This window comes from Gobio gobio, assembly GCF_949357685.1.
Source record: "Gobio gobio genome assembly, chromosome: 11".
Lineage (NCBI taxonomy): Eukaryota > Metazoa > Chordata > Actinopteri > Cypriniformes > Gobionidae > Gobio > Gobio gobio.
The window spans coordinates 25,839,311-25,902,528 of record NC_137104.1 but is presented as its reverse complement, the minus strand read 5'-3'; the positions used below and the strand labels follow the sequence as shown (position 1 = coordinate 25,902,528).

Below are 63,218 nucleotides of genomic sequence, written 5' to 3'. Positions count from 1 at the left end.
GTTATCTTGTTATGAATTCACTTTTATAAAGAGGGATAGGCTATATAAGCTCTGCAATTCTAACCGCCTTGAGTGGAAAATGTTTGATAACTTACTATAGAGAAGTATCTTTTTCTTTGGATGCATTTAACTGTGAATATTTAAACAATGCAATTCAATATTAGCCCACTTAAAGCCTTTGCAGTATCTGATCCATTTGTAAGTTATAGATCAATTAACCTCAAGTTTTCCCTCTGTGCTGTATAGATTGCATTGTAAGAGGATCCATACTCGGGCTAGAGGAGGAGAGAGGCTCATGGGAATGCTCTGCAGCCACATGTCCTCCTCACTGGCCCCCATTAGAGCTGACAGGTGATATATGGTGCGCGCGGCAAAAACAAACTACTCAGCAAAAGCCAGCAGACATTGATAAACGAAGGCATGGTGACACAGATATTGTGGGCTCATCATGGCCGAGCTAAGGGAGTTCTCCTGCAAAATGCCACTTCAGTTTCTGCCCACATTCAACCCAATTAGGCCAGAAGATGCAGCCAGGTGTCTACAGACATCAACTTCATAAGAATCTTCCAAGATGCTTAATCTATTTTTTCCTTCATAGATTATTCCTTTCCAAGGTCATGCATGCAATTACAATGATCTCAAACTATTTGCATTTTATACCTAAAATGAATGAATGAATGCATTTGTAATGCGATTCTCAAAAGATCCTTATTACTCTATAATGCAAAATAAAAATAATAAAGTACACTCTAAAAAAAAAAGGTTCTATATGGCACCAAAAATGGTTCTTGGCTCGTAATCATAGGGGAACCTTTTTTAGTGCTATATAGCACCAATTTTGGTGCTTCAGTGGTTCTTCAGCGGTTCTTCAGAGGTTCTTCAGAGGTTCTTCACCGGTTCTTTGACTAAGGTGCTATATAGCACCTCTGAAGAACCACTGAAGCACCAAAATTGGTGCTATATAGCACTAAAAAAGGTTCCCCTATGATTACGAGCCTTTTTTTTTAGAGTGTAAAATGAATGAATGAATTTGTAATTTGATTCTCAAGATCCTTATTACTGTAAAATGCAAAATAAAATACTAAAGTAAAATCAATAAATGAATGAATAATTGAAAGAATGAATGAATGAATTTGTAATTCGATTCTTAAAAGGCTGGTTGATTGCCCCTTTTTTACTAGATGTAAAATAAGTCTCTAATGTCCCCAGAGTGTGTATGTGAAGTTTTAGTTCAAAATACCCCACAGATAATTTTTTATAGCATAGTCAATTTTTGAGGGTGAGCAAAAACATGAGAGTATTAACATTAAGTGACAAATGGCACATCCGGTCTTCATTGGCATGTGCCAGTGGATAGTGGCATGTGCCACTGACATTATCGCGACACACTGACACTGACATGACACTTGACTGACACTGAGTCGCGGAACATGTCGCCGTGTGTTGTGACACCTCCAGTAGTGACTGACAGATTAATCGAGCAACTATACTGACCTAATTGTGACACAAAATCCTAAATAAATAGCATAATTTTGTGATATGTTAAATATCAATTAAACGCATTAAAGTCAGTAGGCCTAATATTTTTTCAAACGTGTCTGTATTTGATTGGCATGTGCCACTGAATGTATTGTAATACGTCACAAACTGCCCATTCTAGGAAAGACACAAAATAAATCTATCATGGGTCACTACGAATAACGCATTAACAGTCGCGTCCGTTACTGTAAACCTTTATTTTTGCGTGATGCAGCACGGACACACGCCAGTAGGTGTCAGTGTAAGTGAGTGTAACACCGGCCAGCGCAAGATTCAGTGGATAGTGGCATGCTTAAATATTGATAATAAAGGCTAGATGTCTTACGGTGGAGTCTGTAACGTCATCACCGGCGGCCATCTTGTCACAGGCAGGGCTCTGTGGTACCTGATGTTAGGTGAGTGCACGAACACAAATACTCTTATCTCGCTGAAATCTTGACGGATTTACAAATGGTTTGGTTTCTTACAAACGTTATTAACGTGGCTATAATTATGGATGCTTGAACAAATTATGAATAATTTTTCATAAGTACACTCTAAAAAAAAGGCTCGTAATCATAGGGGAACCTTTTTTAGTGCTATATAGCACCAATTTTGGTTCTTCAGCGGTTCTTCAGAGGTGCTATTTAGCACCTTAGTCAAAGAACCGGTGAAGAACCTCTGAAGAACCGCTGAAGAACCACTGAAGCACCAAAAATGGTGCTATATAGCACTAAAAAAGGTTCCCCTATGATTACGAGCCAAGAACTATTTTTGGTGCCATATAGAACCTTTTTTTTTTTAGAGTGTATGCAGTGTCATAACCACATCTCTGAAGTTTATAACAAACCAAACAGTTTGAAAATCGGTAGAAAATTGAGCAAGTTATGGTTATTTAAAAAGTGCAAGCACCCATGAAAACAATTTTACGAGTGAGCAAGCTGCCTGTGACAAGATGGCCGCCAGGTGCGGACGTCGACCTCCATTGGCCAGCAGCGCGGACGAGACATCTAGCCTTTATTATGGATATCTATGGTGGCATGTGTCACTAAAAATGTTATTACTGCTACTGGAGAACATGCAGTTTTTGTGTGTCACTTTAAATGCAAATGAGCTGCTGCTCACAGGGCGGAGCTTCAAGAGCTTGTGTTAGCAGCTCTGATTACCTCATGCAGACAGGCAATGAAACTGTTCAGCCTTTTATGTTCAAACTGGAGTCGGACAATGATGGAGAGACTCAAGAAGAAGTGACAACATGTAGAATGCTGGATGTTTCTGCGTGGTTAGTTGAGGAATTTAATGTAGCTAATGTGAAGTTAACTATTTCCAAGTCATTGATTAGCATATTCTCTCATGATAATCTCACCCCCTTTGTTGTGCGTGTGTACTGGTGGAAAAGATTACTGTAAAATGCACAATAAAAATACTAAAGTAAAATGAATGAATGAATTTGTAATTTGATTTCCTAAAAGATCCTTATTACTGTATAATGCAAAATAAAAATACTAAACTATTTAAAAAATCATATTAAGGGAGAACAACAAATACCATAATGCCTTACGATTTAAAGAATTTCATGATTTTTCTCCATTATCATAATTAGAATGAGATTTGAGTTTTTGCATTACATCAATGAGACATTGTTATTATTATATATTTAACATATTAATATTGAAAGAATAAGGTTACTCTTTATTTTAAGGCGACGTAGTTACTATACTTACTCAAATAAGTGCTGAGTACATGTACTTACTATAGAGTTACAGTTAAGATTTGGTTTAGAGCTAGTTAATTATGCATAATTTACTGTTATTACTATAGTAACATGTAAGTGGCACCTTAAAATAAAGTGTTACTAAAATGCTAAATCACAACACCAAGAATCTTAATAGTCCATATGAGGATTTATTTTCTTTATGCAAAATATAATTTCTTTTTTTTTTTTTTTACTTTGAAGCGAAATAAACCAGACATGTGCTTGACAGGTTTTGTGAGAAAATTTTTCACCTGAGCAGTCAAAGTTAATTAGCATATATACTGTTTTTGTTTTGTATATAATTGAAAATAATCATTTGAATCTGTCATATTTTTATAGAGTTTATTTTTGTCATGTTCATGCAAATAGGATCATTCTGTTTCATGTGATCACCTGTCCGGCAGAACGAGCCCCTGGAGACGCTGCTGCCCTTTGATTTGTCTTTGAGTGATGTGCTACATAACATTTCCTCCTTGGTGGGCGACACACAGACATCCCAAGGGGAACATCCATATTTTTATGGTTAAAAATAACAAGCTTCAGCTCCAAAGTATCATAGGTGACATCTCGACCATATGTAACAGAGGTTAATTTAGTCTCCCTGCCGGCTGTTTCACACTGATGTCTGTAATGAGCTGGCTGATCTATTATAATTACATTCCTTCAGTGAGAAACAACGATAAACATGAATGAAGTCTCTTGAGAAGTGGAAGGACATATTTATAAGAAAACGTCAGCACATCATCAGTGTAATGAGGGCTCATTCTTACATGAAATTAATTTAGTTTTTAGTTTAGCAGTTTGACTCCAGTTTATGTATAAGTTGGTGTATAATAATTTAAAGTAATGCAACAATTACAAGGCTATCATTTAAACTTTTTATTTAAGTACTGGATTGTAAAGATTTCATTTTGTAGGCATATGTATTCATATCACACGCACACACAGGTCTGGTTTACTATCTTTGTAGGGACTCTCCATAGACGTAATGGTTTTTATACTGTACAAACTGTATATTCTATCCCCTCACACCCTACCCCTAAACCCATCACACAAAACTTACTGCATTTTTTCCTTTTCAAAACTTTTTAAAGTTTTTATAATCTTGTTTTCTCATGAGGACCTCAATTTAGGTCCCCACGGTGACACAAGTCCCAATGAGTCAGTGTGCATTCAGGTCCCTACCAGGATAGAAAAACACACACACACACACACACACACACACACACACACACACACACACACACACACACACACACACACACACACACACACACACACACACACACACACACACACACACACACACACACACACACACACACACACACACACACACACACACACACACACACACACACACACACACACACACACACACACACACGTTATGGTACACGTCGTGTGTACTGGTGTTGTGTTTGTTGTTGCTTCTCTACGCTGTAAACTTCTTCTAACACCAAGACAAATTCCTTGTGTGTATAAACTTACTTGGCAATAATTCACTACCAAAGTTTTGTACTGTTATATTGCAGTTACATATTATTATGGTGTGGATTGCTTGATCTTGTCCCCAGATCTGGTAACCTTAAATTATTATAAATAATGTTTACCCCCTCTGTAAAAAAAGAAAGAAAGAGTAAAACCACCTAGTTGTCCTTAAGATCAGGTTTTATAAGGGAACGGCGCCCTCTAGTGGATCAAATTCTCTCTCTGAAATGACATTTAGAGAGATTTGCTGTATAGTTTTTTTTAAACTGTCGCTTGGACACATTTCTCAATACTTTCTAAACTCTTCACACAGTTCTCCTTATTCCAACTTTGTTTGTTTTATTTATAGAGCACAATTAAAACAACGGAACGTTGACCAATGTGCTACAATCATCCAATAAAATAACACACTAACAGCAGCCAACAATGCATACAACCAACATCTCACAAAAACAAAAACTAAAAATATAAAAAGACAACAAGAGGCTCCTTTGTTGTTTCCATCTGTCGAGTCAAATGCTGATGATAGTAAGTGTAATTTCAATTTTCTTTTAAAAGAGCCTAACAAAGATGATAATGCAGTTCTTCAGCGGTTCTTTGGGGTGGTTAAGGTGCTATATAGCACCACTGCCATACAAAGAACCTGTTTAGCCCCTGTATAGTTCTTTAAAGGTTCTCTAACTCTCTCTTAGTTTTTTAGTTTAGTCGGGAAGGGATTAAAACAACATTAAAATACTGTGAATTTCCTGAAGATAACGTGATCCTCAACCTTTTTGCCCCCAGGGCCGCCCATAAGGAAATATTCCAGGGCCGCCACACAAGACGTTTTGACCTCGGAAAAGCATAAAAGTGATTCAAAGCAGCTTTTGCCATTGTTGTAAATTCTCATTCATACCAAACATATGAGAGTAGAGTAACATATCTAAAATCTAAGGAGGAGAATGGGGTGGTGGTGGGATGCAACAAGACAGAGCTGTTAGTTGCAGTTTAAATTATGTGGAAGGAGGCATACAATTGCAGGATGAGAGAAATATTAGACATGGTGATTGGCTGTAGTCTTTCAATGACTTCTACATAACACCATTTGACAAAAGTTCTGTATAGCCCCTTAAAAGATATGGTGCTATATAGCACTTAAAGTGGTTCCCCTATGATAACAAGCCAATGAACCACTGTTTGTGCAAGGTGTAAAGGTAAGCTATTTCAACGCTTAGGAACTACCATTACAAATGCACCACTCAGTTTTAATTTAGTACTCAGAACATGTAAAATCATCTGGTTAGATGGCCTTAGGCTACTCTGAGGTTTGTGTATGTAAAAGATCAGTTAAATAAGGGAGTGCCAAATTGCTAAAAAGTATTTACACTTTGCAGAAGGAGAAGCCCTTATACAATATCATACATGTTGGTTTCTGGAAAAAAAATCTGGATAATGGATGCCACTGTGTCCCGGCTGAGATTTGGCTGTACTTGTTCACCAGCCCCTCTGATAGCCTGTGGTTTATGACATGGTCTATGATAGTAGCTCTTATTTCATCAGTTACCCTAATTCTGGCCCTTCTTTGAATGTCACCATGCATTCTAACTCCTCAATCTCTCCCTTGCCCTTGTCCAGGCATTCCTCTCCCTTGCTCTTGTCCCATTCCTCTCCCTTGCTCTTGTCCCATTCCTCTCCCTTGTCCTGGTATTCATCTTCCTCATAAAAGCATTTTTCTTACTTTCTTTGTGTTGCTCTATATTCCTTTTCCACACAAGATCAACCCAAATATGTCCTCTTTTACTGTATACCATATGGTCATGAGATTGAAAGAACATCAACACATGAACTGATCAGCTGTGATTTATATATTTGCATAACTTCACTCAGCTGTTTCTCAGTAACAATGGAATAAAATACAGGGGGTATATGTGTTTCAATTCTCAATATAAACAGCTGTTCACTTTTACTTTAGTCTATAAGGTTAGGTTTAGAACATGGTGTTATCTGTTCTGACATACAGTGTTAAAGCATTGGTAAATTTGGCAGTAAAAATCTATTGTTTTGGTCTTAGTTGAGCTTGTGTGTATAAGAAGTTCAGGCATTTTAAATTTGTGTTAACTGTATGCATTTTGTGTAAAAGCAACAATAAATGTGTTAATTGTATAGCCTACACAGACAGATGTTGTGCTAACTGCGTTAAGAGTTTAGGACATTTGTTAAAAGTATTGAAAAAATTGTCATAGCGATTGTAAAAAACTGTAATGCAATTATCTAATCAACCAATCACATGGCAGTTGCTTCAATGCATTTAGGGGTGTGGTCCTGGTCAAGACAATCTCCTGAACTCCAAACTGAAAGTCAGAATGGGAAAGAAAGGTGATTTAAGCAATTTTGAGCGTGGCATTGTTATTGGTGCCAGACGGGCCGGTCTGAGTATTTCACAATCTGCTCAGTTACTGGGATTTTCACGCACAACCATTTCTAGGGTTTACAAAGAATGGTGTGAAAAGGGAAAAACATCCAGTATGCGGCAGTCCTGTGGGCGAAAATGCCTTGTTGATGCTAGAGGTCAGAGGAGAATGGGCCGACTGATTCAAGCTGATAGAAGAGCAACTTTGACTGAAATAACCACTCGTTACATCCGAGGTATGCAGCAAAGCATTTGTGAAGCCACAACACGCACAACCTTGAGGCGGATGGGCTACAACAGCAGAAGACCCCACCGGGTACCACTCATCTCCACTACAAATAGGAAAAAGAGGCTACAATTTGCACGAGCTCACCAAAATTGGACAGTTGAAGACTGGAAAAATGTTGCCTGGTCTGATGAGTCTCGATTGAGATCTGTTGAGACATTCAGATGGTAGAGTCAGAATTTGGCGTAAACAGAATGAGAACATGGATCCATCATGCCTTGTTACCACTGTGCAGGCTGGTGGTGGTGGTGTAATGGTGTGGGGGATGTTTTCTTGGCACACTTTAGGCCTCTTAGTGCCAATTGGGCATTGTTTAAATGCCACGGCCTACCTGAGCATTGTTTCTGAGCATGTCCATCCCTTTATGACCACCATGTACCCATCCTCTGATGGCTACTTCCAGCAGGATAATGCACCATGTCACAAAGCTCGAATCATTTCAAATTGGTTTCTTGAACATGACAATGAGTTCACTGAACTAAAATGGCCCCCACAGTCACCAGATCTCAACCCAATAGAGCATCTTTGGGATGTGGTGGAATGGGAGCTTCGTGCCCTGGATTTGCATCCCACAAATCTCCATCAACTGCAAGATGCTATCCTATCAATATGGGCCAACATTTCTAAAGAATGCTTTCAGCACCTTGTTGAATCAATGCCACGTAGAATTAAGGCAGTTCTGAAGGCGAAAGGGGGTCAAACACAGTATCAGTATATTGTTCCTAATAATCCTTTAGGTGAGTGTAATTCTGCAAAAAGTGTGCAAGCAATTGGCACAACTGTAACAAAGAAGTTCACCCTCTGCAGCAGCTCAGGCAGCTCTTTGTTAAGAACTGAAATGTGCATTTATTTATTTTTCGCATTCATTATTTGGTTATTTATGTATTTCTGTTATTTACAGAAGTCCAGAAATGTTATATTTTCTGGCACTGTGCCGATTATTTGGTTATTTATGTATTTCTTTTATACAGTATGACTGGTGATGCATGACTGCATGATTATGTTAGACTTTACAAAGCTTTGCAGTTGAGATTTTGTCATCCTGAGGTGATGTTGCTTCTAGAAAAAAATAAGCTAAGGGAAAACGTAGCCTACCTGTGGCTCGTCGATTACTTTATGTTTTTCCGTGCTGGCATGTCGGTCAATGGCGGCTTTCCCTTGACTAATAACGTCCACTTCACAGTGTCTGGGATTGCAGTTTATTCTTAGGTTTTCTCCTGTACAAATTTGAACCGGTCCAATCAGTGAACAGAGGGAGTGGCTGAGAATGATGACGTTAATGTCGTGCGCTAGTTTGAGATGACATACGTCACGACCAAACATTAGCGATTGGTTATGGCTGATCCAGAGTGGCTCTGGGCAGATCCAATAGTTTTAAACTTCAACAGAGTACCAGCCTTCAAGGAAGTTAAAGCTTGTCAATGGAGAGTGGCCAGACTCTGTACAAATGAAATGTACGATAGTCTGGTAGGTCCAGGCTAGGTTTGTATAGGCCGATTCAGCGCAACTCCAAAAAGGAGGACTAATGAGTGTTTGGCTTGAGGCTGCGCAGGACAGGGATCTTAAAATCCGGACTGTCTGGCCAAAATCCGGACGTATGGCCAACCTAATTACCATCCATACAAAAGGGGAAACGTTGAAATAATTGTGTACTATAATGTAAACATGGACCATATACAATGAATTCTAAACAGTAGAGAGTATCATTCTTGTTTTGTAAAGACACCTTACAAAAGAAAAAATGGTTTAATGCTTCCTGTTTTTTAGGTCAGTGTTTTATGAGAGACAAAGTGTTTCTTGGGTGACAACTTTTGTTAATGTTAGGGGAAAATAACTTGATTTGAGACATGTATGAAGTGTTTTGGTAGTTTGTATGTTTCTGATGTGAAATTTTATTTACCATGTATTTCCGTGACTAAATGCAGATAAAAGCTCCTAAATGAAGAACAGGAACTTGCTATTGTCAACATTGATTGCTGATAATGAAATAAAACTGAAGGGCATTCTATAAAGCTACCCTGAGATGGGTTATTCATTTTTTGTATTTCTTTCTGCAGCAAAAGAAACAAAAAAACAAAACAAAAAAACCCCCAACAAAACACAAATGTGGAGAGTCTTCAAACGACACACAATCTATGATCAATAAAATATACTGTCTATTGTATAAGGGCAGACCTGGCATAAAAAATAATGCAGTTTCTGTAATTCCATCTAGTGTTAGTGTTTTTATAACATTGTGCTATGATTGACTAAATGTTCCTGTTGGAAGAGAACACGTGTTAGTGTATTGTGTTAGTGTGTTATTTTATTTAGAAAATAAGTGTTAGAGTTTAGTTTACAATGTGTGATTTTGAACATGAAATTAACAGTTTTGCCAATTGTGTGCGGTAGGTGTGGTGGTGCGTTAAGAGTTTAGGAAATTTGTTAAAAGTGTTGAAAAAATTGTCATAGCGATTGTAAAAAACTGTAATGAGAAATTGAACAGGTGTTCCTAATAATCCTTTGTATAGCTGTGTCTCATTTCATTTAATTCTGAAGGCTGCATCCTCTGGAGGACACATCCTGTGAAGGATGCAGTATACGGAGTGTCCTTAATCAGAATTAAACGAGACGTCCTCCGTAGGACACACAGGCAGGAAGTATCACGTTGCTATGCCCACACGTTCACAGTGGAGTTGCGCTCTCACACCAGTTATATGAATGAAAATTATTTATAACTTGAAAATGACTATGAAATGTTTCTTGCCTTGACAGCAAAGTTCTGTTCTAAACGTTTAAAAATCACTAAACACTTGTAATCCTGTTTACCACAACTATCTATTTGAGGTAATACAGATTAAAAACAAAAACAAGCTTGAAACTACTCAAGTTTAAACACCACATCTTCGCTTGCATGTATATCTACCGGCGGCACCATTTTTTCAAATAATATTTAAAAAACATGACGGTTGTTAATGGCGACGCAAAGAATTGTGGGTTATCTGCAGCAGCGAAGGATACACCTCATGCACACTCCGAATTCCTGAAAAGAAGGGCGCATTTGAAGGTCGCATTCGGAGTGTCCTACTTACTTTTCTGAAATGAGACAGCCTTGATGACGCATGCAGCCTTCAAATGCGACTTCTGGAGGACGCAATCTTTCGAAATGAGACGCAGCTTATGTCAAAACTACCAATCAGACATAGCACTTGGACAATAACAACTCACATCTATGTCAAAACGAAACACTGCAATCAAAACTTAACACTCCTTTCTAAAAATGAAATTATTGCAACAAAACCATACACACAAGCACCATATGAATTACTCTTTCATATCACCAGCAGCACACTTATGGGCTTTATATAAAACACTGCAGTCTATTTGTGTTTCTATTTTTATTGTTATTTTCTCAGACTCAAAACTCAAAAGTAGAATTTCTGCAGGAATCAAACAAGAGTTTTTACAAAAAACAAACATTCTTACAGAAATAAAAGGAAAAAATTTAATCACAAATCAAATTTAGCAACAAAACAAAAGTAAAAAAAAACTAAACAATTACTTGATAAATTGCTATTGGGGGAAACATATACTTGTTTTGTGTGTGTGTGTGTGTGTGTGTGTGTGTGTGTGTGTGTGTGTGTCATTCTGAAGTTATGTTTTTGTAGGATGCGACTTACAGTTTTTCCTCGATTGTTAACACACATTTTCTGAAAGCATGCCTCATATTCTCAGAACTCTACACACAAATCCAAAAACACACACACAATGGGCAAAACCCATCAATTCTCCTGCAAAATGCAACTTTACATTCAAAACAATGTTATTTCTTTTAAAAATGGAAATTTGTTTTCAAATGACACACACAAACCATCATATGAATAGACATTTATAAGAACCAGTTGAACACTGATGTGCTCAATGTAAAACACTACGATGAATGGAAAACACTTCTTCTCCTATCATCATAATGATTTAGCTTTTTTGGTTCAGTGTTACACTTACAACAGACAGTACATACCGGTACATAAGTGTGTTGTAAAATATTTGAGAATATTGTTTTCATACTCAGAACACACAAATACACGGTAACAAATATATTTAATTTTTCCCACAAAAACAATGTACACAGTGTACACCCCAACCATCACAAAGTTGCACATACAGTGGTCTACATACAAAACAACAGAAGAATTTTTGTTACAGTAAAAAAAAAAAACGATTTAACTATGCTGCATCCTCTCTTCGGTTTCTCACCTGTTGCCCTTTGATGCTAAAGCTCTTTTTGCTAATTGTAAAACTGCGTGACAGGTGTTTGCCCATGTGAAGAGTCAGTGTGCATATTTGAATGGCAGTGTGTTCCTTGTGAAAACAAGAGATTTTCTGCATGAAAACTGTGCCAAATGCAGAGAACCGTGTGTAGTGTTTTGAAAAAAGTGTGTTTTAGAACGGCAATTTGAGTGGAAAGCAGGAATTGTGCTTGTAGTTTAGCAGAATTGGTTCAGGGGGTTGGTGCATGAGTTACATGTTGTGGTCATAGTGTCTCAAGGACCAGTATTTGTGTGTAAACAATTGAGAAAAACTGTATTGTAGAAATGCTGACCCTGTTGATATTGAGTACATTTCTATTTGCAATTATGCATTGTTGCAACTCACAAAGTCGGATTGCATTATTTTCTCGTACCATTTCAATGATGGCAAGTTCTTTTTGTTGAGTGAAGAGGCGTTCCCTTCCACCTTGAGGAGGTCGTCCAACCATTCTGTAGAAAATGCCACCACTCTTTTTCACATACTACACAGTACTGTAACATCACAATGGTATTCCCTTACATATACTTCACAGTACTAACCATTTTTGTATAGTAGTTAGTACAGTAATACTGTAATATGATACAGAATCATGTGACACATACAGTAGGTGCAGTCTGGAGTAGAAACTTGAAGATATACCTGTTCTCCAGTTGGAATGTCCTTATTATCTATGCTACTGTGTAGCGACTGAGGTTAGGATGGACTCTTTGCCCAGCCTCCCTCATGGACAGGCCATGATTTATCACATGGTCCGCCAGAGTACCCCTGATGTCATCTGATACACGTCTCCGCACTGGTCCTCGTCTGTCCTCTTCCACGTCCGACTCCCCTCTTTCTTTGTCCTCCTCTTACTCTGACTCTCATTGCCTTCATGCTTGCAAAGTTCTCAAAATGGCTTACCTGAGGCCTATTTGTAGTGCGAAGGCTCAGACCGATTGGTGTTCTGTTTTCTGTGCAAGGGTTTTCAGGTGTGTATGTAAGTGATTGCCAGATGAGTTTTGCATTTTGAGTGTTTTCCAAATAATAACAGGTGATTTTGTTTTTGAACAAAGTGTCTAATGTAAGAAAATGTGTGTAGTGTTTCGCAATAAGTGTGTTACAGAATTGCAAACAAAGTGCAAAGTTGACAATGTGTTTAAGCTATGGCTACACTGTTTTTAAGGTATGCTACAAGAAGTTTAGGTATTGAGGCTTTGGTCTAAGCATTCGGTTTTAGTGTGTAAGCAATGGGCAAAAACTATTAGAATTGAAATGTGTATTAATTTATTTTTCGCATTCATTATTTGGTTATTTATGTATTTCTTTTATTTCCAGAAGTCCAGAAATGTTATGTTTTCAGGCACTGTGCACTTTGCAAGACAGGTTCATCTCAGTGGTCAGTTTTTGAAACAGACATCACAATGTCTTGAATAAATACTGTGAACACACACTTTTTTGCCTCTTCTGTTACACATAGGTCTACATCAAGATACATCGTAGATCAAATTGTCTGGCAATTAATAGAGTAGGCTATTGCAGAATCACTGTATCACGATACCATCAATATGATGGACAAAATGCTATTGTAGTTGCGAGTACACCAGAGTCCTATGCAATTATTCTTGCCTCACTAAATTCTGCAAAGTGTCCTCCTTTTTGGTGTTACGGAAATGGCCACCCTACTGGTAATACAATCGAAAGACTAACACCTGTGTACGAGTTCAGCAGATACATCTAATTGTTTTGATAGTATTTCATTTTTAAGATTCAGAATATATTTCAATATAGTATTATTTAGAAATGTAGCAAATTGCTGTTGCTATTGCTAGGTTTGGAATTTAAGTGTAACAGTTTTGAAGAAAAAAAGTATGTAAATATTTGCAAATTGGCCTGCAGGTAGATGGTGGTGTGTGAAAATAATTCATATAATTTGAAAGATTGTATTTTGTGCTGAAGCAATGGAAATATATCCACAGTTTAGCTCACATAGACTGATGTTGTGCTCAATGTGTTAAGAGTTTTGAAAACGTGACCTAAATATTGAGAAATGGGACCTAGTGATTATAACTGTAATGGAGCCCTTTCTAATATGTCTGTCTATCTAATCTACAGATACAAACCACAGAGGGGCACGTTGGTTTATCAAGCAAGCCTTTGATCTGTTATTAGCCTTGCAGTCCTTGTAGCCCCTAAACATATTGCAGTATCCCAGGTGTCGTGGTCATGGACACAGATAGGATGGGGGCGCATTTGGTAGCTGCTAAATCTCAGCGCTGAGGAGCAGAAAGGACAAGTGAATTTACTGTGGAAGATGTGGATGACGGCCTTGACAACTGTGGTGCTGTAAAAGGACAGACCTGCCACCCAGTCCATATAGATCCGAGGTAGCTCAGGTAGGTTTGTCTCTACCTCTCCGTGAAGAGCATTGCTGATGACATTGGGGGTGAACTCACTCAGTACGCATTGCTTAGTGAAAAAAAAAACCCTCAAAGATGGTGAAAAACTTCATCCAAGACAGAAATGTTGGTAATAAATATATTTCATAACACATGAAAAGTATTGATGAAAATCACCTAATCTAATTAAAAATGTTATGCCCCCCCCCCAACATTTGAGTATTTAAGTGAAATGTATATTTATGCTTAAAGTAGGCTATTGCATCATTAGCTTAGCAACTTGTGCTAATGCCAAACTCCAACATTTTTAGATTTTGCATATCCTGTGCACTTCACTATTTAGAGCAGTACTAATTGGTCACATATGGATTTTCATTCTGGTTAGTATTCTGCCTTTGGCCAAAACATGCTTACTACAATTAAATGAACGCAGGCTGCAACATTTTATTTTGACGGTCCACTTTAGACATTCTATAATTAACTTTGCATGTACATGTTAATTAACTCTCATTAGAGTATTAGGCCCTGTCCCAAATGGCACATAAAACCCTCGCGGTCTTCCTCTGAGTCCGCACTTTCACGTCGTAATGCTGCTTTGACTGCCGGGAAGAAGTCCGTTGCATAGCTCGCACCAGTGCGGGCTCGGCAGAAGTGCGCATCGAGGGCGCATATCGACCTCAAAGGGAGCGCTCGCGAGCACCCTTCTGAGACCTAAAATGACCAATGGGACATCCTGCGGCCATTATAAGTCCACAAGACCGAAAGTGCACATGAAGTGTGCCATTTGGGACAGGGCCAAAGCAGACTGTCAATGTCACATGTCTGTCTTGTCTTGTCTGGAAGCCTTGCACAGGGCTTCCTCCAGATATTCGGGGGCTGTTACGGAGCAGCCTCGTCTCGGAGGAGTGTCCAGAGCTGCCCAAATGTATTGCCTTGCCGTGGCTAGCTCCTGACTGAGGAGAGGGTCAAGAGAGGGTTCCAGCCCGCGACCAGAGTCCAGAGAGGGCTTCGTCCCGTGCACCGAGTCCAGAGAGGGCTCCGTCCCGTGCACCGAGTCCAGAGAGCCACCCTGGCTCCCTGAACTGCGTGCGCCGCCTTGGCCCTCTGAACAGTGTGCACCAACCAGATCTCCTGAGCTTCCCGTCCCGCCCTGGTGTGTTTCGTGTTTATTCTAAAACCTTCAGTTCCACTAATGCTCACAAATCTGTTTTTTATAACAGTAAAACCTCTTTTCATGCAGTCACAATGTTATATTGTCATGTTCATCAAAATAAAACTGATAAAAAACATAGACTATCACTTCGTTGATAGTGTAGGCTTATGTTGAACTTTATTTTTGAACAAACACACGCTGTATTACAGTTTTTTACAATCGCTATGACACATTTTTCAATACTTTTAACAAATTTCCTAAACTCTTAACACAGTTAGCACAACATCTGTCTGTGTAGGCTATACAATTAACACATTTATTGTTGCTTTGACACAAAATGCATATAGTTAACACAAATTTAAAATGCCTGAACTTCTTATACACACAAGCTCAACCAATACCAAAACAATGGATTTTTACTGCCAAATTTACCAATGCTTTAACACTGTGTGTCAGAACAGATAACACCGTGTTCTAAACCTAATCTTATAGGCTAAAGTCAAGGTAAACAGCTGTTCATATTTTGATTTGAAACACAAATATATCTCCTGTATTTTATGCCCATTGGTACTGATAGACAGCTGATTGAATTTGTGCAAATATATAAATCACAGCTGATTCCCATCTAGGAATTTTTCAGGTGTCGATGTTCTTTCACATGACCATATGGTATACAGTAAAAGAGGACATCTTTGGGCTGATCTTGTGTGAAAAAGGAACAATATAGAGCAACACAAAGAAAGTCAGAAAAAGGCCTGCATGAGGGAGAGGAAGATGAGTACCAGGACAAGGGAGAGGAGTGGGACAAGAGCAAGGGAGAGGAATGGGACAAGAGCAAGGGAGAGGAGTGGGACAAGGGCAAGGGAGAGATTGAGGAGGGTGAATGCATGGTGGTGCTCAAAGAAGGGCCAGAATTAGGGTAACTGATGAAATAAGAGCTACTATCATAGACCATGTCATAAACCACAGGCTATCAGAGGGGCTGATGAACGAGTACAGCCAAATCTCAGCCGGGACACAGTGGCATCCATTATCCAGATTTTTCCAGAAACCAACATGATATTGATATGGTATGATATTGTATAAGGGCTTCTCCTACTGCAAAGTGTAAATTATTTAACCATGTATTACAGTGACTGTATGCCTCTGGTCTCTAACTGTATTTTGTCTATCTAAGGATTCAACACCTCCCTCTCTCGGGGCAGAAGAAAGCTCCTAAATGAAGAACAGGAACTTGCTATTGTCAACATGGTGATTGCTGATAATGAAAAAAAATCTGAAGGGCATTCTATAAAGCTACTCTGAGATGGGTCATTCATTTTTTGTATTGAATTTCTGCAGCAAAAGAAACAAAATGCATGCATTTACTAAACCCAACAAAACAAAAATGTGGAGATTCTTCAAAAGACACACAATCTATGATCAATAAAATATACTGTCTATTGTATAAGGGCAGACCTGACACATACAATAATGCAGTTTCAGTAATTCCATCTAGTGTTGGTGTTTTTATGACATTGTGCTATGATTGACTAAATGTTCCTGTTGTAAGAAAACATGTGTTAGGGTTTTGGTATAGACATAGTGTATTGTGTTAGTGAATTATTGTATTTTGAAAATTTGTTTTGGAGTTTAGTTTACAATGTGTGATTTTGAGCACGAAATTAACTGTTTTGGCAATTGCGCGATGTAGGTGTGTTGGTGCGTTAAGAGTTTAGGAAATTTGTTAAAAGTATTGAAAAAATTGTCATAGCGATTGTAAAAAACTGTAAGCAGTGCATAAAGTATTACATGACAATAATGTCTCTGAAACATCTGTGTATTGACAAATATTGCATTTATTTCACTTCAGCTGTGATAAAGTATGCAAACACAGCGCAAGCGTCACTACGGGAAGCAGAAAGATTTTGCAGCTCCACCCCGCCTGAGTGCGGCTACTCTCGTCGATCGGTTGCATCCAGCCGCAGCCGCTACCGATGTCGTATCGTTTGGCACATGTGGTGTTTTGGGTAATTCTTGTGTCATGTGCATTCCTGTCTTCTGTCTTGACCCCACCCTTCTTGTTATCTCATTATTGGTTAATTTGCCCCACCCGTTCTCCCTTATTTCGCGCTTGATTTGTTACCCTTTATATTCTCATGGTGTTTTCAGTCCTGTGCTAGTTCGTTGTCGTTATGTCGGATGTATCTGGATGTGTTTTGTTTCATGTTCCCATTCCGGTATTTGGTTATGTTCTGTCCATCCCACCACCCCCCTCCCCCGCATGGGTAGTTTTGTTTGTGTTTATTTTATGTTCTTACAATAAAAAACACCATCATTCCTGCACTTGAGGAGTAGTTCACCGTTGAGTTTAAAGCTCAAAAAACACATCCATCCATAATAAATGTACTCCACACGGCTCCAGAGGGTTAATAAAGGCCTTCTGAAGCAAATCGATGGGGTTTTGTAAGAAAAATATCCGCAGAAAGTGTAACACCTCTCGCAGTTCAAAACGCTTACGATACATTGCGCTAGTTACGATTTCATTGTAAGTTGAAAACGGATGGCGGTCTGCTCTTTATAAAGTTTTAAATGTGGATATTTTTCTTACAAAACTCATCGATTTGCTTCAGATGGCCTTTATTAACCCCCCAGAGCCGTATTTAGCACTTTTATAATGGATGGATGCACTCTTTTGTCTGAGCTTCAAACTCAATGGACCCCGTCAATGCCATTATAAAGCTTGGAAGTGTCCGGATATTTATTAACATAACTCTGATTGTGTTCATCATAAAGAAGAAAGTCACACCTATGGCTTGAGGGTGAGTAAATCATGGGGTAATGTTAATTTTAAAGCGAATGAACACTTTATTTTGATATTAGTACCCTTTACAGACATTCTACTAGTGACTTTGCAACTACACGTCAACTTATTCTACTAACCTGAACCCTAGATGAACAATCTACTAATACTCTCTAACGGGAGTTAAGCCAGGTTCACACTGTATAATGTGGGCCAAAAATGTACCACTAACAAAATTCTGTCAGTGTCAGAAGTTTTTAGGCAGTTTTTAAGCTTTAGGTCTTGCAGTGTGACTTCTCCTATGACAACCGCTAAATAAAAAACCAATAGGAGCACAGAACCTAATGATGCAATCAATGAGACACTAACAAACCACCACTTGCTTCACACACATTGTCTTAGTTTTTTCCAGTTTTCTTTTTCAAGAAAAGCCATGATCAAAATTAACGCTATAGATTGTTTTTATTTGCTCGCCACCATTTCTATTCTTTCTAACTATCCTTAGTAGAATGTCTAAAGTTGACCATCAAAAAAAATAAAGTGTTACCACACATGCTCTTAGTTACGCAAGCTGTATTTTGTGTGGTGTTGCGTTATGAAATATGTTCCAACTTCCAACTACAGCTTATCACAATTCATTCTCAGCATTTCCGCAAGTGCTTGCGTCTACATTTGTGTACTGCCTATGTAGGCAGCAGACATCAAGTCAAAGTTTTTGGCTAATTCTAATCAGTGTATTTTCTCTGAACAAGGTGTATCTGGAAATTTTCTCCTGTTTCATTTTAACCAACTTCTGAATCAGCTCACCTGAGTATCTCACTTTTGCATAGCTATAGGGCTTCCAGTCCATCAGATAAGGTTCATGTTTGTAACTGTAGGCATTCTGCTCAATGTCAGTCTCTTTGATATGATTGGCTAGTAATCATAGAGTTGATGCGAGCAGTGCCCTACCAATTTATAGGTTAACTGACGTAAAATTGTAAGCCAAATATGACTGACATCTGATGTTTTACAGGCATACACACAAAACATCCTGAATATTAATTTATGTTAAAGGTGCACTCAGTATTTTTATAATTCCGCAAGGAACTGTTGGATGCTGGGATGCGTGAAAGCATTTTCCCTAAACTCATCAGATTCTGTTTTGAAGCTTTTTCAAAACAGTAAGCCATCTGACAGAAGAACGACAAGTAGCACTGTAACGATATAATCAATGTAATTCACGTCACCTGTCAGTTTTATGTTGTGGCTGATCAGTGTCTTCAATGTCATTTGGAGCCTTTAAAATGTCTTAATCTTTTTTGCAGTAAAGAAGACCTCAGAGGTCTGATTTTCACTTAAAGGGTTAGTTCACCCAAAAATGAAAATTCTGTCATCAATTACTCACCCTCATGTCGTTCGACACCCGTAAGACCTCCGTTCATATTCGGAACACAAATGAAGATATTTTTGTTGAAAGCTGATGGCTGAAAAAAGGCTTCAGATAGGCCTCCATTGGCATTCAGTACATTTATAATCCCAAGACGCATAAAAGGCACTTAAAACGTTGTTACAAAGTCCATCTCACCACAGTGACTCTACAATAATTTTACGATGCGACGACAATAGTTTTTGTGCGAAAAAAAAAAAATCAAAATAACACCTTTATCCAACTTGTTCTTGTCTTCCGTGTATGCCTCCACGACGCATGCGCGAGAATATGACGCAGATCCGGCGTTCGGACACATGACCCAGAAGCGATTTGTTTACAAGCAGAGGAAGATGCGCGTGTCTAAGCTGTTGGATTCTACATTGATCGTGCTTTAGGTCTCGGCGTAGTGCTCAAAATGGGGCTTAAGTGTGCATTTCATGGATTCCCGAACGCCGGATCTACGTCATATTCTCGCGCATGCGTCGTGGAGGCACACACGGAAGACAATAACAAGCTGGATAAAGGTGTTATTTTGATTTTTTTTGCGCACAAACACTATTGTCGTCGCATCGTAAAATTATTGTAGAGCCACTGTGGTGAGATGGACTTTGTAACGACGTTTTAAGTGCCTTTTATGGGTCTTGGGATTATAAATGTACTGAATGCCAATGGAGGCCTATCTGAAGCCTTTCTCAGCCATCAGCTTTCAACAAAAATATCTTCATTTGTGTTCCGAATATGAACGGAGGTCTTACGGGTGTCGAACGACATGAGGGTGAGTAATTGATGACAGAATTTTCATTTTTGGGTGAACTAACCCTTTAATATCACACACACACACACACACACACACACACACACACACACACACACACACACACACACACACACACACACACACACACACACACACACACACACACACACACACACACACACACACACACACACACACACACACACACACACACACACACACACTGGTTCACATGTCTGGTTCACTATCTTTGTGGGGATTTTCCATAGACGTAATGGTTTTTATACTGTACATACTGTACATTCTATCCCCCTACCCCTAAACCTATCACAGGAAACATTCTGCATGTTTAATAAAACATTGTTTAGTCTGTTTTTAAAGCTATTTTAAATATGAGGACATCTGAAATGTCTGGTTCACAATATTTTTGGGGTCTCTCCGTTGATGTAATGGTTTTTATATTGTATACCCCTTACCCCCCATAATGTATAACCCTACCCCAATAGCCTATACCTATCACACAAAACTTTCAGCATTTTTACATTTTCAAAAAAAAAAAAAAAAAAACTCATTCTGTATGATTTATAAGCTTATTGAAAACGTAATTTTCCTGGAAATGTCATTATGTTGAATGTTTGTAGGCCTATACCTACTATATGACAAGACCGGACAGTGCAAGACAAGACTTGCCATTAGGATATTCCTTTTTGCTTGTTCTTAATGGGACCATTTTCTTTTAGGTTCAATGCCATATAGGTCTACTGCAAATACAAACTCTTCTATTTAAAGGATTTGTGGGGTCTTATGGGTCTTTAAAGTTGCTAAAATGTCCCTACCTGACATATTACTCGAGAAATCACACCTGTGACGGTAAAACAAAAATCTAGGCTGAATTTGAAGTGATCTTCTGAAGAGACAGGCCCACATAAGAGAAAATCTGCATTAAGCAACAATCTAATCAGTCGTGTTTCTTGGTTTTTAACATGTCATCAAAACACGCTTCAGCACGTTTCGTGATTATCGCAGCAATGTGACGAAATATGTTCTCTTTGACTGACTGAGTTTTTTTTTATTGCGTCCCTTGCTCGCATTGCCGCCGACTCAAAAGGCGTGGCTAGTGAGAAACATATGAGGAAGAGAACAGTCAGTAGCATATCCAGTCAGTTTCCACTCGGAAATTATTTGCGGTGCCAGATTTGCGGAAGACACCCGAGAAGGTAAATGCAGAGACATCCCTGTGGTTTTCTATTCTGTGTTCGTTTTAGGAGCTGGGCTGTGGCGCATCTCCTGTGGTTGTTTGATACAAAATTACGATTACAATCTTCTTGATGAACTCTCGTATGAAACGAGTTGTGTCTTAGATTTCATTTGATTATAATTTATAACACATAAAGTAGCCTTTAACGCCGCATGTGACAGTAAGTTCGGCCTCTTGTTCACGCATGGATGAAATGCTGGCACATTTACTGGTATCAACATGTTTTTCAAGAACCAATGAGTGTATGAAGAACGGTTTCCATCAATATGAAGAGGCATTTTAACTTTGTCGACTACCTGTTGCTAATGCCTAGAAAATGGCATGGCATATGTCTTTTCTAATGGTTAGTTATATGGAAATCATCATTTACTCACCCTCAAATGCGTTTTATTATTTAGGAACACTTTACAATAAGATCCCTGAAAGGATCTCCTCTTTGGGATTTTAAGGATTTAAGACCATGACTCTGTGGACTGATTATTTATTGGCAGCGGATATTTACACTAAGTGCAAATAGCAATAGATGCTATTTACACCAAGTATAAATAGCACCAAGTGTAAATAGCAACTAGAATCTATTTACACTAAGTGAAAATAAAATTTTCTTAGCGATAGATGATATTTACTCTAAGTGCAAATAGCTGTAGATGCTATTTACTAAGTGAAATAGCATCCTAAGTGAAAATAGTGATATATTCTATTTACACCATGTAAAAATAGTTATTTGCAATATGTGTAAATAGTATTTAGATGCTATTTATACTTTATTTTGACAGATACGTACTATTTGTACCTCAGTATTGTTGTACATAAACAGGATGCAATAATAACATTGAGTGTAAATTATTGTATTTATAAAAATTATTAAATGGATGCCGCCTTAATGGGGCAATAAAAGCCCTCCCTACACCTACCCCAATAAATGCTTATATTATTATTAAACATTTCGTTAGGCACTTTATTTCCACATTTAGAACATTTTCTTATTTTTTATTGAAAGTAAATGCCTTTCCGATGTGATTTGTGATGAGAAAAGGGATTAGAGCGAGCTCTGCAAAAGGCAGATTCGAACCCAGGTCAATCGTGTCAAATCCAAGATCCTTTCACAAGTTCGTTTACCCATATACTCTTTAGCTGATAAGGTTTTAAGCGTATTTGGCTTGCTGTCCGCGGTGGAGGGGCTCGAGGAAGCCGCTTCCACTCAAGCTTAGATTTACCCCCCAGGGACTACTAGTGCTAGGAAGAAGAGAAAGGTAAACATAAATGTAAGTAGGTGGAGTTGGGGAGGTGGAGGGATGCAAACGACTGATGCCTGAAGGAGGTAGGAGGCTGCTTATATGCTTAGCAGTTGATTGAAAGATTAGATGGGTTCACTCCTCCCGAATTTGCATTTGTGTACGTTGCTAATTGAAAGATTACATGGGTTCACTCCTCCCGAAATTATTTTTTGAACTTCATTAAGCCTTGCGCTTTACTGAATGCACCACTGAAGATGTTGAAATATGAGCGTTTTTTATGTTGTTTGGCCCAAACAGGCATTGTTAGGCGGAGCTAGTGTGAATAGCACTTGCCAACACCCTGGGCACGCTATGGCACGCTACTTGCACTTGGTGTAAATAGACACTCCATTATTTATTTAAATTTTGCCTTGATTGCCATTTTCTTTTAGGTTAAATGCTATTTACTGCAAATCACAGACTCTATTTAAATAATTTTATGGGGTCTTAAAAGTTGTTACATTACTATACATAAAATGTCCACTCCACACATGAGGTATTATGAACTAGTATTTATTAATGGCTTATTGTTGTTTCATGATAATGCATGAGTGCATAACTAATATAAATTAATTGAATCTTATTGTAAAGTGTGTTAGGCCTATGCTTTTTTACTTCCTTCAGTGGAACTTCAGTTTTCCATACAGATAACTCTATATAGCCTATTGAGAAGGAGTAAACTTCAAAAAATAAAGTTGTCGTGCTATATTAGAACAAGTTTTCTGAAGTGTGTGTGTGTGTGTGTGTGTGTGTGTGTGTGTGTGAAAAGGTTTTCAGTGAATAACAATTTTTTGTCATACCCAAATCAATGTGCTATCTTTTTTATGTGGTATATGTGGTATCCTTTTTGGAGCTTATGGTTTTATTTCATGGAAAGTTTAGCCTAACCATTCAGCTAAACCTCCTCTTTGGTTTGAACAACTTGAGGGTGAGCAAAAGGCAGCATTTTCAGTTTTGGATGAACTTGAAGTACAGATAAATAAACTCTAGCTTTTAACTGTAAAGTCACTCTAAAGTTACTCTGAACAGTTATGCAGGTGACTTAAATTAGATGTTTCCATTCACCAAACACCTCAGCTCTTCAACTACAGAAACTGGGAAGGATGTGGTGTGGTTTCGCGTGTGTCTTTGTATTTTGTAATGTATTTGGTCTTGGTGTACTATATATGCAGGCTGCAGCTGCAGAGCAACTATGGACATACTATACTGCCATTAGATACACAGACATGCTTCTATAAGCATGTAAGATATGCTGCTGCTGGATGAATAATATAAATCCCATAGCAAATCTAGACATGTGGAGCTGGGGGTGGTGGAGGATTTTAGAGGACCAGCAGGCACTGAACCACACTATTTAAATGCTGAACAAGCCATCTCATTGACTGCAGAGCCAGCAGAGTGCCATGTATTAAATAATGCGATTGCTAACAGATTGCATGTAAAGGACCAAGTTTCATGACAACTATATACAGTATGGCAGTTATAAAAAAATCTTTGAATGAAGAAAGTGTAAAGCTTGGTTAGTTCACATTAGTGGTTAGTTGGGCTGCAGAAACAGCCCTAATCCTTAGGTATCCCTAAATTTGATTGTATATTAATCAGGTGATCTTAATTGAGAGACTGCTGGAATATTGCACTTTAAAAAATATTTTGTCACTGCAGTTTAAATGAACTGCAAAATGTTACATTGTAATCTAGAATTATGATCAAAAATGTTATTGAAGATGTTATTCTTATTGGTCAGTTGATTTTAAGCCAATTCTGTCATGTTTTTCTTATCACATTGCAATCTCGTGCTCTCGTATTTCATACGAACACAGCTGACACCATCTTGTGTTTCTGTTATACTTAACTTCAGTATTAATAGTTCTGTAATATTGTAGTGTTTATATTTCTGTCAGAACACTTGTTTTGAACACTGTAATGGTGTAAATATTTTTTCCCTTCACATATATTTTTCTTTATTGATTTCCCAGATACGCCAGTGTGTCGTCAGTTTTGGCCTGGACTATTGTGTGGCTGTCAGTATCTGGAATGTAAATTTCTATTCTCCTGTACTCCAGAGATTACCATGGCAACAATCGTTATGGAGCAGTTTGGCCGACTCTTCATTAATCTGCAGCAGGTGAGGCGAGTTCCCCAGTTGCTCTCCGAGGCCCTGCCTTCCAAGGCCGTCACCCTGTGTGACACAGAGGTGCCCCAATTTTTCCGTGAGCGCTACATTTACTCTGGCTACCGGGTTCTCCACCAGAACTGGCGCTACTATTTCCTGTCGCTCTTACAGCAGCACAACGAAACTATAAATGTTTGGACGCACCTAGTCGGAGCACTAGTGGTCCTCATGAAAACTGCCCAGTTCACGGAGACCATAGATTTCATGAACGATCCTCATTCCTGGCCACTTCTCATCCTTCTGTTGTCGTCAACAATCTACATGACCTTTAGCGCCGTGGCCCACCTGTTGGCGGGAAAATCGGAACTCTGCCATTATGCCTTCTTTTACCTGGATTATGTAGGTGTGTCGTTGTATCAGTATGGAAGTGCAGTGGCACACTACTACTATGCTATTGAAGAAAGTTGGCATGCACATGTCCGAGGATTTTTCATGTCTATTGCTAGCTTCTTGTGTTGCTTGTCTTGCTTTGGCTGCTGTTACGGGAAGTATCGCAATTTCAGCCTTCCTCCATGGGTTCGTAAAGTAGGCCAAGTGGTGCCTTCCGCCGTAGCTTACAGTTGGGATACCAGTCCTGTGTTCCATCGTTTTATCATCTGGTTTCCTTCCTGGGTGAGAGGCGATTCCAGAAGCAGTCCTGCTCTGCCCTTTCACTTTGGCCAAGTGGCGTTCTTTCTTTCCAGTGCTTTTTTCTTCACTCAGCCTGTTCCCGAGCGCTGGTTCCCAGGTCACTGTGACTTCTTAGGTCAGGGTCATCAAGTATTTCATGTGCTGCTTGCTCTGTGTACAATCTGCCAGATCCACGCTTCATTTTTGGACTACCTCAACCGCAGAGACCTCTATGTAAATCTCCATTCTGATGGCGAGGCATCGTTCTTTGTTTCGCTCTATATTTTAACATTTGTCACCTCTGCTCTAATAGCCTTGTACATGCTGGGGAAAGTAAAAAGATTGATTGGCTGCAGGGGAAAATTAAGTAAAGAATAGGAATAGTTAGGACTAGAATAGGTCATGATGGAAACAAGGGCATTTTCTAATTTGACCTTTGCATAGTTCCTAGAACTAATGGCGGAAGTACCTAGATTTAAGCGTGTTCACACTGCAAGAACGATTTTGGTTCTAGGAACTCCCTTTTGGGAAACTAATTTAACTCCTACTTCAGAGTAGGGTCTAACCCAGCGCTATAGGAACTACCAGTGACCTAAGTGTACGCTGATTGGCCGAACACCAGCACCCGCCATTTAAAAAAAAGCAGTGTACACGCACAGATTATATTTCAGAAACTAACTCTATGAACATGGAAAACGGTGATAGATGGACCTCTCAACCTTTACGCTAAAGAGAAAATCCAACGCAAATTTGAGGGTAGGCCTAGAGGAACCACCTTGGTGGCTAATTCCTAAAACTAAGTTAATAGAACTACCCAGTGCGAAAGCCCTTATATAGCCATGAGATAACATTAATTCTGTATATTCCTGGATCAATACTCTTGTTGATCCTGTAACAACATTCCTATCAACGATTTTAGCAATAGGCAAAGTGTTACAGTTAGGGATCAGGTTATGACTATGTTTGTCTTACAGATGTGCTGTTCAAGGACTGAACCTTGAGCAAATACGCAATGTTGGTGATAAGGCAGGGGTGTCCAATCCTGCTTCTGTCCTGTAAAGTTTAGCTTCAACCCCAATTAAACGCACTAGAACAGGCTAATAAAGGTTTTACTCGGCATATTAGACACTTCCGGGCAGGTGTGTTGGGTCAAGTTGGAGCTAAACTCTGCAGGACAGTGGCCCTCCAGGAGCAGGTTTGGACACCCCTGTTCACCCCAATTCACAATGCACCGACCAATGCCAAACAACGCGGACAATCACCAGATTATAGCATGTCGCTTCTCTGATGTTCTACGACCTGACAAACAACAATTGAAAATGTTCATTCGGCGAAAACAAAGGGGACAGGGGTTACACTGATCTGACAAAACCCGAGAAAGTGCATCTTTTGGTGCAGTGTGAATTGGCCTTTAATATTCTTGAATGTATTTTGAATTAAGTGTTTATGTTGAAGGGATATTTCACCCAAAATGTTAAATTCTGTCATTTTTCATCCTCATGTGGTTCTAAACCTGTACGGATTTCTGGCTTTCTTCTGTGAAGCAAAATATTTTGATTACCATGAACGTTGGTAACCGAACTGGTTTGGTGACAAGTGACTTCCATTTCACGCAAAAAAAGTAAGTCGTACAGGTTTGGAATAACATGAGGGTGAGTAAACAATGACAGAATTTAAATTTTTTGACGAACTAACCCTTTAATAATGATTTTTTGATGAACCTTCTATTACACACCAGCCAGCAAGTAAACACAAATGAAGCCAGCATACAGTATTTAAAGAGAATATATTAGTATTTGTTACAATTGTAGACTTCAGTTGGATTTGCCTAAGGCCAGGGAGATCATAACAATTTTTTTTTTTTTCCAGGTTGGTTGATCTTTTCTATATTACATTAAGGTGTTTTGATGCCTGAGGTAGGCCTATGTAGATTCTAAATGCGAGATTTTGAGTGCTGTCTTTTTTTTAAACAACAGAAAATAATGTTAATATATCAGTCATCATTATCGGGTAGTATAAAAATAACAATCTGTCTACATTTTTATATCAGTGATTTTTATATTTTTCTACAGTGCAGGTCCTATACAGATTGACAGTATTCCCAATGCATTCCCAATGCACTGTTGTGCCTTAATGAGCATTTTAGATGAACCTCAGTGATTCTTATCACACGTCTGTAGAAGATACAGTAGCACTGTATTATTGAGATTGAGCTTGTATATGCTTTGAATGGCCAGTGTGCCAATTTTCTTTATAGCATTATTGCACTTACTGGTCCCTTATGTTATTGCACTTAAGTCAAACAAACCAGTGCCTATATTGCAGCATAAACCAGTGTACTTTATCTGGATGTTAAAGGGAAAGCAAAAAAGAAACACATTTGTGCGTTTTGTAAAAGGGACAGTGATTTGGCTGTCCTGATTGGGATCCTTAATTAAAGCACTATATAACGTTCTACTGTGTAAACTGCCTACTACTGTTTTAACCAGAGGTGTAAAGAGTACCTGAAAGTACAGATACCTTATACAGCAAAAAAGAGACTATTACAAGATACAAGTCACCAATTCCAATATGATTTGAGAGTAAAAATCCTAGGCCTGGTTTCACAAACAGGGCTTAGATTAAGCCAGGATTAGGCCTTTTAAGGACATTTAAGTAGATTTTATAAATGTGACTTAGAAAAAAAAAACATTACTGGTGTGCATTTTAAAACAAAACAATAGCACTGACATATCTTAAAATATGTCAGTGCAAATTGCTTTCAGTTAAAACAGCTAAAACATGCATTTTAGTCTGGGACTAGTTTAAGCCTTGTGTGTGAAACTGGGAGCTAGAGTATTTTACTCATACTGAATGCAGGCAGCTCAAAGATGAACTAGTCCTGAATCCCTGTGAAAAACAAGAAAAAGTTGATTTATGAAGAGAGAAATATGTTTATTTTCTAAAATCAAAATAAAACTGAACACATCAAAATTGCAATGAATCAAGGTCGATGCAACAGCTTCTTAAAAGTCTACAAACACTCAATTCTGAGTTAAAGGGTTAGTTCACCCAAAAATGAAAATGATGTCATTAATGACTCACCCTCATGTCGTTCCACACCCGTAAGATCTCCGTTCATCTTCGGAACACAGTTTAAGATATTTTAGATTTAGTCCGAGAGCTTTCTGTTCCTCCATTGAAAATGTATGTACGGTATACTGTCCATGTCCAGAAAGGTAATAAAAACATCATCAAAGTAGTCCATGTGACTTCAGTGGGTTAGTTGGAATTGTTTGAAGCATCGAATTAATGTAAGACGCTGGTGACGTGCAGCGTGCGTCTCCCTCAGACTGTAAACGAAGCTCGAGCGGATAACACGTCACCAGATAACACGTCAGCATCACTGCAGAGTCGTGAACGTGAATTGACAACAGACCCGGAAGGGAAGACAATGCTGAATAAAGTCGTAGTTTTTGTTATTTTTGGACCAAAATGTATTTTCGATGCTTCAAACAATTCTAACTAACCCACTGAAGTCACATGGACTACTTTGATGATGTTTTTATTACCTTTCTGGACATGGACAGTATACCGTACATACATTTTCAATGGAGGGACAGAAAGCTCTCGGACTAAATCTAAAATATCTTAAACTGTGTTCCGAAGATGAACGGAGGTCTTACGGGTGTGGAACGACATGAGGGTGAGTCATTAATGACATCATTTTCATTTTTGGGTGAACTAACCCTTTAAGCTCAAGTGCTCAAAAAGGGAATAAGTAAACCAACATCCTTCAAAAAGGTCTCTTCAATATAACAGGTAAAATGAAATGGTGAAAGTCTTCTTGCTCTGGACACGCACTGGACACTGGTGTTGGCCTCATCACCGGCTGCAGGCATGTCCTCATATCATATATGAAACACCTGCGTTTCCTCACCTGCTAATGCACTCGCGTAAAGTAGCCTACTAGATTGGGTATGGGGCAAAACGCACAAGATGTAGTATCTTCAATGCCCTGTAGATGGCGATATCACTTCTTTTGTAGTAGAAATAAACTTCTGCAGAAAAAATGTGTTGCCATGCAAAATGTAATGACTAATAATGAGTAACTGTATTACTCATCACAAAAGTATTGGAGTAGCCTAAAGAGTATATTTCTTCAAAAATGTAGTCATTTAAACTTTTTTTTATGAAAATAATTAAAAAATGAATACAATCAAAATAAAACAGTAATTAAATATAAAATAAAAAAAACCCTGCTTGTCGTGTGACCATTATCATATTTCAAGAACTGTGAACATGAAAATGTGCTGTTAAATTATTGAATTACTATTAAATTACAGAATTATTTGAGAAGCTTTGCACTGTAAAAAAGGGGCCCGATGTATTGTGTTAATGTGAGGAAATTGTCCATTGTTTTTTGCACCAGTGTTTTACCAGTATATTGTATTACACATTGTGTTGTGTTTTAGGGTTAAAGGAAATTTAAACTTAATGGGACATGTTAGTCAGAAAATTACAGATTATTTTTCTTCCTTACAGTTTGGTATACTCTTTTGTTGTTACGGTTTTAAAAAGTATATTATGAAACCATGCACATTTTACATAGTTGTATGCTACATGCGTATTGTTAACCCATTTATCACAAGTTCTGTATGTGCGTTCATCTGTGTATTTTCCAAACTCTTTGGGCCTGTCTAGCATATTTTATGAAAGAAAGGCCACCTTGTTTGGGGATGGTAATGTGGTTTGATTAAACATTCAAAGTGATGCTGTACTGCCCTCTTGTGTTTTCTTTTGAATGGTCAGCACAAAAAAGGTTTTGTTAGCGTAAAGGTCAGAAAACGAGCAGATCTATGCAGAACTTGAAAGCCCCATGTGGACTCTGAAACAGGAAACCGTTGACAGTTTCCTGGAAAATTTCTGCATGGCTGCATTTGGATTGGCGCAAACTCTCCACTGCAAACACACTGATAAACTTTATCTGAGGGAGGAACTTCCTCTTTTAGAATAATTACTTTGTGTATTTGAGTCATTGTACAACTGTGGTGGGATTTGCATCAAATTATTTTCAAAAATGAAACAAAGTCACACATTAAACCAAATGTTCATGAATTAATTGGTCTTATTTTTTATTTTTTACTACATTTCATACAAGGCCATTCTATACATCTGCAAGCTGCTTGCCTACAGCAGTCGTTATTTACCTTGCTTAACTTAACTTACTTATAGTGTATTTTTGACAGATTATATATAGGAATTTTCTAGTTTAGTAGACAGAGAGAACATAAACCAACTCCTGAAATCAAACCTAATCTGATACTTTATCTCTGGGGAACTTTTAGTGAACTATCAACAAAAGATGTTTAGAAAAAGGACTCTTTGTAAACTCAGTTCTTGTTATTAAGGCCCTTCTCTGCCATTGAATACAGAGGAATTTTTAAGCTACCACTGACAGGTGAAGTGAATAATGCTGCCTTCACGTGCTATTGGAAATTTGATCATTCTGACTTCTGAAGTCGTGATTACAAGCTCATTGCATTCAAGTTTCAAAATGTGAGGGCGTTCATGTGCATTTTTTAGGAAACTCGTATTTACGATAATTCCGAGAGCACGTGAAGGCAGCATTACACTAATTATCATCACGGCACCTGTTAGTGGGTGGGATATATTAGGCAGCAAGTGAACATTTTGTCCTCAAAGTTGATGTGTTAGAAGCAGGAAAAATGGGTTTGACTAGGGCCACATTTTGATGGCTAGATGACTGGGTCAGAGCATCTGTAAAAACTGTAGCTCTTGTGGGGTGTTCCCAGTCTGCAGTGATCACTATCTATCAAAAGTGGTCCAAGGAAGGAACAGTGGTGAACCGAGGACAGGGCCAAGGCTCATTAATGCACCGTGTGGTCCGATCAAAACAGACAAGCTACTGTAACTCAAATTGCTGTAACAGAAGTTAATGCTGGTTCTGATAGAATGTTGTCAAAACACATGGCACCAGGATGCACTATGGGAAGAAGGCAAGCCGACGGAGGCAGTGTGATGCTTTGGGTAATGTTCTGCTGGGAAACCTTGGGTCCTGCCATCCATGTGGATGTTACTTTGGCACGTACCACCTAAGCATTGTTGTGGACCAGGCTGTGCCCTCTTTCAGCAGGATAATGCACCCTGCCACAAAGCAAAAATGGTTCAGGAATGGTTTGAGGAGCACAACAATGAGTTTGCGGAGTTGACTTAACCTCCAAATTCCCCAGATATTAATCCAATTGAGCATCTGTGGGATGTGCTGAACAAACAAGACCGATCCATGGAGGCCTCACCTCGCAATTTATAGGACTTAAAGGATCTGCTGCTAACATCTTGGTGCCAGATACCACAGCACACCTTCAGGGGTCTAGTGGAGTCCATGCCTCGATGGGTCAGGGCTGTTTTGGCAGCAAAAGGGTGACCAACACAATATTAGGAAGATGGTCATAATGTTATGCCTGATCTGTGTACAGTATGTGTGTATGATTGGGTATTTGTATGTGTATTTATTTATGAGTGGTTTAGTTATTTACTTGTGAGTGGTCTTAACCGGACTTCAGTATATTTCAAAGACAGTCTTCATTACATAAAACAAACAATTATGTCAAAAGAAGTTGATGTTGATGTTTCTACAAATATCTAGTTTTCAAGAATCATTTGTTTACAAAAATTATGGTAAATGAGTTGTCTATTTAATTTTTTTAAAAACTGACAAAACTTATAAAATATAAGATGTGATATAAAAGAGGAGACTTCAACTTGTCCTGACGAGTTCACATCCATTATGACGGAGATCTTTTGTTTATGAAATTAGAATGAAATTATATTAATAAGGGGGAGGGTATTATAGTGACAGTGACATACATAACTTAAAAGTCTTTACATAAAAACCATTGAAATATAACAGAATATATTGTAAATACAATTGTACATATTACGCTCTCCAAAAAGTATTTAATCACTAATTACTTTCTAAATCCTATATCAATCTCGACTAGTTAAGTGATTCAAGGATAGACGAAACGGCTCTTTTAATTCATTCAAATAAATAATATAAAATTACATAAATTATTCTTATTAACTGACCAAAGTATTACAAATGTGAGAATGATACATAAAACATGCATTTTAAAGTTAGACTTTACATTTTGATGTTAATTCCACTATTGTATTATATATAATTGTTCTACAGCCTATACACAGTATCTAGTTGAATTAGATCAGAAATAACTGTAATTAAATTACAGAAGTAGCTAATCCCTTTACCTTTTCAAGGGAAAAGTCTAATTAAATTACGCTTATTAAATAGGTACCATAAGTACCTTTTTTTCCACTATAAAGAACCTTTTGTGCAATGGAAAGGCCACACATATTCAAGAGGAAGACAAAATGAGACTGAATTTCCTTTTGTGGAAATAAGGCGCTGTCTCTTTAAATGAGTGAATAGCGTGTGTCAGTGCTGATCGGTGGTGATACGGCGACTGTAGAGCAAGAGAACGGGAACTGATCGCCTCCAGAAACACAAAGGGACATTACGATTCACAACGATGGGCGTCAAACTGTATTATACCACCGTCACTGCATCAAGAGAGGTGAGAATAAACCTGTGGCAATGTGAACTCCGACAGTAAGCGTTGCATCCGATGAAGACAGAGTTAAATACATTTTAAATGGAGGATTAGGCTGCTAGACACACCCAACTGCTCCGTTAACATTCATATAGCCACATTTAAACGCTATCGCGACATAAACGACTATCATATATGTCTATCTAAGACATTATTGCAGCATTCAAACCTTTTAAGTGATTGCAAAACATTGTTATTTGTAGATTGTGGATGTTGAGAGAATGATGTGCAATGCATTGAGAGCGGAAGTCATGTCTGTCTCTGTGTCGAATGTAGTTGGGCTCTCACTAATGGTGCATGAAGTGCAACCTTTATAAACAGTTTGTTTTGCACGAGCGCCCATTAGATATTGCTCGTAAATAAAAGAGTCCGCTTTACATACTGAACACGTAATTATGGCAAATCAGATTGAAAAGAGGCATTCCTGAGCTTTTGCAAGCTACAGTTGCATTGCTGCTTTGTTTGTTGAGTCTGCACATCTGTTATGAATAAAGAAAAAATCTGTTAGGATTTACGGATAATTTTGCTGCGTTTCTATAATCACTGGCCTGCGAATCACGTGAAAAGCAGAAAATATTGAAAGTGTACTCTGTCATTTTTTGCTTATTAAAGTCTTACAAATTATTAAAATAGCTGCACTTTGTTAGTACAATTATTTAGTCTACATGGAGTGGGTTGCCCCTCATGTTGGGATCACATGACCAGCCATGTCAGGCAAATTACTTGCATGTTACATTTTTACATGCAAGATACTACTACTACTAATAATAACAACACAATTAATATGTTAGCAGCTCCGGCATGATGGCCAGAGGAGAACTGGCACCCCGACTGAGCCTGGTTTCTCCCAAGGTTTATTTTTCTCCATTATGCCCCTGATGGAGTTTCGGTTCCTTGCCACTGTCGCCTTTCGCTTGGCTTACTCAGTTGGGGACACAACATTTTCAACTAAATATTCAAATACATTTTCAACTAAATTACTGATACACATTAAATCCACTAATCGTATTTTTCCATTTTAACGTAGGTTAATGTTTCATTTTTAACCAGCGAATTGCCTAAGGTGTGGTTTCTGCAGACACTTCCTGAATACAGCTTTGTCACATAGTGTTTCATTATTAATCATCAACGCAGAATTTTATAAACCACTGGCAGTTAAAAGCAAAGTACACTTTTTCTACGCCTATTCATGCAATGTATGATTCGATTTGGTTGGTAAAAAGACCGGATGAGAAGTGTTTTTACTGGACCATTTTAACACATTTCCTGAAATGGTAAGGTAAATTAACTTCCCCAATAATGTTCTCACCGGATCATGTGACTTTTCAGAAAGTTGCATTCACATTTTTATTTACATTTTTTGAAGATACACTTGCATTCTGTTAGACACAATTCTTTTGTAATTTGTTCTCTTGAAGCCATCCTTGAATCTTGAGCTAAATTTGAATAATTGTAGTGGTGGCTTGAAAAATGCAAATAAGACAACCGCCTGGTTCAGTTATTCAACAAAAGAGGCTCAGGAAAGACACCGTACAGTTATTTACTGCTTGACTATGACAATTCTCCTTGTTTCTCAGGTCAAGTCTCAGCAGGCGGAGGTTATGCGCATTCTGGACAGTAAGAGCATCAAGTATGAGTTGATTGACATCTCGGTGGGCAGTGGAGTCCGGGATGAGATGAGGAGTAAATCAGGCAACCCCACAGCGATCCCACCTCAGATATTCAATGAAGACCAGTACTGTGGGGTAAGGAGGACTGGCAACGGGGTATTTTATGGTCTGAATATAGGACTTGAAAGGAATAGTTCCCTAAAAATCAAAAAAAATTCTGTCATAATTTCCTCACCCTCTGGTCATTCCGAAACCTTATCAACTGAGGAGCGTCTTTGAACAATATTTTGGAAAATTTCTCCCATATTAAAATAACTGGGAACTGGAAACAGAAGTACCATTAAAACTAGTCCATACTAGTCTTATGATATGAAACCATATGAAAATTAATTCAAAACTAATTTACTGAAATTCTGCCAGTGAACACAAACTTGAATCAAATTTAGAATTGTAATTTTTAGATGAACTATTCCTTTAATGATGTCTTTTTAATGTAGTTTATTTAATGGTATCGTCCACCCAAAAATGTAATTCTGTCATCCTTTACTCACCCTCATCTTCTTCCAAACCTGAACCCAAAAGAAGATATTTTGAAGAATGTTGATTACCAAATAGTTTCAATAGGAACCAAAACTATTTAGTTTTTCTAAAGAGTTCTTTAAAACGTCTTATTTTATGATGTACCGAAGAAAGAAAGTCTTAAATGTTTGGAACAACATAAGAGTATCCCTTTAAATATAATTTATTCATTTTATACAATAGGTCTTATTGAGAATGAAATGTAATTCAATAAATAAAATGTGACCACAAAACCAGTCATAAGTCGCACGGGTATATTTGTGACCAACAATACATTGTATGGGTCAAAATTATCGATTTTTCTTTTATCCCCAAAATCATTAGGATATTAAGTAAAGATAATGTTCCATTAAGATATTTTGTAAATGTCCTGGTGTAAATATATCAAAAACTTATTAGTAGTAGTAATACGCATTGCTAAGGACTTCATTTGGACAACTTTAAAGGTAAATCTTTTGCACCCTCAGATTCCAGATTTTCAAATAGTTGTTTTTCGGCCAAATATTGTCCTAACAAACCATACATCAATGGAAAGCTTATTTATTCAGCTTTCAGATGGTGTATAATAAATTGACCCTTATGACTGGTTTTGTGGTCCAGGGTCACAAATTAATATTTGTATTTATTTATTTTTTATCAGATTGATTTAGCTTCAGAACTACATATATATTTATGCTGTGTGTGTCTCTTTCTTTCAGAACTACGAGATGTTTTCTGAGGCAGTGGAGGCAGACACAGTGGAACAGTTTCTGAAGATTGCATGAGAGCCAAACCTGGTAGCATCCAACATCCTCTTCCCTTCCCTGGTCCATGTCCACATTCCCAAAGGGAGGCCTGCCTGTTCCCCTCTGCTCCGCTGGCGGTGCCTACCTTATGTCTCAATGCCATGCCACATGCCAAAAAGAATCAACAGAAAAGCACATACTCACTCTGTACCACAATGATATTAACCCTCAATCTGAGACACGGTCGCTCATTTACTCCTTTGTGCTTTTGTTTTGATGATCTTGTTTATTTCCTGTCTTGTGTCCTCTTTGGTTCCGACACTTAAATGCCACTAATTTGTCTTATCTTATTTGGATCAGAGCGCTTGGACGTGTAGTAATTAGGTCAACTAACCTGGGCAGCAACCCCATGTTTATTCCAGATTGAACTAATCCACAGTTCAAGAAATACAAGGATCATTTTGGGTCCAGTAAATGAATCAGTTTGCATCTATAGTACTGATAAGTCATTCGGAAATGGTTAACTATTCGTGGGCTGATATCTTATTGTGTTGGTACCTTAAAAACACACGCCCTAATTTCCAACATGATGTGAACTAGCTTATTGGATTCTATGTTAAGCACACTGCTTTGCTTTAGCAGTGCCACAGGTATCCGCTCAGATTTCCATTTAACATTCCCAAATTCAGTGACTGAAAAACGTTCCATTGCGTTAAACTGTGCCAATACATTTCTGTATGAATGTGTTTTTGCATATTCCTCTAACCTCTGACATAGAGAACTTGAGCTGTGGGTACAAACATTGGTCCAGAGTCTGAAATATCGAAGAATCTTAAAATCTTTTTACAGCAAAAAGGATGAATCTCACGATAAACTGTCTTGGTTATAAGAAGTCATATATATATATATGCACACATCATTTTTTTTTTTTGCATTTTGATATTACTTACATCAAAGTTAAACACAATTATTTTGAATTTATTGAATATCGTTTTATCAACAGATTGTTTTCGTCCAAATTATTTTATCCAAATCAGTGATGATTTTAATGACTAATACATTTAATAAATACACATACCATTGTGTTTAAATTAAAATAATTTACATTCATCGTTTTTTGAATTTCGATAATGATAATTGTGCTAAATTGCAGTGAAAATAATGTCACAATGGAAGAAAAAAAATAGGCTTAATTTAGTCAAATATAATTTCCTTTTGATTTTTTTCAGTGAAATATGACCCAGACACATTCTTTCCTGAGATTCAACGCTACTAGCAGAAAAATGAATAACGAGAAAAGCAGACCTAACTCCAACACATTCCTGTCATACCGCAGAATTCCATCTCATTTTATACTGGTAATGCACTAAATATTGATGTTTCTGTGATCAGCAATGCAAACCTTCCCTGAGTTTTTAATTAGCTCAGTACTTAAGCTGCAACCACGAAATTCATCATCTAGTAGCCGCATCAGTCCATACCGCATAGTTCACATGTACATACTATTCCATCAAGTGTCTATCAATTGAGTTCATTGGAGGTTGTAGCATTGACATTTCCAGCAAGTTAGGCTCTAGCGTGTTATGTTGGTCATACTGGTACTTAATTTATACTTTATACTTGGCACAGTCTTACAACCCTGATGCGAGTCGTGGTCCCACGTCTTAAGCGTTTATTTCATCTTGCATCTGTAATGTCTGCAGCTTCCAGTTAGTGTTAGTCATATTTACAGTATATGCCACTATTGTTCTTTGCAGGCAAGATTGAGAATGTGGGACCTGCTCGCACAGACAGCTGGCTCATAAAATGATTGTGAATCTTCCTCTGTCGTTATTGTTTGTAACGATTTCTTGTGGTCTCTTTGTGCTGTACCGCTTTGCTTTTGGACCAACGCCCTTTTTGGCCAAAATAAAAGAATGATCATTAGGGAATGAAATGCTGTTGTCTTCCAAGAAGATGGTGAAATTGTGATGTATGGGTCAAATAAAAGTGCAACAAAAAACAAAAATTCTATTTATTTTTTCATATTGCTGGCTTTTTTTTACATTTATTTATTTGTCAGACACTCTTATCTAAAACTGCAGCAAAACCAATTTTCATAATTAGAAACATGTTCATGGTAATCACATTAACTTGCAGTGTTTGTGTCAGTCTGATATATTCCTCATAGATATTTATGCAAGGAGAGAAAACACATTATGGAATAATCATTATCAGTTTGTTTTAAATATAAAGTGAATATACAGTTGGGACCAAAACGAACGCTTTTTAGGTTGTATTTTTTAAATTGTAAAACAATTTCTAGGGCACTAATAGAATAAGCACATTTTAGGCATTGATCAGGTGAACTCTGTCACAGGTTCTTGCTTCCACTTCAATCCTTTTAAAACCATGCATGATCATCAGAATTGCACACAGTCTACCAGCAGTGCTCAGTGTTGTGTAGTGTATGTACGGTAAAGACTGACTTTAAAGAGTCTTATACTACTGCCCTCTACATTATTTGCTTGTACTTGCATATAATCTTTGAACCTGAGCCTGAAGGGAGGATATTGACACATGATCAGGGAGCTGCAGTTAATTATTCATCCCCACTATCAGCTCTGCACTCTCACTACAAGTCGCCTGAGTAGGACCGTAAGAATGGTTAGATTCACATAAATATTTGTGGATATTAAATGTAACTTTGTGATATTAAATCTGCTACAAAATATGACAATATGTCTTAAATGGAGCAATGTTTATATATAATCTATCAACATGAAAGATGCAACATCCAGGTAAACATTTATCCAAAGCTGCATTGCCTATGTGTGGCTTCAAATTAGGTGTCAAATGTAAACTCTTAAAACTTAGCCGCTTTTGGTTTAATTTCAACATTTTCTTAAAAGGTTCTTTCTTCTGCTTGACTGCTTAAAATTTAAAGTTGAACTTTACAGGCCCTTTATTATTTTTTTTAAGATTGGAAAATCCTTATTTACCAGTATGTTTTGATCCAAAGAACCAACTAGTAGCTAGTAGCCCTGGAAGGGGGATCTGAATTTAAAATGAAAGCGATGTCTGACGCCCTCATGTGGTTCTGAAAGGGAACAAAACCCCTTCCCACCGGCAACTTAGTGTGAATGAAATAACCATCCAATAGCCTATATGCAAAGTTGCAAAGAGAGAGATTAAGGAATAGGGAAATTTAAAACGGAAATATAATCACATACTTCTGCTTGACATTGTCACAAATGATTGTTTTATTTAGAGGTGGTTTTATACACTGATCAGGCATAACATTATCCTAATATTGTTTGGTTCCCCTTTTTGCTGCCAAAACAGCCCTGACCCATTCGAGGCATGGACTCCACTAGACCCCCGAAGGTGTGCTTTGATACCTGGCACCAAGTCCGGTAAGTTGCAAGGTGGGGCCTCCATGGATCGGACTTGTTTGTTTAGCACATCCCACAGATGCTCGACTGGATTGAGATCTGGGGAATTTGGAGGCCAAGTCAACGCCTCAAACCATTCCTGAACCATTTTTGCTTTGTGGCAGGGCGCATTATCCTGCTGAAAGTGGCCACAGCCACCAGGGAATACCATTTCCATGAAAGGGTGAACGTGGTCTGCAACAATGCTTAGGTTGGTGGTACGTGTCAAAGTTCCACATGGATGGCAGGACACAAGGTTTCCCAGCAGAACAATGACCAAAGCATCACACTGCCTCTGCCGACTGCCATCTTGCCTTCTTCCCATAGTGCATCCATAGTGCCATGTGTTCCCCAGGTAAGTGACGCATGCACATGCACCCGGCCATCCAAGTGATGTAAAAGAAAACGTGATTCATCAGACCAGGCCACTTTCTTCCATTGCTCCGTGGTCCAGTTCTGATGCTCTGAAAGCACTGTTGGTGCTTTCAGCGATGGACAGGGGTCTGCATGGGCACCCTGTATGGTCTGCGGCTAAACAAGCCCCATACACAACAAACTGCGATGCACTATGTATTCTGACACCTTTCTATCAGAACCAGCATTAACTTCTTGAGCAATTTGAGCTACAGTAGCTCATCTGTTTGATCTGACCACACAGGCCAGCCTTCGCTCCCCATGTGCATCAATGAGCCTTGGCCACCCATGACCCTGTCTCCGGTTCACCACTGTTCCTTCCTTGGACCACTTTTGATAGATACTGACCACTGCAGACCGGGAACGCCCCACAAGAGCTGCAGTTTTGGAGATGTTCCGACCCAGACGTCTAGCCATCACAATTTGGACCTTGTCAAACTCGCTAAAATCCTTACGCTTGCCCATTTTTCCTGCTTCTAACACATCAAACATTGAGGACAAAATGTTCACTTTCTACCTAATATATCCCACCAACTAGGATCCTTTTTTATTGTTATTTTAAATACCCCCATATAACTGTGCATATAAATGTGTGCAAATTTGCAAAGGAAAAAGAGGTGCGGTATTTGTAGATTCTGCAATGCCCACCGACAAAGATGAGGTGCTCTGTCCTCTGTTTACAAGGTCCTGTTGAGCTGAGGGTCAATTTTCCTGAATAAGATGGCAGCCTCATGTAGAGTTGTAATACATTCATCACAATAGAACTTAAAAAATGTCCTCAAGCTTTTAGCACCATTCAAAGGGACTCATGGATGGACATAATGGGGATGAAAGCAGTGTCAGACCCGGCTGCAGTCTTGCTTTCAATTCGAGAAATACAGAGCACATACACTTCATTGCCATAATCCAGGTAGCCTACACCCTCCAAAGTCTAGATTGAATATTTTAATAATTTTAATAGAAAATGACAGTTCACACTCACAGTAAACAATATACTGATGGGTCAGTGCTGGTTCTCGCTTCTAGATGGCGCTGTCGGACAACATGATTTCATTATAAACATCTGCACGTGCTGTGAGTCTCTCAACCTGGTTTTACTTGACAAAACAATCAAAAAGAAGCGGCTGTTTGGAGTAAATAAATTAATAATTCGACGGTAATGTAAACACACTTTACAAAAAATAGCAATAGGAAGAGCAAAATCTTGAATGAACACACGAACGCAAAATGAACAGCCTCTGGATGGGCAATGTGAGTTCTGCAAACATAAACAACTCTCTCTATATACATGCTTGTTTATAATTTGTACACAGACGAGAACGTGACACTAAAAGTATCAGGCTGTAAAGTTTGTGGTGTCTGTGTTGATAGCTGGAGTCCTACATGGATGAAGAGTTCATACACAGAGCTTTTGCTCAAATGGGAGAAACAGTGTTGACTGTCAGACTGATCCGAGACAAAATAACAGGGTGAAGATCTATCTATCTATCTATCTATCTATCTATCTATCTATCTATCTATCTATCTATCTATCTATCTATCTATCTATCTATCTATCTATCTATCTATCTATCTATCTATCTATCTATCTATCTATCTATCTATCTATCTATCTATCTATCTATCCATCTATCCATCTATCTATCATGTCAGGATGTTGTTGATCTCTTCAGGAAAACGGCAGGATATGGCTTTGTGGAGCTGATAGATGAGACATCAGTAGAGAGATGCCTCCGCAAAGTGAATGGAAAACCTTTACCTGGTGCCACTCCTGTAATCCTTCACAATTTACTCCATGTGTGATGACATGTTCATATGTAAAAATATGAGACTGCAGAACATTTACAATAAAATGTTAGACTGTTCTATGATAACCTTAAATTATAATGCAATCTTTACAGCCAAAGAGGTTCAAGTTGAGTCGTACCACTTACGGGAAACATGGTGAAAGCTGGTAAGAAATGCATTTTCTTTCTTGACTACCGTACCGTAGACTACCGTTGCTACTATGTTTTGAAATATCTTTTGAAATGATTTGTGCAATATAGTGCTGCAAGCAACTAACTGTTCAAAGAACATCCTGTGTGGACTGAAAGAAGTGAAGCTTGGAGGAAAATATATCATTTACAGACTCTGTTTGTGGAGGATGAATATAGAATAGCGTTTAACACAATCAGCTTCAATACAATCGGAATTCTTAATTTTACAATTAACAGTAATTCTGTTCAAATCTGACATGCAGCTTCCTAAAGCTTTCAGCTCAGGTTTAATTTTAGTAAATTTTTGTACTGTTTTGCTTTTTTATTATTTGCAAATTCAAGGCAAAATAATTGATTATATAATGATTTTATCATCCCTGAAGTATCTTGAGGTTTAGTAATTTACAGTTGCAGAAATATCGCAGCCAGTCAGGGATTATCAGAATGGTCTTGTGCAGGCAGGAAGTGGTCAACAGAATACACAGATCAGGCATAACATGAGGCATCGCAGTTTGTTGCGTACGGGGCTGCATAACCGCAGACCAGTCAGGGTGCCCATGCTGACCCCTGTCCACCTCCAAAAGCACCAACAGTGGGCACGTGAGCATCAGAACTGGACCACGGAGCAATGGAAGAAGGTGGCCTGGTCCGATGAATCACATTTTCTTTTACATCACGTGGATGGCCGGGTGCATGTGCATCGCTTACCTGGGGAACACATGGCACCAGGATGCACTATGGGAAGAAGGCAAGCCGGCGGAGGCAGTGTGATGCTTTTGGCAATGTTCTGCTGGGAAACCTTGGGTTCTGCCATCCATGTGGATGTTACTTTGACACGTACTTCATGGAAACAGTATTCTCTGGTAGCTGTGGCCTCTTTCAGTAGGATAATGTGCTCTGCCACAAAGCAAAAATGGTTCAGGAATGGTTTGAGGTGTTGACTTGGCCTCCAAATCCCCAGATCTCAATCCAATCGAGCATCTGTGGGATGTGCTGAACAAACAAGTCCGATCCATGGAGGCCCCACCTTGCAACTTACCGGACTTAAAGGATCTGCTGCTAACATCTTGGTGCCAGAAACCACAGCACACACTCATGGGTCTAGTGGACTCTATGGCAATTTTCGAAGCAATGTCATAATGTTATGCCTGATCGGTGTATATCCACGGATGAAAATAGAGTTCAGAAAATGAAGTGAAATTTAATGAACTGCTATAGATGTGGTAACTGAAGAACGTAATGCTATTCTTGAACGAACCGTTAAAACAGATGTTCTCAGCACTGTCTTACTGCTGTTCCCTACAGCTCTACTTACTCCCTCTTCGTGTCGGAACTCACCCCAGACGTGGATGATGGCATGTTGTATGAGTTCTTTAATTTTCATTTTCCATCCTGCTGCAGTGGGAAGGTAGTTCTGGACAGCAGTGGATACTCAAAGTGAGACCTGATAGATAAGTTCCTGTCAAATGTTTTCCTCTTCATTTCCTTACATTTCGTTCTGCTGATTCCTGTTGTTTTGTAGGTGCTGTGGCTTTGTGAGTTTTGAAAGTGAGAGAGAGCAGAGACGAGCTTTGGCCGAACTGCAGGGTGCTTCTGGACTCGGGAAGAAACATTTACGCCTCAGTATGGCTGCTAATAAACTGTGAGTATTTGTTATGATAGGAAATTATGGGATGAGGTTGCATTTGTTTTTCTTTGTTTATCTGCACACAAATGGTTCTAATAAAAATACACTATCATTCAAAAATTTGGCTTCAGTAAGAATTTTTTTGTTGTTGTTGAAAATAATACATTTATTCAGCAAGGACACATGAAATTCCTCAAATCTGACAGTTAAGACATTTATAATGTTGCAAAATACTTCAAATAAATGCCGTTGTTTTGAACTTTCCACAAAAATATCTATTTTCAATATTGATAATAGTAAGATATAATTTTTGAGCATCAAATCAGTATTTTAGAATAATTTCTAAAGGATCATGTAACATTGAAGACTGGAGTAATGATGCTGAAAATTCATCATAGGAGTAAAATACAATATATTATTAATATTATTATTAGCATAATACATTGACAAATATATTACAACAGGTATTTTAAATTTGAACAATATTTCACAATATTACTGTCTTTACTGTATTTTTTTATCAAATAAATGCAGCCTTGTGAACGTAAGACTTTATAAGACCTTAAAAAATTCATACCGAGTCCGACCCCAAACTTTTGAACAGTATTATGAAAAGAAGCATTACTCAGTGTAAAGTGTATTGGGTATAAGTGTATAAAGGTATTGTTAATGTCCGTAGCAAAAGTGACTTATCTTCCAACTGCCATCGTTTATTAAGTTAGGGTTTTGATCAAATCCCAAACCTTACTGCATAAACAATGCTGTTATCACAAAAAAGTTGACTTTAATGTTTCTAATCCCTCCACTAGGAAGAAGAAAGAGTCGCCTGAGAACCAAAATTGGCAATTCCATGCAGACAGCTACAATATCCATAACTCATATCTGAACCAGTACTATTACCCACAGTACTCTAGCCATTTGTCTACATGTGACTGGAACTATGATTACAACTACTTAAATCCTTCCCAAAACATCCTACAGGTAAATGTGATTTTATTTGTGCACAATTTTTCAGGAAATGCCAAATGTGCCTGAACCAATCAGTGACATTTTATTAATAGCAAATTGAATTCTATTCATATTACTGTCAGCAGTGCTTGTTTATCAGATGGTATGTTATATTTAGTATTTTGTTAGCCTTAGTGTCTAATAAAAACTTTTTTTTAAATCACAGGGTGAAGAGATGGAAGATGACCTAGAGTGTACGTTTTTATTTACATATTGGGCATGTTACTTTGAGCTCAATATTCCACAAAATTAATTGTAACCTGGTGTCATTAAAATGACACTTTATACTATATTAAAGCCTTGATTTCACCACATGGGGTGTCTTACACTTGCATATTGTTTCTCTGTGTTGCAGATCCAGACTCTGAGATAAATGTGATGGAGGCAAATGAGATATTTATGGACCAGAGTGAGGAACTTTACAGTGCTCTGATGGGTTGTTTCTTCCAGCCTCCTGAATCATGGGACGGGGTCACTTGTAGTGTTACATGTTACCTACCAGAACCAATTTATCAACATGAAGATATGGACTGAGTATACAGTATACTCTTGTTTGTTCACATTTACTGTTTGTTTGTTTATATTACAAATAATCTGTTATTAAGGTGACTGAGAATGAAGATGAATTAAAATTAATAACTTTAGTTGATTTTTTTTTTTTTTTTTTTTAAAGAATGCAGCTTATGCAGTACTGGATGTGATGTATCATGTCACGGTAGAAGTATATAAATGAAATGAATTCAGGTTTGTTTGTTTTGCCATGTTCCTTTGGTTGGAAGTGTACAATAAACAGTAATTTTTGTCAAGTAAATAACTCAAATTAAGTGTTGTTTTAAACATCAATGCCTTCTTTTTCCATTAAACGATGGTTTAAAGCATTACATAGTTTTATCCATCTTGCTTTATGCATGTAATGAATCCAAATAAATCCAATAATAACCCAATAGAGGTTCGAAAGTTTGGTAAAAAATGCAAATACTTAAAGGTTGATAAAATATCAATGATAAAGTATTAGTGGTAATTAATGATAGAAAATTAAATGAAATAAGAAAGTCGTATATACATTTGAAGAGATTGAGAAAGAGAGTTGTGCATATTTTTTTTTTCTTTTTCTCAACTATTTACAGTTTATTTGTTTAACCCTCATCCTTCCTTCGGGTCATTATGACCCGAAACTTTTTTTTTTTTTTTTTATTGAGTGTTCATCGGAGTGGTCCAAGCCTCTATGACTTTTGTTGCACTTGAACCACAAATACACAAATTCAAACTAAAATGCTGAAACTATTATAAAATATTTTATAATGTCTACATGTGTATCTGAATGTATTTTGAACAAACTGACATTAAGACCCAGAGGAACAGCTCATTTGCTCCATATAGAGCTATAAGGCCATTTAGTGGCATGAAATATCATGTTATAGACCTATTATTATTTTTCCACAAGAGGTCGGCAAAGACACCCAATGTAAGATATTTTGAGCTGATTTTAAAGGGCCCCAGTGAGTCAACGTATAGAAACATAATGTAGGAACTAGATTTTCTTTAAAATATACGTATAAATACACTACTAAGGCTTTCTGGAGTCGTTTTTTTTTTAGAACATTTTACTATTCATGAAAGTGTAAGTTATATTGAAAGTTGAAAGAATGTGCTTAAATTACTATTCATTATTTATTGATAAAATCTAGTAATTTAAAGGTAAATAAAAAAACATAACACAAAATCTCCAAAAAATGCATTAAAAATAGAAAACATGTTATCAAAATGAAATGAAATAAGCTTTCTAGACAAAAAAAAGGGGTTTTGACCTCCGGGTCATTTTGACCTGCGAGGTTCGAGTGAAGGATGAGGGTTAAATCACAGTCTAGTAAGATAGTGGTGTGTGTTTATGTATGTAGAGGTATGTACGTATATCTATGGGTATGTATGTAACCATTTGTGCTATCACGTGCACTTGAAGGCTCTACCCCTTAGCGGAAGTACAAAGTGCATCAGACCGGAAGTACCGAGTGAGGAGCGGCCCTGAGCTAAAGTAAGATCATTATATTTATTCCTTAGAATGAATAAAAACAACGCAATGACTGGTTTAATATATGTTCGGAATAGACGTGAACGCGTCTTTAGATGTCAGACGAGGTTAATTGCAGATGGTCTAATGCAGCATAGAGATGTTTTTGTGTCAGTATATTTTATGCTAATACTATTGACGGTTGATGTTTTGTGCTGTAACGGGTTTTTGTTTGAATTGTAGTTTTCTGTGGTATTTTAGATTAAACCAGTCTGTTGACTTTTTATAAGTAAAACATAATCATGTTATCATGTGACAAAAGTTTCCAGCGGTGTTTTACGTGCTTAAGAGTGTTGTAGTTAGTTAGCTCATTAGCTTAGCATTCAGTGTTCTGCTGTCATTTTCTCTTTATCATAGTTTTGTGTTCACCTGAAAAGAAATAAACGTCACATACAAGTAACTAGTAAAATAACTTAAATGACCATACATTGTTACTACCGCCTCTTTAAATGTTCTATGTAATATTAGCCCGGTCATTTACATATTTCATGATCTTGTTTAAGTATTTAATCGTTCATAAATCTGCCCAAAAATAACAGTACCAGTTCTCTATATTGACTTTTACTGCAGGTTTAACTAAACTGAAGCATACTTGTCGACTCCGTAATATGAGTAAGTTAAGCAGTTTAACACCACAGTGTGTCTGTGTGAGATTAAATTGTATGAACATTTGAAAATCATGATAGTGACACACATATCACAGAATTTTTGTTTGCTTAAACAGTAATAACATTTACAACGACGGACGTTGGTGGGGTGACTTGCTACAGAACGTTATCTACCTATTTTTATGTTTTACATATTTTACATGTAATACAAATATGTATATAAAACCCTACCATTTCTAAGAAAAGCGATGATAGTAAACAATATTTATCTGTATAAATATTTTGTTCTGAACAAAAGCTGTCAAACTTTTCTAAAGATAAAACATTCATATTTCATTCATACATTCATTCATAAAATGTCACTCTTTTGTAAAGGTTTTAAATAAGTTGTAGAGTCTGTAAAACCTCTTTCACCATCCACCTTGTTTCACACAAAACAAATCGTAAAAAGTATTACAGTGAGTTTTTCAATTTGTGGAAATCAAATACAAACTTAATGAAAGTTAAAATAGGAACGGGTAATACTAACTGTCTGGATGTGTTTCATGTGTGAGACTTAATACTTTGTATGCTAATCTTCGAAAACTGCAAGTGAAAGTTATTCAGGCAGTGTTCACTGCAGATTGTAGGCTTTAAAGTGCACACTCATTCCTAGATTAGTACTGCGATCTGGGCTGTTTATATCATGTTGTGTTTATCTGGTTATCTATTCTAATCATCACCGGGCATGTAAGGTGACATTACGCACTGTTCCTCATACTTGTAGTAAAAGACACAAGGTGGCTGCAATGAAAAAGGCATAATAGTATGTAATTCTTTGTATGCGTTTCGCTGTCCTCAGCATTTTTAGGCACTAAAAGGATATACTTCCTACTCTAGTTTCCTTTGCCTTTTCACCCGAGACATCCATCAGAGCCAGCAGAATATCCTGCAGTCATGTCGTACGGAAGGACAGAGCAGCGTGCCCCACCAAAAGACTTCATCAGCCTCATCCAAACATGCAGCTCCAACATTCAAAAGATCACACAGAACAGTGAGTGTCTGGAGATTGCTTAATCTGTGTCTGTTATTACTAGTTAATAATTGCTAGTTAGTAGCAATTAATGTAAATATACTTCCAGGGAGTATATCAGATAAATTTGAGAACATGAAAGGTTCATGATGATTTAAAGTCTGCATAAAAGGATTAAATGAAGCATGTTGTGTATAAGATGAATGAGCATAAACATAAAAATGAAGTGGTAAATAACTTGCTGAATTGCTTGACATTAATTAATTTCTTGAAGAGCATGTTTGGTTATATTTCATTCTCAAATCAAAAGTAAAAAAGACAATACATTATAAGTTGTATGAAGAAACAAAGCCTGTTTGTAGGACCCTTAAGTGTTTTGGCTTTTATGTTAAATAAAGAATTTTGATCCATGAGACAAGTCATACAGCTCTGAGATGATTATGAAGTTGAAATGACACTTTTTTTTTTATTGTGTTTTTTTTCTTTCTTTCTTCAACTTTAAGAAGTCTCTTTTGCTCACCAAGGCTGCATTTATTTGATCAAAGAATAGAGTAAAAACTTTGTAAAATATTACATTTAAAATAACTGTTTTGATTTTGAATGTGTATATATATATTATATATATATCATTTTGAAATGTAATTTATTCTTTCAATGTCAAAGCTGAATTTTCATCAGCCAGTCTTACAAGTAAATACTTTATAAATATATTTACGGTCACTTTTGATGTACGTATTTTCAAGTAAATTTTTTATAACTTTTGAATGATAGTGTAAGTCATTCTTGAATAATCTCTGAACTCTTGATATATTTGTTTTTATTAAAATGTCAAAATGAATTGGGATTTTTTTTAAACCGAAGAACTGGATTTTATTTGTGACTAATTGGGTCTGTTTGACTTTTTTTATAATGTAAAAAATTATATTTCTCGTTGTTTTGTAAATCTGTTTTGATGTGAAGTATGATTTGTAAGTTTCTTCATTAGATTCACATAGACCTGCATAGACTCTGATTTTAGAGTAACATTGTGTTTTCTACTTTAGCGGCTCAAATCAAGAGCATGGTAAACCAACTGGGAACAAAACAAGACACCAGTGACCTGCGAGAGAGACTGTGAGTGTTTAACTCTTGATTTATTTAGGGCTGTGCACTTCCTGTTCCTCTTGTGCCCTTGCATTCTCAATATTTGTGATTTGTTTACAGTCAGCAGGTGCAGCACTACACAAACCAGCTAGCCAAGGAGACCAACAAACACCTGAAAGACCTCGGCGTACTCTCTCTACCCGTCTCTCTGTCTGAACAGGTGCGTTTATGTGCATGCTCCTATTTTACCCTCCAGAGTATTGTTTACATGAAGCATAAGGAACAGAAAATAAAAATGAGACGGTCAGTTGAAGGTGTTGATATGTTTATAATATAGTTTCTGAATCGTCTAATTCAAATAATTGATTTTCATCTTTAAACAGAGACAGCAGAAAATCCAGAAGGATCGGCTGATGAATGATTTCTCTGCTGCTCTCAACAACTTCCAAGCAGTGCAGCGTCGGGCCGCTGAGAAAGAGAAGGAGTCGGTGGCCAGAGCCAGAGCAGGGTCTCGTCTCTCTGTAAGACACACTTATGGGTCCTTTAGGAATCATGTTTCCACATTAGCTCTTATCCAAACACTAGTGAACCGTCTCCATAGGTAGCTATTGTAAGTGACACTGTCATTCATGCTTGGCATGCAAACACTGCTCCACATGTGAATCGCACAAGGATCTACTACATTTACATTTGTTTGCAATAGAGCCTAATGTTAGAATGTTGATAACGAATGTTGATATGCCCAAAAATACCTTACACTAGGGTCGGAAATGAACAGGGGCTCAGGGCAAAAATCTGCCCCCAAAATTCAAGTAAAATGTGAAAAAAATAAATAAGTCATAAAACATTTCCCCATAAAACAATTTATGTATTTTATTAATCAACATTTATAATCATTATTACAGTATTAAGAACAATAATCAACAATAATGATTTGCCATAGTATTAAGCCGGATGCACACTGTGCGATTTATAATAGTCCTTTAGGATTGATCCCCGCTGTAAGCCATGTAACACTGTAAGATCTAAGTTGTCATTAATGTCAGACTGTACAATAGTCAAGTCATGCTGAAAACGGACGCACGAAAGAAAACTTGTCTGGAGTTTTATATCATCAATCAATGATATAAATGATATAAAAACTGCATTACACGCGGGATTGAAGTGGTGGTTACAAAGAAATCTCTAGCACTCATTTTGGTCATAGTTTGTCTTGAAAAAAGAAGATCATTTGACGGTCGTCGTAGGAGAAGTCACACTGCAGGATTGTGCGCCAAACTTCTGACACTGCCAGAATTTCATCTGAGGTCAAATTTGATCGCAGCGGTCATTAATCGGCTGCCGGTGAACATGTCAAACTAACGATCAAAGACTTCAGATTTTAGCCTAGGATCAGAGGAATCTTTTAGGTTTTGTTAAATTTGTCTCAGATGGCCAAAATCGCACAGTGTGCACCCGGCTTTATACATAAAAGACAACACGGGTAATAAAAATTACATAAAAAAAGGGGGAAAAAAATGTCCCTAGAAATTAATCTCAAGTGGCAAATATTGCTCCTTAATGGAAAAGCTAATTTCCTGCCTTATGCACAAGTATATTATTGACATAGGTCATTTCTATTAAGCCTTTTACTAAATAAAATATAATATTTAAGATTAAACATTGTGAAATCATTCATTTTGGTATGGTGAACCTACTTTACACCATCCAAACAATACCCAGTGGAAAAATATACTTAATAACATGGGTTGCTGATGCTGATATATGCTATTGCTATTCAAATATTAATACAGTACTCTTCAATATGTGTTGTTGAGTGCTTTGTGTTGTGATTTACTTTAGGCTGAAGATGGAGGTCATGAAGAGCAGCTGGTCTCCTTTGATAAGTATGTCTCAAATATTCCCTGATTATTAGCTTCCAGCGCTAAGTAATAGCATTGCAGTTGAAAACATTCTCTGTGTGTGTAGTAATGATGACTGGAGTAAGAGCACTATTCAGACAGAAGAAGTGGCCATAACAGAGGAGGACCTGGAGCTCATTAAAGAAAGAGAAACTGCCATACGACAACTTGAGGTCAGTTTACGCTTTTTCTGTAAGCACTACCTGTTTTTTTTGCCTAATCAATGTGTCTGTTTGAAACTAAAGGTGTTGCAGTACATATGTACTGCACGTAAGACACTTGGACAATCTATAGCTGCCATTATACACTTCATTGACCCTGTTCACACTAGGGGTGTGCACGATAGTCGAATCTGTAATTAATATAAAAAAAAGAAAAATGCTATTTAAATTTTCCCATGTTGTTTTGCTGGCTGTAAATGCAGTGAATCCAATGTATTTGATCACATAATGTCGTCGTCTGAAAACACAAAGTGCTATGAAGTGTTAGAAACTTTGCTTATTACATCGTTGTCTTTGTGTCTCTGCAACGTCTGTCAACTGAGCACGTTTTCTCACCAGAGCATGTGGATATTATTGTTTTTCTCAACATGAACATGTGAAACAATATAAACACAATAACCATATGCTGTCTCAAGTGTGTATGTACGTTCTGCATGATAACTGTTCTGCTTTTTTGTTCGTGCTGCTTGAGCTTATAATGCTTTTTTTTAGTGCTGGGCGGTATACCGGTTCATACCGAATACCGGTATTTATTTTTGTTATGATATGAATTTTGATGATACCGCAATACCGGTATGTCGCTTAAACAACGTTATGAACGCGGCGCAGCGCGTCATTGTTTGAGAGGGGACGCATTTCACTGTTGCACTGTACTAGTGAGATCACATTACAGAATCCGAGATCGCCTCCTATACCCTCATTCACTATTCCCTACGTTATCACTTTATTTGAAGGAGTGAATGAAAACGAGTGCGTGAAGTCGGACAACCGTTGTGTGTACAGCGGCTGTACACTCGTTGTTGCGGTGCGATGTGGGATAGAATGAGTGCACTCAATAACGTCCACTATGGTTGCGGACACAAGCGTTGTCCCCTCCAAATAATGCCCTATTGGAGGTTATAAGGGGCGATTTCGGATTCAGCCCTTGATCACAGTGCAGAATTCAAACTACACGCGGCGCGCGCGAGAGAGCGGTTTCTGCGCGGAGCACCGTGATGAGATTAACAACGCTCACCACATGGATCATATATCTGATATAGACCAGAGCGAGCGCGTTTACGTTTTTTATGGACACATTTCATATACTATAGTGCTCTAAACGTGAACTCGAAGTGTGTATGCGCACATATTTCATCACGTCTTCTTCAAATGAAATGTGCACTGATTTGGCTACACTGAACCATCTGATCACGACCGCAATGACACGATGGATTATTCTGCTATACAAAAGACAATGAATGATGCAAGTTAATAAATAAACTGACAATTCAAAGAAGAATTGGCAAAAAAAGTAACTGCTTTATTCTTTCTGTGTTAAACTGAAGTGTCATTTGTTCAGAGAGTGCTCTTAAATGTATTGCAAATATCCGCGTTTCTCCCTCGTTTTGGCCGTTTGTTGTTATATAGGATTTTTATAACAACAATATAAGATTTTTTAAATGCTTACGGTGCCCTCAACTCTGTTTATTTTCTCTCCGTGGTCATATTTTAATATTCATGTGCCTGTAATGAGTGTGTTGCATGTCTGTGTTTGATTGGTTGTCTCTCCATATAGCATTATTTTGTGGGGCTTTGCAAACCTGTATTAACTCTAGTGTGGAATTCTTCTACAATTCTCTCGTCATGACAGTAAAACAAGGCATTCTAGTCAATCTCCTGCAGTATTTCCTCTCAATCAGTAGAAAATGTGATTAACACCCGGTCATGCATAGGGGAAAAAATACCGTCATATACCGTGAAACCGATATAATTTAGAAAAATACCGTGATATACATTTTTGGTCATACTGCCCAGCACTACTTTTTTTCCTTTATATTTTTAGTTTTTACACATATTGTTTAGTGTTTTGAAGTAAAAAAAAATAAAAATTAAGATATAACAAGCTTGTTTGGTATATAATTGCTTAATCGTAAGCTTGTTTAGAAATGGTGACAAAAAAAGTTGTCTTTCTGATTAAACATTATTTATATAAACGAAGATTCAAATATTAGGTGTATTTTTTTATGAGGCCAAATATTCGAATACAATATTTTTGAAAAATTCCCATCCCTGGTTCACACCTGCTGTTAACATGAAGTGCGTTTTTGTATTCATGAGTTAGGCATTTGTGCTGTCATATATCATTTTGCTTACTACCTTGTCTGTTATTGCAGTCGGACATTTTGGATGTGAATCAGATTTTCAAGGATCTTGCTGTTATGATCCATGATCAGGGTGAAATGATTGGTGAGTACAGTCTGTCTTTAATCAATACTTCTGCACAATGCTGTTATTTAAATGGCGATATTCAACCAAAAATGAAAATTCTGTCATTTATTCATAAAACCTGTATAGCTTTATTCCAAAAGGTGATTTTTTTATATATTGGCTGTTTTGTCCCATGCAATGCAATTAATGGGAGATCTAAATGGGATCTGAAACTATCCAACTTCAAAAGGATGCAAAAGCACCATAAAAGTGTCAGATCTAAAGTCATATGGGTTTGGAATGACCTGAGGGTGATTAAATGAAGACAGAATTTTTAGAATATTAGCAGTAGAATTTATTGTGATACAGGAAAGCCTCAAATTCATCAACATGATCAAAACTTTCCTGGACAAAACTGTTGTACACAATACACTAAATGCCTTCTGTTGTCCGATTGATATTTTATAATTTTTTTAGGAAGTAAAAAAGTAACCCTAACCTAACCCTTTTAGTATATTTCTAAAAATTATTCCCTCAGGTTGTGATACACATTTATGCTGTGAAATCTTTAAAGTCCCTGTAAAGGCAATTCTGAGATTTGTTTCTAAACACATTATAAATGTTAGAAATGTATTGCTGAAACACATTACAAAGACCGTGAACTATGAAGTACTGAATTCAGAAGTTAGACCGTTAAACAGTTTTTCACCGTTGCTGTGTTCAGGATTTTCTGGGCGAGGCTAAAACGGTGGCTCGATGACGCACTGGAGCCACCGAGCCTGGCTCCTCCCCTAACACGATCATAACTAGAGCACATTCGCATCAGTTCGATCGCGAGTTACTGTTAGTACTGTTAGTTACTATAGTCAACAACTTGCATAACAGTTTACAAAACAAAAACGATGAAGAGGTGGATTAATTTTGTGAACAGCAACCTTGATGGAGAGCTGAGGATTATCACCGACACCTGCCTCTGCAGTGACTTTACACCGGATCGTTTTACAAACTTTCACCGGAGACAACTGGGATTCACTGATAATCCGCCGCAGAACCGACTATCCCCCGCCCAGGCCTTCATCCTCCCGCCCCGCGGACATCTGGTGCGTCGTGATCATAGACGCCCGTGATCTATCTTGTGTGCTACTGCCGCTTTCCTGCGAGTGGGCGTGGTTTCGGCGCCGACAGCGGACACACCCCCAGCGTTTGAGAGCAGAGAATGCTGCTCATTTTTTCAGGTTTTTGATAAGCTATTTTATGTACTTCCCGGATTTATTTTATGATTCAAATTTGGCTGGGTGGTTAATAACACATTTATCTGTGGTGTGAGGAACTCCGAACACATGTTTAGTTTTGACTTTACAGGGACTTTAATGTTTTTACGTAAGAATGACTTTTAGATTGTAAGTAATATTTCAAGAAAAATGTGACCCTGGACCACAAAACCAGTCATAAGTCGCACGGGTATATTTGTGGCAATAGCCATTTTCTTTTATGCTTAAAATCTTTAGAATATTAAGTAAAGATGATGTTCCATGAAGATATTTTGTAAATTTCCTACCGTAAATATATACAAAATGTATTATTAGTAGTAAAATGCATTGCTAAGGGCTTCATTTGGACAACTTTAAAGGCGATTTTTTTTTTTCAATGTTTAGATTTTTTTTTTTGCACCCTCAGATTTCAGATTTTCAAATAGTTGTATATAGGCCAGATATTGTCCTATCATAACAAACCATACATTAATGGAAAGCTTATGTATTCAGCTTTAAGATGATGTTTAAATCTCAATGTCAAAAAAATTTACCCTAATGACTGGTTTTGTTGTCCAGGGTCACAATTTATGTATAAATTAGCGGTATAACAATACACTCATGTCTCTATTCAATATATGATGCTATCGTGATATTTTAAGCCAAAATAGAGTTTATTATTATTAAAATAATTATATTATTTAGGACCCACAATTATTCCCTCAATGCAGTATTATACATTATATTCAACATTATATATAGTAGTTTAATGTAGTAATTGTCGATATAACAATGTATCGTAACACCCCTGGTTAAAATTATATAGAGTGTTAAATATGATTAAATATGATACATCAGGCTTTTATTTGTACATCTCTCAATCATCCTTAGATTATATGTTTAGCCCCTTACAATAAGACCTACAGAGCTTTGATCATAAATCTATGTATTTAAAGGGTAACTTCAGTGATTTAGCATTAAGCTTTGTATCAGTAGAAACCCGGTTGTATATTCGAATTATGGTACTTTTCCCCCCTCATATCCCCCTAAGACGAGAGAATTATGCATTTTATTTCTAGAAAAAATCTTCTGATGATGCAAATATCGTCATTTTGAGTAACATTTTGAGTAACATATACTGCAGGCTAGAGACTACAGGAGCTAGTTCTGCATGTTTTCAACCCGCCCACAGGGGAGGGATCTCACTCACAGAATGTAAATGCACTCGCTGCTGCTCGGCTCGGGCATTCATAACGGAGCGGTACGGAGCAAAGTGTGTTTTTCAACTTTTCAATGAATTCCTAAGAAAGTTTAGCTTCCATATGCGATCTGATAACGCGCCAGACTGGACATGTACCAAGAATGACAGCTGCGCTTACCTCAGCTCTGCTCAGCTCTTCTCTCGTGATGAATGAAATCTGACTCCTGCTGCGTCTGTTACGTGACTTTCGTTCGGCTCACTCACACTTTATTGAAAAGACACTTTCAGTTTTTAATTGTAGCGTCTATTCTCTAACTGAACGAAATTATTTTATTACTATGAATATCAAAACGACGCTGGGGGTGGTGTCATGGTGGGCAAGTGATAACCAATAGCCGTGGCTTTGGGAGTGACCTCGTAGGGCAGCGAAGCAAGTGCATTCTGGGAGTTGTTGTCTTTCATCCACATACATTTTCTGTCTTTTCTCAGTCTAGATTAAAAAATAATTTCACATTTCTACTGCATAAATGACCCATTCATCTTCCTAGCGCTGAAGTACCCCTTTAAATATCATCTTACTCAGGCATACAGCTGTGGCCAAAAATATTGGCAGTGACATCAGTTTTGTGTTTCGCAAAGTTTGCTTCCTTATTATTCGTGAATAATTTTTTTCACATGTTTCTAGGATATACTGGAAAGCCATAAGCATTTCATATGTTTTTTTTTTGTTTGTTGGCAAAAACATTCAATATATGCAGAGTCAATATTTACAATGATCCATTCTTGCCTTATCATTTCTTGTAGTGTATCACTTTTTGAGGGACTGACCACAGCTTCTCTATGGGATTAAGATCAGGGGAGTTGCCTGGCCAAAATTTCAATGTAATGATCTCCGAGTTACTTCATTATCACATTTGCTGATATGGTGCTCCATCATGCTGGAAAATGTACAGATCATCACCAAATTGCTCCTGGAACATTTGGAGAAGTTGCTCTTGCAGGATGTTTTGATATAATTTCTTTATTGCATCGCAATGTTTTTGGGCAGAATTGTGAGAGTGCCCACTGTCTTGGATGAAAAGCCACCCCACATATGAATGGTCTCAGGGATGGTCGCTTCAGTGTTGGCACGTCACCAGACTCATGTCTCATGACTCATGAAGTGTTCACCTTTTCTTCTCCAGACAATCGATTTTCCAGATGTCGCAACAGTTGGAAGGGGGCTTCATCAGTGAAAATAACTTTGCATCAGTCTTCTGCTGTTCAATCCTTACTTCCTGCAGAATTTCAGTCTGTCATTGATGTTTTACTTGGAGGGAAGTGGCTTCTTTGCTGCCCTTCTTTATTCCAGGCCGTTGTCTAAAAGTCTTGGCCTCACTGTGCATGCAGATGCACTGACACACACCTGCTGCCAATATTGAGCAAGTTCTGCACTGGTGGCCCTGGCGTTTGCTGGACACTCTGGGACATCCTAAAGTCTTCACTACAGTTCTCTCTCTCTGAAGTTCTTGTCCAGTATCCAATAAATGGTTCTTTCAGGTGCAATATCCTTTGCAAAAATGTCTTTGCTATGAGGCCATTTTGATGCAAAGCGATGATTGCTACACGTCTTTCTTTGGAGGTAACCATTGCTAACACAAGAAAACAATTGGAAGCACTTCTTCCCTACTTTTATAGCAATCAGACTGCTCTTATAATCTGATCAGAATGATAGTGATTTCTCCTGACTAGTACTTGTTCACACTTTCCCTTGTGCTGATGAAATGATTAGTGAAATTATGTAAATTGGTCATTTTGTGCCAGGGCCAAAAAAGGGCGAAATTTAAGTAAATTTTTTTGGCCAATGAACCTTTGTGGTATTATTTAAAATGCACCTGATCCCTCTGCACAATAATCTAGAAACGATATGAATCAACTACTGAAGCAGCAAACTTTGCGAAACAAACAATTTGTATCACTGCCAATCCTTTTGGCCATATTGTTGGGCAATATAGAGTGACAACTTGATATTTATATGCATTTTATGTAAGTAGTCTGTTTCATAAAGATTTCATTGATTTACATCAATCACGTTTGCGCCACTGTCAAAGCTTCTGAATCATGAAATACACTTGCATCTTTTATGTTAATTATGGAAACTGACTGGTTGTTAACATCAGGTTGTCAGCTTGTATTCTCTAATCTAAATGCAAGTAAATATGTGTGATTACAGACAGCATAGAGGCTAATGTGGAGAGTGCAGAAGTGCATGTGGAGAGAGGAGCTGAGCAACTACAGAGAGCAGCTCAGTATCAGGTACAGTAAAAGCTTCAGCATCACACACACACACACACACACACACACACATTCTTGAATATGTGTTTTACAGGGACTCTCCATTGGTGTAATGGTTTTTATACTGTACAAACGGTATATTCTATCCCCCTACACTAACCCTACCCATCACACACAACTGTTGGCATTTTTTCAATAAAAAAAAAAAAAACACTGTTTAGTATGTTTAAGCCATTTGGTTTACAAGGACACAGGAAGTGTCCTCATAAACCATGTTTACATTGTAATATGTCATTATACACATTTGTGTCCTCATAAACTACTTATACCTGTAACACACACACAACACAGCTATGGCATTTTTTTTAAACATCTACATGCATTCTTAGTTAGAACACCTGTGTGTCTTGACAACATCTGATACAAACTTTAATGTAAACTGGGGCAAATGGATACAATTATTATTGACTATTCGTTAGATGTACAGTATATCAAAATACACTATATTGCCAAAAGTATTGGGACACTTATTCAAATCATTGAATTCCGGTGTTCTGATCACTTCAATGGCCACAGATGTATAAAATGAAGCATCTAGGCATGCCGACTGCTTCTACAAACACTTGTGAAAGAATGGGTCACTCTCAGGAGCTCAGTCAAGCAGGTTGCCACCTGTGCAATAAGTCCATTCGTGAGATTTGCTCACTACTAAAGTTAACGGTCAACTGTTAGTGGTATTATAACAAAGTGGAAGCAATTGGGAACAACAGCAACTCAGCCACAAAGTTGTAGACCACGTAAAATCACAGAGCGAGGTCAGTGCATGCTGAAGCAAACTTTGTGTGGCCTTCAGATTAGCTCAAGAACAGTGCAAAGAGAGCTTCATGGAATGGGTTTCCATGGTCAAGCAGCTGCATCCAAGCCTTACATCACCAAGTGCAATGCAACGAGTCAGATGCAGGGGTGTAAAGCACGCCGCCACTGGACTCTAGAGCACTGGAGATGTGTTCTCTGGAGTGAAATCCGATGGATGAGTCTGGGTTTGGCGGTTGCCACGAGAACGGTACTTGCCTGACTGCATTGTGCCAAGTGTAAAGTTTGGTGGAGGGGGGGGGGGGGGGGTTATGGTGTGGGGTTGTTTTTCAGGGGTTGGGCTTGGCCCCTCAGTTCCAGTGAAAGGAACTGTTAATGCTTCAGCATACCAAGACATTTTGCACAATTTCGTGCTCCCAACATTGTGGGAACAGTTTGGGATGGCCCCTTCCTGTTCCAACATGACTGTGCACCAGTGCACAAAGCAAGGTCCATAAAGACATGGATGAGCGAGTTTGGTGTGGAGGAACTTGACTGACCTAAACCTGATAGGCCAGTCAAGTGATCTTTGGGATGAATTAGAGCGGAGATTGCGAGCCAGGCCTTCTCGTCCAACATCAGTGCCTGACCTCACAAATGCGCTTCTAGGAGAATGGTCCAATAATTCCCATAAACACACTCCTAAACTTTGTGGAAAGCCTCAGTTGAAGCTGTTATAGCGGCAAAGGGTGGGCCAACTGTAACGGCAGACGTCCCACAACTTTTGGCAATATAGTGTATGTCGCAGAATCTAAAACAATGCATGTTGCATACATGCTATTTGACGATAATTACAATATTTTTTTTCCTTCACTGTAGCAAAAGTCTCGTAAGAAGATGTGCATCCTGGCAGTGGTCCTTTCCTTAGTGGTCGTCGTCATCAGCATTATTATTTGGCAGACTACCAAATGAAGATCATTCCTCTTCATTTCCCCTTTTTCCTCTCATTTCTTTAATTTATTTTCTTGCTCGCAAACCCAATGCCATCCTCATGGGAAGGGAGGTCAAAGGCTCTCAGCAGCACCTGTAGGTCCACATCTGTAGGTTTGAAGGGTTAGATACAGTATGAAGTGGCTAAAGTGAGCATAACATTCCCTATCCTCTCCCCTCAGGCCCTTTAGTTCGTAATGAAGAAGGATGAGCTCACAGATGGGGTGGGAAAAAAAATAAGTGATATAAAGTGATATAACATTTCATTTTGATTCTTGTGATACATTTCTAGCACTAACACTACTTTACATTTCTTAATAAAACCAGGTTATTTCATTTTAACAAATTTATTGGAGTGAGCTAAGGTGTAAAAATGACATTTGATGACTGAAGTTTTTTTTGTGTTTTTTTTTTACATCTTACTGTAATATAAGTTTGGCTTTAGATGTTTTGTATAATGTACAATTCAAATATGTCTAAAGTTTTCAAGTCACTCCAAAGGTTAACAGCAAAATGCTTAGATGAGCTGCAGAATTAATCGTGCATTGTTGTTGATACCATATAACAGTAGACCAGAAAAATTGCAAGTATGAAGCAGCAATGATACCTAAAGCTCAAACATCTCTGAACTTCAGTTTCAATACTGTTACTGGTGTGAAAGCGTAGGTTTATTATACAGGTCTGTTATATCATATAGCTGTAAATGTGTTGTATAAGAACTTGTAATCAATATTATGGCTGAAAAAGATTTGTATATTACAACATGAAACGTATGCACAGTACATTAAAATTATGTAAAAAGAATTGCACCCATACTTTTAGAACATGCAAAAATGAATGTCTTTTTTCTTTTTTAAAAATTGATTTATATGACTATGAGTACATGATTAAAGAGAAATATGTCTTAATCAAGTCTGCCTTCCTGATTCTCTCATAATTATTCAAGACAGTGGCATCACTTGGTCCATTTTAGAATGGCTTTAGCTAAAATTCTAGATTTCTACCCAGCCCCGCTAAAAATGTGTGATTAACACCATATGTACACCAGGATCACCTGAATCCCTAAAACAAATAAAACTGGCAGCAGGCTTCGGTTCATCCCCGTATTAGTATGCGTTATTCAAAATGTTCTTCAATATAACATTTTTACTAAATTCCTTTAATCTAAATGACTTTATACTGACTTTTCACACTCTTGCTATACTTAAGTGCAATACAATAGCAAAAATAATTGTTATAATATTGATAAATCCAAAAACAAGACATGCGTAAATAACTATAAAGAGGAGGGGAAATGGAAAATGGGCTAATGAGTGGTCCTCTGCTGTCATCTACTGGTTATAGTTTTAATTTCATGTCATTTTCATGTTAAAAGTATGTTTTTTTTCCACCAGGAGACATAAATCCTCCACTAAAGAATGGCACTGTCCATGTTATATCCATGAATGACAATGATAAATGTAGATCTTCTTAAAGTCAATTTTACTGCGCAATTAAAAATAATAGTGTTTGAATTTGAAACATTACATGTGTTGAAAAAAACCCATTTAAAACTATTTTACCTGCATATTGCCAATCTAGATAGTTATAATAATATAAAGTTTGTCTATATTCTTAATGAATATTAGCCTAATGCATATAAGCTGTGCGTGCATAGTGGTGGCAGAAAAATTGTGGTAACAAGTGGATGAAAATGGGCAAAATCCACAGAAAAAGAGAAAAATGTTTTGTTGTGCCTTTGTATGTCAGAATAGGAATGCAAAAAATACGGTTTTCATTTTTTATAGAATTCAATTCCGTCATTGAAGACGCCCTTTGAAGCTAAACGCAGACGTTTATGTTGCAAGTCACAGACAGGACTGATGAAACTTGCAATGATTAGTCTTATATTAAAGCACGAATTTGATGTAAACAGTAAGTCTACATAATATTCACATATGCAATTCATAGGGGACATGCATACATAGCAGTTACAGCATGAAATAATATTCAAACCTATAACATTTTGCACAGATAACTTTTAAACATTAGCCTATAACATTTTTATCTCACAATTATTGACTCTATTTCTTGCTTTTGCGTGTTTCTATATCCCATTTCGGACTTTATAACTCGCAATTGTGAGTTTATATATTCTGTTATGTGTGTTTTGAGTGTAAACAGCGAGCCCGTTCTAATGGGCGCTCCCCTGCATTCTGCCGCTGTAATGGCGAGATCAATAAAAAACATGAATATTCAACAAATAAGTTTTCTTTCTCTTCCTCACCACACGGAAGTCAGCGCCCTGCACAGCACACATCCTTTCGACACTATAAAACCCGTGCCTCGGGCCCATCTTAGACCTCAGACATCTGAACAAGGCCCTTATCAAACAGCCTTCCAGAATGCTGACATTAAAACAGATCATTGTGCAAATCCGCCCGATGGATTGGTTTTTCTCAGTGGATCTGAAAGATGCTTACTTTCATATCCAAATTATCCCCCGTCACAGACCGTGTTTAAGATTTGCATTCGACGGGAAGGCCTATCAGTACACAGTCCACAGTCGGTTATGTATAAAGAAAGTAAAACTGGTGTGTGTCTGTATAGTAGATGCGGGCAGGTCTTAAATTGACAGCAACGCAGCCGTGAACATGCTGCAGCTTGTCCTTAAAGGGGCAGTTCACCTCTAATATTATGTCATTATTTCCTCACTCTAATGTTGTTCCAAACCTGTATTCATTTCTTCTGTTGAACACAGACAGTTGAATACCAGACAGTTGATGGTAGCCTTGACATCCATATTATTATTATTTCCTACAATGGGGACAAGATCTGTTTGGTTTCCAACATTCTTCAAAATATATTTTATGTCCAACAGAAGAAAGAACTTTATTCAGGTTTAAAACAACTTGAGGGCGAGTAATCGATGACAGAATTTTCATTTTTGAGTGAACAATTAATAAAACAACAAAAGACAAAGAGAAAATCACTCGCTGCTTTTGACTGAAAAACTTTAATACAGTAGCTTTAATAAGAATCAATGTATATTTTATAGTGAAGTCTATGTAGTGTTTTATTTGTACATTTATTCATTCAATTTCATACTTAAAAAGTACAGCAGCATTGCTGCCAGTG

General features: G+C 37.7%; 4 protein-coding genes across 8 annotated transcripts; all 4 read left to right on the top strand.

Annotated features, from left to right (window-relative positions):
- Window positions 1-21,235: 21,235 nt before the first annotated feature.
- On the top strand, window positions 21,236-28,419 carry paqr7a (progestin and adipoQ receptor family member VII, a). Its single transcript, XM_079828474.1, has 2 exons — window positions 21,236-21,425; window positions 24,720-28,419. Exon 2 carries the CDS (start codon window positions 24,815-24,817, stop codon window positions 25,901-25,903), a length of 1,089 nt encoding a protein of 362 aa, XP_079684600.1. The 5' UTR covers window positions 21,236-21,425; window positions 24,720-24,814; the 3' UTR covers window positions 25,904-28,419.
- A 4,477-nt stretch (window positions 28,420-32,896) lies between these two features.
- On the top strand, window positions 32,897-38,097 carry sh3bgrl3 (SH3 domain binding glutamate-rich protein like 3). The gene is made up of 3 exons (XM_079828473.1): window positions 32,897-33,123; window positions 34,737-34,904; window positions 36,047-38,097. The coding sequence occupies exons 1-3, from the start codon at window positions 33,079-33,081 to the stop codon at window positions 36,110-36,112; spliced, it is 279 nt and encodes a 92-aa protein (XP_079684599.1). The 5' UTR covers window positions 32,897-33,078; the 3' UTR covers window positions 36,113-38,097.
- A 565-nt stretch (window positions 38,098-38,662) lies between these two features.
- trnau1apa (tRNA selenocysteine 1 associated protein 1a) lies at window positions 38,663-45,394 on the top strand. Of its 3 annotated transcripts, none has more exons than XM_079829633.1 (9): window positions 38,663-38,853; window positions 41,272-41,369; window positions 41,574-41,673; window positions 41,802-41,854; window positions 43,185-43,316; window positions 43,402-43,521; window positions 44,316-44,487; window positions 44,681-44,708; window positions 44,870-45,394. In XM_079829633.1, exons 1-9 carry the CDS (start codon window positions 38,803-38,805, stop codon window positions 45,046-45,048), a joined length of 933 nt encoding a protein of 310 aa, XP_079685759.1. In that variant the 5' UTR covers window positions 38,663-38,802; the 3' UTR covers window positions 45,049-45,394. The 3 variants fall into 3 exon arrangements, with proteins under 3 accessions (XP_079685759.1, XP_079685761.1, XP_079685760.1); XM_079829635.1 differs by having other exon boundaries at window positions 38,669-38,710; window positions 44,870-45,391; XM_079829634.1 differs by having other exon boundaries at window positions 38,669-38,719; window positions 44,870-45,391.
- A 1,087-nt stretch (window positions 45,395-46,481) lies between these two features.
- Window positions 46,482-61,020, top strand: stx12 (syntaxin 12). 3 transcript variants are annotated; one of them, XR_013817477.1, is made up of 11 exons: window positions 46,506-46,546; window positions 48,032-48,223; window positions 49,246-49,315; window positions 49,406-49,505; window positions 49,669-49,806; window positions 51,128-51,171; window positions 51,254-51,359; window positions 53,561-53,633; window positions 58,258-58,340; window positions 59,991-60,197; window positions 60,284-61,011. XR_013817477.1 is itself a non-coding variant. In XM_079828838.1 (10 exons), the coding sequence occupies exons 2-10, from the start codon at window positions 48,127-48,129 to the stop codon at window positions 60,081-60,083; spliced, it is 804 nt and encodes a 267-aa protein (XP_079684964.1). In that variant the 5' UTR covers window positions 46,482-46,546; window positions 48,032-48,126; the 3' UTR covers window positions 60,084-61,018. The 3 variants fall into 3 exon arrangements, 2 of the variants coding, with proteins under 2 accessions (XP_079684964.1, XP_079684965.1); XM_079828838.1 differs by having other exon boundaries at window positions 46,482-46,546; window positions 59,991-61,018; XM_079828839.1 differs by having other exon boundaries at window positions 46,493-46,546; window positions 48,070-48,223; window positions 59,991-61,020.
- Window positions 61,021-63,218: the final 2,198 nt, after the last annotated feature.

Bases quoted from the DNA above. Each gene is read 5' to 3' on its own strand.
- paqr7a (XM_079828474.1), top strand. From the start codon at position 24,815: ATGGCAACAATCGTTATGGAGCAGTTTGGCCGACTCTTCATTAATCTG.
- sh3bgrl3 (XM_079828473.1), top strand. From the start codon at position 33,079: ATGGGCGTCAAACTGTATTATACCACCGTCACTGCATCAAGAGAG. The intron at 33,124-34,736 runs GTGAGAATAAAC...CTTGTTTCTCAG, and splicing joins CCGTCACTGCATCAAGAGAG to GTCAAGTCTCAGCAGGCGGA. The intron at 34,905-36,046 runs GTAAGGAGGACT...TCTTTCTTTCAG, and splicing joins ATGAAGACCAGTACTGTGGG to AACTACGAGATGTTTTCTGA.
- trnau1apa (XM_079829633.1), top strand. From the start codon at position 38,803: ATGGAGCAATGTTTATATATAATCTATCAACATGAAAGATGCAACATC. The intron at 41,370-41,573 runs GTGAAGATCTAT...TGATCTCTTCAG, and splicing joins ATCCGAGACAAAATAACAGG to GAAAACGGCAGGATATGGCT. The intron at 44,709-44,869 runs GTACGTTTTTAT...TCTGTGTTGCAG, and splicing joins GATGGAAGATGACCTAGAGT to ATCCAGACTCTGAGATAAAT.
- stx12 (XM_079828839.1), top strand. From the start codon at position 48,127: ATGTCGTACGGAAGGACAGAGCAGCGTGCCCCACCAAAAGACTTCATC. The intron at 49,807-51,127 runs GTAAGACACACT...GATTTACTTTAG, and splicing joins GAGCAGGGTCTCGTCTCTCT to GCTGAAGATGGAGGTCATGA. The intron at 58,341-59,990 runs GTACAGTAAAAG...CCTTCACTGTAG, and splicing joins AGAGAGCAGCTCAGTATCAG to CAAAAGTCTCGTAAGAAGAT.